The sequence below is a fragment of the Oryza sativa genome, chromosome 2 (assembly GCF_034140825.1).
Source record: "Oryza sativa Japonica Group chromosome 2, ASM3414082v1".
Lineage (NCBI taxonomy): Eukaryota > Viridiplantae > Streptophyta > Magnoliopsida > Poales > Poaceae > Oryza > Oryza sativa.
The window spans coordinates 25,450,852-25,521,962 of NC_089036.1; the positions used below are offsets into that span (position 1 = coordinate 25,450,852).

Here is a 71,111-nt window from a genome sequence, read left to right on the forward strand (position 1 = left end):
AAATATCTTCAATTTTTATATTTTAATAAGATAAGGTGAAGGTGGATGGTGTTTATAGTTTGATAACTTATCAAATTTTGGTTACTAAAATTTAGATTTAGAATGGTTTGAGAATGGCAAGTAAGTTAACAAGCCCAAAGATACGATTCAGGAATGAGAAATTAAGATCTCCTGCAGGGCGTAAAACTGAAAAACAAAAACAATGGATAAAGAAGGCCAGCCGGGGATGCTGTCATTTGCCGGCTTAAGCCCACTAGATGCCTGAGGTGATGAGGTCAAAGCCGGACTAGGCATCTCCTTCTTGGGTCGAAAACTAAGCTGGGCCAAGACGAGGGGCCGAATGCCCCAAGCAGGCCGACCAAGTATGGTGCTCCACCATGAGATTAAAGTAAGGTCAAACGTTATGAAGTTTTTGAATTTCTATCATAAGTGTTATGGAATATTATCTCCTGGAGAGATAAGATCCTTTCCTATGGACCAATCCAAATCGGAGTAGATATAAGATCTATCTTCTTGTAAGACCTTATATATATAGGGGCACGATGAGACATATGAGGTTGGCTTGCACTACAGACCAGATCTATAATGACGAGAGAGCTCCACCCTACATATGTGTCCATTGTCTACTTCTACAATGTTCTTAAAAGCAAAGGGAAGGACACGAGTATTCTACATCATCTCACGCCTCTACTGTTGTGGGAGGAACAAAGAACGGATTCAGTGATCCACTAATAGGCGCGTTGGTTTACAACACGAAGAAATAGCCTCGTTTGATTCCCAGGATAGAATAATCGGTATAGAAACTCTATACACATAAATATTTGACACATAAACTTTATGCATATAAAAATTTGAAACTTTATAAGTAGAAACATTTGCAAATTTTATATGTAACAGTATTTCATATATAAACTTTATACATAAAATATTCAAATTAAATAAAAAACACAAGCACTTGATTGGGCCGTATTCAGCCCAAAAGGTAACGGGCTGAGCCCATGAGAAAACCACCAAGCAGGCCTCCATGAGCAATGTTGCCAAAAAAACATGGTTAGCCAACAAAAAGTCACTCAAAAAAGCAAACGCCGACACGATCGTTGGCGACCACCCGCGCGATAGCATTTTCGAATAATAAGAGCCATTTGACACTAGCATAGGAAAAATCAAAGGAAAGTTTATAAAAAGGTCACACTCTTGATAATTTTCCTATGAAATATGAAGCATAGGAATACAGTCCATCTTTTCCTATAAATTAAAGGGATATGCAGGAAAAAAATCAATAGAAATTTTAATCCTATAAAACTCTTGTGCCAATCCTATAAATCAAAGGGAAGCTCGTTGGTTTCAGCGGACAGATATATTTGGCTCATTCAACCAAAATCTCGTTTCCTCTCCCAATCAAAAAGAAAAAAAAGAAAGAAGGGAGATTTTACTACATACACATAGATACACCAAAATACCTCTAAAACATGTAAGACTATTAAGAAGGTACTATGTCTGTTTTTTAATATATGATACTGTTAATTTTTTTTATAAAAGTTTAATCATTCATCTTATTTTTTAAATATAAAAAATAAGTCATGCTGAAACAATATTTAATAATAAATAAAAATAAAAATAAAATACTACTATATGATAATTGTATAAATTTAATAAATGTATCTTAAAAAAGTCAACGTCGTCATATATTAAAAAACGATGGGAGTAACAAAGGATATTTTGATTGTAGGGGTACTTTGGTAAATTTTATATATAGTAAACCGTGAAATGCCAAGTATATATGGGAGAAAATTTGACAAGTAGTGCCACGCAAAAGCAAGATGTTGAACTAATTACTCGCAACGTCTGCCACCATCGTTTGCATGGTAAAAAACGAATCGTAGATTCCCACAGCATCGGCTAATTGCTTACCCGGACCCTTTCAGCGATCCCACATTTTCTCCGATTGCGACATCACAATCGTACATGCAAATATACAATCACCGTTGAGCCGGCAGGTGAGAATTGGTCGGACAGCACGTACTATTTCCAGCCTTCCAGTTCCAGGCTGACAAAGTCGGCACATTTGTAACGTACTCCCTCTAATATCTCAGATATAGCGATGTGTAACGTTTTAATTCAACAAAAAACATAGTACTCCTGTACATACTCTTTCATCTCGGACATATCTATCCCTCGTGTTGCTGCGGAATGACTATGCCCCGATAAATGAATTTTCGAAAAATATGCAAGCTAAGGAATAAAGAATAAAATAAGGACTTAAACTAACTGGAGAGATCAATGGTCTTTTCGTAAAGAGTTAGAACTAAATGAATGTACTATAATTGTAATGATGAAATGCACATGGATATAATACAATTAAATGCCTTTTAACTCTTTAGTTTTATACGGCTAAGATCCTAGCCCTCTAATGGATGATAAAATTTTTCATTTTAAATAGAAACAACTTTTTTATGTCTGAACAAACGAAACATGGTTCGGGACCAACAGTTCTAAAGTTCATATGAGACAAAAGAAACAGTTGAGTGGAGTTGGATTTTGTGCTCAAATTGTTGAATTAGAAAAATGGGAGCAGTTGCTTAGAGTGAGTGATTATTTGATGGGTCCTTTGAGCACTAAGAGAGCGCTATTACTTAATCATGTACTATTGTGCAATCAACATAAGGAATAAAGGGGATTAATTTCAGTTTTTATTAAGACAACAGTTACAACAACATCAGAAATAAAGGGGATTAATTTCAGTTTTATTGAGACAACAATTAATGCAACGAGCTAGCGAAGTATTCTATTGAATCGATGGCTGATATTTAAGATACACAACGATCCAATGGTTGTGATATTTGTGATGATGTGGCTTCACATACTTCTAGCTAACGGTGACACCTGTATAGATATTACTACCGTCTCTTATCTAATTGCTCATTTAGTTTACGTTTATTTGTAATTTGTAATCTCCGTAAAAAGCTAAAAAATACTTATATTTTGTGATGACCGATGAGTATTCTCTGCACGCAGGCCACCTCCTGCATTTGTTTTTTTGTTTTTCCAGATCCCCGGAATCATTTCCCGGCAGAGAGCAATCAACAGAGGTCCCTAATTCTGTTGATCCGTCTGCTCTCATCACCATCAATTTCCCCCTTTTGCTAGGGCGTTGAGATCAGAGAGCGACGTGCAGACTACTCGATCGATTGCAATGGTACGACCGTGTCTGATCGATCAGGGGTATATATACCTTCTCTTCTTCTTTAGCCGAATTTGTTATCAGGTTGTATCACTGCATCTGCATGCATGTGTTTGGAGGCCCTCTTCAGACGCAAGCTAGACAACTTGTAAAGTGGTCACTTGATCTCCACACACCAACCAACCATTCTCTCTAGCTAGCTTGTACGTATTGCATTTTGTTCAGTCAATCATTGATCGGATTGTTAGTGATATGCCCTAAAGGCAATCATAAAGATAATTGTATCACATACTATGTTTACATATTTATCCGACATTGTTCCTTAAAATAGATAACTCCTTATTGGTTAATGAATATGTCATTCTTTCATGAGACTCTTTATGTTGTTTGTTACTATTTCTAAAGAATCCCTAATCAAATATCATATGTGGAACAAATATATTTATATGATCAGCACATGTATTAATTGATGATCATGTCTCATGGATCATGGTATAGAGATACCAAATTAATAATGTGGACACATGTTGGTGAACATGTTGTTGGATAGACCCAACATGAGACGCTGCAAGAGCCATATGTGTTGTGTCATCAGTGATCTCATTGAGTGTTGGTGTTGAATCCTTAGACCTGAGATTATCATGGTTCTCAACATGTGTAGTAGCTTACTTAGGGACTGCTAAACGCTACTCCGTAATTGGGTAGTTATAAAAGTAGTTTTCGGGTATGCTATGAAACATGTAGTGGGATATGAATAATCAAGATGGGATTTGCCCCTCCTATGGAGAGATATCTCTGGGCCCCTCGATGTTGTAGATTATGGAAGTACATGGCCATGCCAAAGGTGATTGAGGAGTCAATCACAAGTTATATAATCTATCAACAGGTTCGAGTGAATGATTGAGCTATTAGAGGATGGCACATATCTAGCTTTGAGCTTAATCGATATCGTGAGGCAAAGGGGTTCATACAAGTATACACTAGAGGTTCAGCTGATATGATCTTTATGTATGCCCGGTGGGTCAATACGTTCTGCTAGGGGCCGCTGTTGACACGTGGACCGAAAAGGAGTTTTCGGGTTACAGCCGAGTATATACGAACCTACAGGGTCGCACGCTTAATGGGCCGGAATAAGGGGATTGGATAGAGATCCAATATAAGCTTAATTCGGATAGGGATCCGAATAGAAGTCCTACGGGCCTTGGAGGCCCGAGTGATGGATCCTATATATTCGTGAGGGGTGTGACCGGCGGAGGCATTGCATCACATGAGAAACCCTAGCCGTCACTTTTCTCCCCGAGCAAAACCCTAGCCGCGCGCGGGTGTTAGCACATCTGCGCGTGGCGTTCCGTCCCTATACGTGTGGATACCAGTAGAGGCGCCGCTGGTTTGCGGTGCTGATCGGCGTGGGAGTACGGCGAGGAGAACGCACGAGGAGGAGAAGGTCGAGCCGGTGCGATCGACTACTTCCTCTACATCGACGCGCGCTACTTCGCGAGAGTTCCTTCGACTTCTCAGCGTCTTCTTCCGCTGCGCAGCGCGTCGAGTGGTAACGATCTATGATCTAATACTTGCATGGTTCCTAGTTTACGCGATAGAAAATTTTGATTTATGCTATCGTAGCCTACGCGTATCCCAACACGGATACTTTACCTGGCATGTTGAGAGAGAGAACTCAACAAAGTCCAGATGAGATCATGAGGACCAGTTGGTAGTTAGTTTAATTAGGTGTTAAAAGAGCTTTTCAAAGGGAGGTTAGATTAAGTGTTTCTGGTCAAATTGTCTCACTCACTCAAAACTCTGATTTAAAAAGCTAAATTGAGCTGGAATTGGTGCAAGGAAAGTATATGGTGCTCAATACTTCCTGTGGAATTTAATCTGTCAACCTTATCTTATTTTGAAGCTTTGGTGAGAAGAGGCATGGTTGGACTGAACAATGTGTTGGCTACTACTACTTACCTTAAGCTGATGGTGGTGGAGTAGTGGTTGGAACCAACTTTCAATTCTAGCTAAGCAATAACAATCTAAACCTTTAGGTCAACCAGAGCTCACTTTCTTTCACAAAAAAGAAAAAAAAACACAGAGCTCCCTGTCTCACTCTCACCTAACTCACCAGAGGTAGAGAGGTGCACTTCATCTAATCCTAACCGGTCCTTTCCCTGAAGTGGGCTCATGGCATAGACCAAGGTAAGATTAGTAGTTGTTGTTTGGTAGATGAAAGGAACACATTCCTTACTGGTTTTTGCTTAGCCATCTGAGGAAGCAAGCCAAGCAGTGTCAACAACCTTGTGATCCAAAGATGGGAGCTTTTCCTTTGCTTTCTTCAGATTTATTTCTCTGCCTTTTCTCATAAACATAACCGAATTCAAGAATGCACTTTTCTGTCCTCTCTGCTGCTGCGAAAACGTTCTTGGTTTGGGGATTTAAATCCAGCCTTGCTGAGAGATCAAGGAAAGGAATATGATGCATGTTGCTAACGAGATGGTCGGTTAGTTGCATATGACAACTACCTAGGGGCACATGGTGTACCTAACTAAGACATGTCCAGCATGATACCTATCAACTACTAGCTACAACCATGTTGTACACATCTCTTCTCTCGACGCCATTTTTCGTTAGAAAGACTCTGTACCACCCAATGGATGCTCATAAATTCTCATAACCAATATTTTCTTGCGCTATCTCAGTTGTCAAAATGCTGGTACTTCACTGTGAACCTTCCTTGGATCGATGTGTATATGTTCTTTATCAATGAACTAAGTCATATTTTCTGCCTTTGTTTTTTTGTTTTTTTTTTTAAAATGCTGGTACTGAACTAATTACGCTTGATAGGCTGATGCCCCTGTACTCACTAGTCACTACCGACCGAAGACTTCACATTACAAGCTAAGGGTTCGATTGGATCTTTCATCTTCTCTGAGGAAAAATCATTTCCGTGGACAAAAGGACATGAATGCAGTAGTAGTGGCATACCACTTATAAGTTATAACCACATATTATTGGTCACAAGATGCAATAGTCTATTGCTCATTTATTTGTCAGGTACATAAACAAACAGTTTGTGTACATGTTCTAGCGACTTAAACGGGACCGTACAACGAATCTTCAGTCATTTTTACATTCGTCATTTCTCTGTGATCAAAGAAAAACAAACAAACATTTTTCATAATAATTAGGCGTGTATGTTTGGTCATAGGAATCCTATGGATGGAAACCACATGGTTCTCCTCAGTTTTTCTCTTGTTTTTTTTTCAGTTGGAATGATAGAAACAGGGGGCCTCTAGACAAATGCTTCTTCTTACATCAAACCATGAGCTGTCGTTTTGAGTGTGTGTGTGTGTGGCTGCCTCTACTCTATGCACCTTCCATCCATTAGGAGCTCTCACTCATGAAGTGGCAGAGGATAAGAATAATCACCTAGCACCAAGTCGGCCACTGACCTAGACTTTGACAGGCTAATCACTTGCCTGCTTCACATACACAAGTTCAGACTATTTTTTGCAAGTTGAAGCCTTCAATTGTGTTTTGTCATATGATGGTTGTGATTAATCATGTTTACTAGAGCTTGGCTGGAACTGTCTGCCTCAAGACTTGGCCCAGGCTACAGCGAATAGGTCAAGCACTCAAGCAGTATTAGTCTGTTAATTGGCAGCTTCTTCCAGTCAGCTCACTGACTCGCTCTTCTGATTGTTTGCAAGCAATCGCGGTGGTTGGCAGGCACATAGTTTAGCATTTCTGCTGTTCTTGTGGGGGCATGTGTATCCTAAAATTGTTTTAAAATTTGGAAGAATGGTCTTATTAGCACAAGGTTGAATTTAACACAATCTTATCAATCATATCCAAAAACATGACTATTCCTATGCTTATCCAATTGATTTTAGGACAAAGTAAACAACCAAAATTCAAGCTGAAGGAATTGCAAGTGCAAGGTTGGTGACGTGGCGCACGCCTACAAGTACTCACTCTACCAATCTAATGGAAGTTTTCTTAACCATGATACAGTCGCCACTCGCCAGTCTAGCACGAGCAGTATGGCCATGAAAATTATTCAAGAAATTAAACCATAATATTTTTAAGTGCTGTTTTCCCCATGTCACCATTTTTTTTTGGTCAGTTGGCACATTTTCGTTTTGTTTTTGGTGTGGGGTAGCCACCGTGGTAGGTAAGCTGCAAAGCTTTCGAGCTCTTGTTAGGTAGCCATACCGATCAACCTGCTCCTAATTTTTCCCTGTAGTTTTCTGATTATTAAATCCGCCTGTTTGATCCAGAGCAGCAAATAACTAACAGATCGGAACAACAACAGAGCATCATTTGCAGTGACACTGAAGTACTAGAACAGATCAGCACAATCAGCAGAAATGTCGTACTGTAGCAAGTGGCAAGTAGCCTTCTCACTGCACCTAACGACTTCGATCCGACCTTGGCCTGTCGGTTTCTGCTCAAGGAAGCTACCTGCAAGCTCGATCCAGTTCATCAGCAGTTACAGATCGAACACTAGGTCATCACTTACACATCAATGGAATTAAAAATGCTGGTCAGGAACGAGTAGTTGATCAGTGTGACTGAGCTCTACTCCTTCCATCCTTAAAAAAAAAACTTTTTATACACAAATATAGATGTAAGTTATATTTAGATTCATAGGTAAAAGTTGTTTTTTTTAAGCAGTACTGAGAGATAGTAGTTGCAAGTAACATGTACCTGAAATGAACTTAGTTTTCAGGTCTAGAGAAAAAATGGCCACTTCTATTAATTTGCTCCTCCTGTTGGCATTAATTTATGGCACCTTCATTTCAGTGACCACACTAGCACACCAACACATAGCAATGATTTTTTTTTTTGAAAAGAGAACACATAGCAATGATGAACAGAAAAGGGGAGCAAATCATGCCTAGTCAAGTAGCTACCTTTGATTATAGCCCAAGAGCGAAACTTAAGAGCGATTTGGACATCGCTCATGAGGTCATGCGCCTTTGTCAAGTTTTTGTCCCAAACGGTAGGTGGATGGCAATCTCATGGCGATTGGTGACGCAAACCCCCATTGATTTGTGCTCGCCCACTGCTTAAAGCCTCTTTAGTTCGTGAAAAGAAATTTTTTAAATGTCATATCAGACGTTTGACCGGATATCGAAAGAGATTTTCGGATATGAATGAAAAAACTAATTTCATAACTCGCCTGTAAACCGCGAGACGAATCTTTTGAGCCTAATTAATCCGTCATTAATAAATATAGGTTACTGTAGCATTTATGGCTAATCATGGACTAATTAGGCTCAAAAGATTCGTCTCGCGATTACCCCCTAGCTGTGCAATTAATTTTTAATTTATCTATATTTAATACTCCATACATGTGTCTAAATATTCGATGTGATGTTTTTGGGAAAAAGTTTTAGGCAACTAAACAGGGCCTTACTAGCAATGATCAACAAACACTACGAGTCCATGACAACTCAATTTTGCAAGTCCCAAAGAAAGCGATGCATTGAGCTGAAGACGAATTCGAATCACAGTTAAGCTGAAGACATTGTATTATAGGATCAAAACATTTCTATTACCACAACTTTTTAAGGATGGAATCGAGTAGCAATACTTTCACCCCAAAATACAGTTTAGCGACAATATCTTAGAAAAGCCGCTTGCTTTGCCGCCATGGCTGGCAAGCTGAGCAGAGCAGCTAACACAAAGAACACGAGATCACTATAAACCAAACGGCAACGAACGAAGAAAATACAGGGTCTTTTTTGTCTGAAGATACACGAAGCGGTTCGTTTTCTTTTATTTTTAGTCTCCTCTCCTCCTCGATGATGGGTGTATGGCAATGGCAATGGCGATGGGATCTTGGCTTAGTTGATGGGAAGGGGCTCGCCGTTCCACTCCTTGAGGCAGTCGAGCATGGGGTCGATGAGCTTGCCCTGGCTGATGCCGAGGAACACCTTGTTGCACTCCTCGCCGGGGGACTTGAGCTTCTCGCCGGTGAGGAATACGCAGCCGAGCTCCTCGCGGACGAAGCGGTAGAGCGGGAACGACCGGCTCTCGACGATCCGGTTGGCGACGGGGGCGGTGCCGTTGGCGACGGCGACGCGGGCGGCCTCGATCTCCCGGGGCAGCGCAGAGCGGAGCTCCTCCTCGAACTTGGTGATCTTGGAGAACACGGAGGCCTCGGGCTCGGCGTCGCCGCTGGTGAGGGCGTGCTCGACGAGCACGGCGCGGAGCTTCTGCATGAGCGGGTAGTTGGCGCTGCACGGGTCGTCGGCATAGCTGAACACGGCCTCGCGGTCGATGGCGGTGAGGAGGTTCTTCTCGCTGAAGCGCGCGCTGGAGAGGTCGCCGGTGGGGTTCATGGTGAGCACCTTCTTGGCCACCTGGGTGACGCAGTTCTTGACGGAGCTCTTGATGTTCTCCTCGAGGTGGCGAAGGTCGACGGCCTGGCACAGGGCGACGATGTAGGTGGAGGTCATGAGCTTGAGGATGTCCACCGCCTCCAGGGTCTTCCTGGCCGAGACGAGACCCAGCGAGTTCACGTCCTGGTTGTGCTGCTCCGCGCTCTGGACATGGTTGGTGATGGGGTTGGCGAGGTACTGGAGCTCAGAGCAGTAGGAGGCCATGGCGATCTCGGTGCCCTTGAACCCGTAGTCCAAGCTCGGGTTGCGGCTGCCGGCCAGGTTGGAGGTCAGCCCGTTGTTGTAGAACTCGTTCACGAGCTCGGAGAACTGCGCGAACATGAGCTTGCCGATGTTGGCGATGGCGAGACGGGCGTTGTCCATGGACACACCGATGGGGGTGCCCTGGAAGTTGCCGCCGTGGAGCGCCTTGCCGCGGTGGACGTCGATCACCGGGTTGTCGTTCACGGAGTTGACCTCGCGCTCGATGGACTTGGTGGCGGCGCGGATGACCTCGATCTGCGGGCCGAGCCACTGCGGCGACGTGCGGAGCGCGTACCTGTCCTGCTTCGGCTTCAGCAGCGGGTCCATCTCGTTCACCTTCTTGGCGTGGCTCATGAACGAGCTCCCGGCGAGGATGTGCTCCATGATGGCGGCGGCCTCGATCGACCCAGGGTGGTGCTTCAGCTTGTGGGTCAGGTGGTCGGTGTACTCCGGCTTGCCGTTCATCACCTCGCAGAACACCGCCGAGAGCACCTCGGACAGGACGGCGAGGATGTTGGCGTCGAACATCACGGTGGCCGCGAGCGCCGACCCCACGGACGTGCCATTGACGATGGCGAGACCTTCCTTGGGGTTCAGCGTGAAGAAGCCACCCTCGATGCCGGCGAGCTTGAACGCCTCGGCGGCGTCCACCTTCCTGCCGTCGGGCGAGATGGCCTGCGCGTTGGGGCGGCCGGTGATGAGGCCGGCAATGTAGGACAGGGGAACCAGGTCACCGGACGCGGTGATGGTGCCACGGAGCGGCAGGCACGGCGTGACGCCGGTGTTGAGCAGCTTGGTGATGGCCTCGAGGATCTCGAACCGGATGCCGGAGTAGCCCTGGAGGAGGGTGTTGATGCGCACGAGCATGGCCGCCCGCACCGTCTCCGACGGCAGCGTGTGGCCATCGGAGCCAGTGCCGAAGATTCCGGCGTTGAGATGCCTGCAGCAGCAGAAGCACGCACATGGTCAGAGACGACAGATCGACAGCTAGATGCAGTGGATGCATGGATGGCTACTACTGTACAGAAAACCGTTAAATTAACTGCCAAGTTGCAGCCCAAACAAGTAAACCAGACGACAAATTGGAACAACTGGTTGTAAACTCTTGTCCTCTGTTACAACTCGCATCGGGATTTGGAAACAAGAACACCCTATGGCCCTGACAATTGTACGACTACTCAACATGTTTTTTCCTTGAGTCACTTGTGCTCCCGGCTAACTGGCACGCGTGGGGCGTGACACGACTAGATCTGCACAAGAACCAGTCCTACAAAAATATCCCAGTATACATTTTCCATCGAAATTCCATTTTCAGCAGAGAAAGAAAGAAAAAATCTATACGCGCATTTATCCATAAAACTATTAAATACAGATATAGTATATATCTTCTGACTTCTCCACCATGATACTCGTACGTGCCGACTTGTCAGTTTGTCACCCATCCTATGGCACATATACTACTCCTATATCCTACCACTGGATTTTTTTTCCGCCAACAAAATTTTATACTACTTTTATTCATTTTTCTAAAGAACATATGTATATTTCTTTTCAAAGCATATAGGAGTAAAGTATGTACCAACAAAATAAAGTGGTTTCCTGAGAGCGTGTCACCGGGCGGGCACAGGAGGAGCGTGACCTGTTTTTCCGCCGCGCACGCCGGTGGCGTGCGCATACTCTCGGTAGTACGACGAGACCACCGCGCGGTGCGGGGAAAACGACGCCCCACCAGACGCCTCGCTCGCGCGAACTCGCTGTGTCGCGCGCGCCGGTGAGATAGATCTGGCCGTTTTTTTCTTTTTTTTTTTCAACTGGAGCTGTGCTGGTGGTGTATATACTACACATGAGACAAGTTTTCCAGCTTGGTACTAGAATTAAACAGCTTGGATGCTGTACTTGACTTTATGCTATGAGCAAAAAATTCCATGCTGGTAAGGGAGTGCATTTATTTGCTTCTGTTTTTTTCTTTTGCTAATAAAGAGTAGGAACAGCCCATGAATCTCAGGGGATGGCCAAGAAAAAGGGCACATCGCTTTTTGCCTTTTTTAACTTGCATTTTATATCTTTGATGCTACTGCTACTCATCAGTCATGACTCATGAGGTGAGCTGGGATCATGAGCTGTGTGTCTATCTATGGGCGAAGTTGTACTTCTACAATAAGAAATTCATAAAAACTCCCGGTAAACGCGGGGGGACGAAGTGGTTGAAAGTGGATCTATGCTATCCATAGCAATTAAGGCAGTAATGAAGTAATTAATTGGATGATTGTTTTTTACCTGAGGAGCTCGACTTGGAGGGCGGGGCCGTCCTTGGTGCGGCGGTGGGAGGTGCCGCCGAAGCCGGTGGTGACGCCGTAGATGTCGCCGCCGTGGGCGATGCAGTTGAGGATCCACTCGCTGCTGGCCTTGACGCGGGGGCGGGCCTCCTCGTCGAGCTCGACGGCGACGCCGGCGGCGTCCTTGGCCTGGGCGACGGCGGCCACCTGGCCGACGCGGAGGGTGGCGCCCTGGATCTTGACCAGCGGCTCGCGGAACTGCGCCACCATGCGCTTCACCTCGTCGAGGTGGCTGCCGGCCATCTCGGCCGCCGCCGCGCCCCAGTTGAGCGGGTCCTCCTTGTTGATCGGCCCGTTGCCCGCCATTGCTACGGTGGTGGTGGTGGGCACGAGGAGAAGAGAGGATTCGATACTGAAGAAGAGCCGGAGGAGAAGGTAGTGAGCTCTTCTTGGAGGGAAATGGAGGCGGAGGGGGCGCTTAAATAGTGGCGCGGTGGACGGGGTGGGCGGGTGTAGGTAGGTAAGGCCTTTTCCTCTCTTCTCCCTCTGCCTAGTGGGTTGGTTGGTGGCTTGTATGGTGGATCTATAAAAAAAAAAGATATATAACTTCCATCCTACTTTACTTTTTTGTTCCATGGAGAATGGTTTTTTCATGTGCACTTGAACATCACTACATTATCATATTTGGCCAAAATTAATGAAGGGCCATATTTGAAACACATAATTTCTCTTAGTTTCTATATGGGTCGAACTATTTCTTGCGATAATATTGCCCGTGGTCCAAACACGGAACGATGATTATGACTTTCAAAATTGAAACCGCCGTCGTGTTCACGAGTAATCTAACCAACCTGATGAAAAATTTGGGACTTTTTGAATGAAAGTGCCTCTTTTTTAGAAAAAAGAATTTGTGGTGTGCATTTGCCGATGCTTTTGCTCACTTTTAAGAATGTTTGTTTTCCAATGGTTTTCCCTTTGTTCTAAAACTTTTCTGTTGTTGGTGATCACGCAGTAGCCAGTAGGAAAGTGAAGGAGGGACAAATCTCACCAACCCTGAAAAGGAAAACCAGGCTGCTCTCGAGTGGAAACCGGAGTTGTTGGCTGGACAATTATTGCGTGTGCATCTCTGCCGAACAAAAAAAAAGAAGAAGAGAAAATCATTTGCTCTTCGCACTCAGCAGCACGCTCTGCGATTATTCACGTCAGTGCAAGGTCACTACACCTTAGAGATAGATAGATATGTCTCTCTTAATAAAAAAAACAAAACAAGGATTGATAGATCGATATATATCTAGAAGATATACCTCAACACTTCAACAGACATTTTAGACTCATTTGCTTGGATATTGTTTTCCACATTTGCTGACTGTGTGAGCCAGCACACGGCTGGACTGTCAAAATGGCAACCAGAATCTCCCCCTTGTGCAAGGATCACAAAAGAACAGAGCTCCAAATCATGTTAAAAGAGATTATAACCAGCACTCTAGCAGGTATTGCATTTATGTGTACTAATTAAGGAAAACCTTATGTAAAAATCCAAATCATAGATTCTTATCGGTTTTAAGTTTGTCTATCTCGTTAATATTATTTTGATGAGATACGGACAAATAATAATTTTAAGGGGACAATGATATATAGATAGATGTTATAAAAAAATGGAGTTGACATATGTGCGTTTTAGGAATTGGTAGACTACTTGTTTAGGTTGGTTCGGGGTCGTGATACAAAGAAAACAAAAATTTATTTTTCTGTAGTTACAAAACAAACGAATGTGGAGATAAACCCAAATCATAGATTCTTGTCAGTTTTAAGTTTCTCTATACCGGTAATATTCTTTTGTTGATATACCAACAAATAAAAACCTTGAGGGGGTCAAGCGGTACATAATTGTTATAAAAGCGTAGTGACATATGTGTGGATGTGTTTTAGGTATTGGTAGACGACTTGTTTGGCTCGGTTTGGAGTTGCAACTCAAAGAAAACAAAATTTTATTTTTATAGTTACAAAACAAATGAACATGGAGATAAATCCAAATCATAGATTCTTGTCGGTTTCAAGTTTGTATATCCCGCAATATTCTTTTGATGAGATACCGACAAATAACAACTTTAGTGGGGGCGGGGGGGTAACGGTCGATAACTAATATAAAGATGTAGCGACATACGTGCACATGCGCTTTAGGTATTGGTAGACGTGCGTATGCGTTCTACGTATTGGTAGATGACTTGTTTGGCTTATTTCGGAATCACAATTCAAGGAAAACAACATTTTTAGGTTTTTTTAGGTACAAAACAAACGAATGTGGAGATAAATCCAAATCATAGATTCTTGCCGGTTTTAAGTTTGTCTATCCCGGTAATATTCCTTTGATGAGATACCGACAAATAACAACTTTAAGGGGGTAGCGATAGATAACTGTTATAAAGACATAGCGACATACATGCACATGCGCTCTAGGTATTGGTAGATGACTTGTTTGGCTCGGTTTGGAGTCACAACTCAAAGAAAACACAAATGTAGTTTAATTATAAAACAAAAGGATATGGATATAAATCTAAAGTGTAAATTCTTGTCAGTTTGAAGCTCATCATTCCTGGTAAATATTCTTTGATGAGATATCCACAAATAACAACTTTAAAAGGTAACGATAGACAACTATTATAGAAGGTAGTAACATATGTGCGAATGCGTTCTAGATTATTGGTACACGATTTGTTTGGCTCAGTCCAGAGTCGCGACTTAAAGAAAACAACATTTTACTTTTAGTTACAAAACAAGCGGATGTGGATATACATCCAAACCACATATTCTTGTCGGTTTTAAGTATTTTATCCCGGTAATATAAGATAACAAATGTGTTTGTGGAATCAGGGTTAATAACAAAAGGCAGGGGTCAAAAAATTATATACCTTGTTTCAGAGTAACCTTCTGAGCCAACTTCTTGGACATATATTTTTTCCTTTTCGCATATTAACATGGAAATATCTATGGAGTTTTGTTATAGATAGACTACAAAAGTAAGGATATCTGCGATATATAATGCATTGATGACAGCTAACCAAGATAGACATGGGCATGCCTTATACTCCCTCCGTACTCATAAAGGAAGTCGTTTAGGATAATGTTTAAGTCAAACATTGGGAATATAAATCATAAATAACTCTCAAGTTGTTGAGTTTGAAACTATAAAAATTATATGAATATATTTGTCTTGAAAAATACTTTCATAAAAGTATACATATATTACTTTTCAATAAATATTTTTATAGAAACAAGAAGTTAAAGTTGTGTTTTGAAAACCGTGTCGCTATCCAAAATGACTTTCTTTACGAGTACGTAGGGAGTACCCTCGTTAGCTTCAAATTTTAAAAGATATATAAGAGGCACCTAGGTCAAATACATTTATTTGGAGACAAAGTGATATGCAACCGCAGCCCTTCATATCTAGCACTACCAGTATCATTAATCAACAGTGGGAAAAAAAACAAAAATTGAATGCAGTGCTAATAGTAGTGCTAGGGGGGACAACATAGAATTGGTCATGGTTGCGATGGTGCAGTAGATAACAAGACGATCAAATTTGATTATAATTTTATCATGGTCTTTCCTGCTTCTTGTTTTCTTTAATATAAGTCAGTTATAAATTAAAATGACATATGGTGTTTTTTTTTCCAGAAAAGTAGTACTAGGTGGAACAAAAATCAAAAGATGAAATATCTTCCATGCCTATTCCTATTAATGAAGTTTAGTGAGATGCATGCCTCCAATTAATTGTTGGTGTGACAGGTTGAAAGTGATTCTCTTCTCCCACAGGATTCCCCTTTTAATTAAACCTGGTTCAGAGAAGTTCATCGTGATTATATTGATATGGAAAAAGTACGCCGAAGACCTCTCAACTTGTCATCGGGGTTTCCCAGACTGCCGGGGCCGGGGTTACCGCGCCCCGGCAGTAAGCACGGTTACCGCGCGGTAACCGCACCGCGGTAACCGTGAAAAACCGTACAAAACCGTGCAAAATTTATCAAAAATTCAAATTATTTTTTAAATTTATTTGAATTTAAGGAGGTTACCGCGGTATTTATATTACCGTACCCCCGCGGTAAGCCCGGTAACCGCGCGGTTACCAGCGGTAAGTCGAACCCTGCTTGTCATCGAGTTACAAAATTGTTCCCTAACCGCAAAACCAGATATATGACACCCCTCAACTCACAAAACCGTACACTTTAAGTCCTTCGGTTGTTTTGACCCCAGTTTTATCCGATGTGGCTGCTGAGTCAGCATGGGACCACATGGACCCCACATGTCAGTGTATCCACGTCAGCACCCTCTCTCTTGCCCCTCTTCTCTCTCTTCCTCCTCTCTCACATTCTTCTCGTTTGGATAGGCCAGTCGACAGGTGGAGAGGAGGTTGGCAGTGTGAGGCAGGAGAGAAGGAGGGCATCGGCGGCCGGCGACAGGCGACGTGGCGGTGGCAGCAACAACAAGGGAGAAGGGGAGGCGGTGGTTGCAGAGGCCGCAGGCGTGGAGGAGGGCGTTGGTGGTCGACGACGGGCGAAGCAGGAGAAGGGGAGGCAGCGGCGCACGAATTCACGCCGCGGTTGCATCTCCTCCGCCGCCGCACCACACTGCGGCAGGGTCGAGCGAGCCATGGAACATTGGCATCAAGGTGGAGCAGCTAGGTACGGCCGGCAGCCAGTGGGGGAGCAGCTGGGCGCGGGCGACGGGCGTAGGCGGCGGGGGGAGGAGCTGCGCATGGGCGGTGGCTGGCGGGGAAGCAGCTGGCCACCCCACTTCCATCTCTGGCACGAGCCGCTTGAATGCCTCCGTGTGGTGCTCGTCGTTGTCACCGGCGAGGCGACGCATATCCATGACACTGGCTGAGTCGTCGTACTCGGCCTCGATGAACATGACACCTAGGGAGATGGCCGCAACAGAGTAGTCGATGACGACATTGTCGTGGGAGGGGCGTTTGAGCTTCTTCCCCGACGCCTGCCTCCCGCACGCAGCTCCTCCCCCGCCGCCCACGCGTAGCTCCTCCCCCCGTCGCCCATGAATTCATGCTCATGGGCCCGCTTCTCCTCCGCCGCCGCCTCGTGGGCCTCGTCCCCTCCCTCCTCGCGGCGCACCCGTTCGTCTCGCACGACGTCAGCGTCGCTGCCATTACCGCCGCCACGTCACTGCCATTACCGCTGCCGCGTCGCCCGTCGCCGGGCACCGACGCCCTCCTCCTCTCCCGCCTCATCCCGCTAGCCAGCCTCGCAGAGAAGTGAGAGAGAGAGAGGAGGAAGGGAGAGAAGAGGGGAAAGAGAGGAGGTGTTGACGTGGACACGCTGACATGTGGGGCCCACGCTGACTCAACCACCACGTCGAACAACGATCAAAACCGCTGAAGGACCTAAAGTGAATGGTTTTGTAAGTTGGGGGATGTTATATATCTGGTTTTGCGGTTGAGGGACGATTTTGTAACTCGATGACAAATTGAGGGACCTTCGGTGTACTTTTTCCTATTGATATTCCGGACCAACAAAAAAGATCTGGCCCGATCCATTGCCTCATCCCAATCGGCCCAAGCTTCGTCGGCCTAGGGTTACCTACATCAGAAATAAGAAAATGGAAGCATTTTAGAGGGTGGATCATGCGACTAACAAGTAACAACCATGCCGAATTGCTGTACTGGCTGTCTGAAGCTAAGCCCGTATACGAACACCAACACAAGGCCAGCCAAACAATTGAATGCACTATTCAGCGGACAATAGGAGTATATTATTAGTGTATTGCTCAGTTGAAGACTTGTAGCCTCATCTTTTGCACTGCAAGAAGTACTCGTGTTACTCATGGCTAAAAACTCTTCACGTCAGTTTGTCTGCAGCACGTGCGTGTGTGCAGGTTTATCTCAGTTCCTCACAGGATTACGGCGATGACGACGAGAGGCCTTTCTCTTCTCTGACCGTCTTTCGATCGCATCCATCTGCATTCGTGCAGAGTAGTAGTCGGCTGCCGCTTCTGTTCCAGGCCGAGATAAAGTGACAAAAACCACGGCCTGCAAATTCAACATCTGAGACACTACCTACCAAAAAGCCGAAATGGTACTAGCTAGTTATGACTTGGTTGCATGGATTGCTGGTAGAGGTTTGGTTGAACACTACTACTACAACCTCTAGATGGATGTCTTTTTTCTTTTTTCTCACCTAGTATCTCAGCTGAACCTAATGATCGATGTGTTGTCCATATCCATTAATCCATATGCAGCTCTGAACTGTACTCCTCTGAAGCAGACAGGTAGTTGAACTGGCTGTACGTTTCTTTTGCGATCAGATACATGACAAGGAGCATGCTTCTCGGTTTAGCTTACGCATCTGCAGAAGCCAACGCCGAATGATGGTTTGTGAGCAGTGAACGACTACGAAGGCGAAAGTACTATTGTGTGATTGTGAAGCGGTATATTAGTCTTGTATCTCTGACTCTGTCATTATTCGAGTTTTACTCAACTGACATAAGTTTCGGTCCTTTTTTTAAAAGAAAAATAATGGATAGAAATCTGGCCTCTATATGCACAAGTGGATATACACAGCAAATGATTGAGTTACAGTCTCTGCCCCTCTTTAAAATGCTACGACCTATACTCTTTCTTTTTGCAAACATCTCTTTCTTGAACTCTGATCATGAAGAAAAACAGAGTTTTCTTGTTTTAAATAGAGCTAAAACTGAACATCTTTGGTTGGTAGGAGTATTTTTCTGCTGCTTTTTTTTCTCTTGTGTAGTTTAGTTCTATCCATAAAAGCATTTGGCTAGGCGGCAGGAGCAACGAGAAATCTAGTAGCAGCATGTTACGAACAGATAGCTGAAGCAAGCTCTGGATCTGGTCCTTCAATCTCGCATCTACTTGCAGTTAGGAATTCAATTGAAGCTTGCGGCTACATCACGCCATGTGCAGATGTGGCCTCTAATGATCAACTTAACTGTTCGTCTATTGGGTGCCCCTGCAGTAATCATGCGCTTGTATATAAAAGGTCCTGTACTGTGGAGAAAATTAGTGAATAGTGCGGACAAGTCTCCCAGGAATCTTGCATCTTTGCATTTGCAGCTGCAAGCAAGGGTGTCAACCTCGTTGCACTGACACAATTAGCTGTCATAAATGGGGGAGTTTCTATCGGTGAGAAGGATCGCTCATGCCCCCATGGCTGTACATCAAGGTTGGAGGAGCAAACGAACAAGGCACGTTGACGTCTGAACTAGAATCATTTTTGAAGTCTTGGGCCGTCTTTAGTCCCTGTCTAATTTTTTTTAAAGTATACGGACACACATTTAAAATATTAAACGTAGTCTAATAATAAAACAAATTATAGATTCCACTTGTAAACTGCGAGACAAATTTATTAAGCCTAATTAATCCGTCATTAGTAAATGTTTACCGTAGCACCACATTATTAAATCATGGTGTAATTAGGCTCAAAAGATTCGTCTCTTAATTTACATGCAAACTGTGCAATTGGTTTTTTTTCGTCCATATTTAATGCTTCATGCATATGTCCAAATATTTATTTTTTTAAAAAAAAATTAAAAACATAAGTCACGAATAAAATATTATTCATGTTTTTTTAAAAAAAATTCAAATAAGACGAACGGTCAAAATTGGACGCGGAAAACCATGGCTGCACTTATTTTGGGACGGAGGAAGTAGTATTTCTCGTTATGATCTCCACTGCTGGTGGACAGTAGAGCAAAACTGATCAACAAAGAAAAAAACATCTAGGTTGTGTTTAGTTCACACTAAAACTAAAATTAAAAGTTTGGTTGAAATTGGAACGATGTGATGGAAAAGTTGGAAGTTTGTGTATGTAGAAAAGTTTTGATGTGATGGAAAATTTGGAAGTTTGAAGAATTATTTTATAACTAAACAGGGCGCTACTCTTGTATGCATCACAAACTGAGTAGCTAGTACAAGGCTGTGTTCAGTTCCTTTTAAAGTTGAAAGTTTAGGTTGAAATTGGTACGATGTGACTGAAAAGTTATATGTGTATGACATGTTAATGTGATGGAAAAAGTTGAAAGTTTGAATCCAAAGTTTGGATCTAAACATAGCCCAAAGTACATCCAATTTCAACAGAGTTGGGAGTTTGGACCATGAATCCAGGCGTAGTACCACTGCTTATTGAGAAACACACGCTTCCATGATACCGACCACATTTTCTCGTGGTAGGTACGAATAACAAATTGTAACAGCCATCCTCGCGAGCTGACCACCATGATTATATAGCGATTGGCCACCTGCAAAAGTTAGTCTGACTTGAACATGGCCGCGTGTCTCCTGCATTTTCGTGATCTTGTACAGTTGTAAGTACCATCAGAAATAGATACTGCTACAAATCAGCATTTTCGAGAATAGTGTGTGTGGGCGCGCGCTTGACAAGACGAAATGGATGTGAAGAACTTCTTCAGAGAACGAGCAGCAGCTGTAAAACAAAATAATTTACTTTAGTCCCCCAACTTATACAAATTTACAGCACCAAAAGTTTCAGAAAGCTGCGTGCCAGGCCATGCGGAACTGCAGGTTATGGCAACCGCAGAAGCTGAAACAGCAACAGTAACATCAAGTTAACTACAAAGAACCGTAAAATAGTATCATCACCATGTTCATCTAGACATAGTAGAAAACATTCACACTCTCGAAATGCTCTCTATCTTTCAGTTTTGTGTTGCTATACGTCTTCTTGTTTTGCATTTTTTTTAGTATTCCATTTCTGTTCAGCAGAGTGGCAGTGGCGCGCCATTCCATTCCTTGAGGCATTCGAGCAGCGGGTCGATGTGCTTGCGCTCGTTGATGGCGACGAGCACCTTGTTCAGCTCCTCGCCGGGCGACCGCGTCTTCTCGCCGGTGAGGTACTCGGTGCCGACCTCCTCGCGCACGAACCGGTAGAGCGGGTACGAGCGGCACTCCTTGATCCGGTTGGGGACGAGCGGGGTGCCGTTCTCGACGGCGGCGCGGGCGGCCTCCACCTCCTTGGGCAGCGCGGCGCGGACGTGCTGCTCGAACTCGGCCACCTTGGCGAAGATGGAGGTCTCCAGGACGCGCTCGGCGTCGCCGTTGGCGAGCGCGTGCTCGATGAGCACCGCGCGGAGCTTCTGCATCAACGGGTAGTTGGCGCTGCAGGGGTCGTCGGCGTAGGCGAACACGGCCTCGCGGTCGATCGCGGTGAGCAGGTCCTTCTCGCAGAAGCGAGCGATGTGGAGGCCGCCCATGTGGTTCATGCTCAGGGATTTCTTGGCCACCTGCATCACGCAGTTCTTCACCGCGGTCTTCATGTTCTCCTCGAGGTGGCGCAGGTCGATGGCTTGGCACAGGGCGATCAAGAACGTGGAGGACATGAGCTTCAGGATGTCGATGGCCTCGGCGGTCTTCCTGGAGGAGATGAGACCAAGCGAGTTCACGTCCTGGTTGTGCTGCTCCGCGCTCTGGACATGGTTGGTCACCGGGTTGCCCAAGAACTGGAGCTCGGAGCAGTACGACGCCATGGCGATCTCCGCGCCCTTGAACCCATAGTCCAAGCTGGGGTTGCGTCCACCGGACAGGTTGGAAGGAAGCCCGTTGTTGTAGAAGTCGTTCACGAGCTCAGAGAACTGCGCGAACATGAGCTTGCCGATGGCAGCGAGGGCGAGGCGGGTGTTGTCCATGGACACGCCGATGGGCGTGCCCTGGAAGTTGCCACCGTGAAGCGCCTTGCCACGGGAGACATCGATCAGCGGGTTGTCGTTGACGGAGTTGATCTCGCGCTCGATCGACTTGGTGGCGAAGCGGATGACCTCGATCTGTGGGCCGAGCCACTGCGGCGACGTGCGGAGCGCGTACCTGTCCTGCTTCGGCTTCATCAACGGGTCGAGCTCGCCGAGCTTCTTCGCCAGCTTCATGTACGAGCTGCCTTCCAAGATGTGCTCCATGATGGCGGCAGCCTCGATCTGTCCAGGGTGGTGCTTCAGCTTGTGTGTCAGGTGGTCGGTGTACTCCGGCTTGCCGGTCATGACCTCACAGAACACGGCGGACAGGACCTCGGCGAGGATGGCAAGGACGTTGGCCTCAAAGAGCACGGTCGATGCAAGGCCAGAGCCGACGGCAGTGCCGTTCACCATGGCAAGACCTTCCTTAGGCTGCAACTCGAAGAAGCCGTGCTCAATGCCGGCAATCTTGAATGCCTCGGCGGCGGTCACCTTGCGGCCATCCGGGGCGACGGCCACGGAGTTCTGGCGGCCGGTGATGAGGCCGGCAATGTAGGACAGTGGGACCAAGTCACCGGAGGCGGTGATGGTGCCCCGGAGCGGCAGGCACGGCGTGACGTTGGCATTGAGCAGCTTGGTGATGGCCTCGAGGATCTCGAAGCGGATGCCGGAGTAACCCTGGAGGAGGGTGTTGATGCGGACGAGCATCGCCGCGCGCGTCGCCTCCGCCGGCAGAACGTGGCCGTCGGTGCCGGTGCCGAAGGCGCCGGCATTGAGGAATCTGTTAAAACAGAGCGATAGACATGTCAATTTCAGTTCAGAGCTCACTAAAAAAAAACATATAACACGTTCAGAAAAACTTGGTCAGATATATGATTGCGTATTCTCTTTCCGTATTTTCCTTCGGTGTACATACACACTGCCGCCGTGCCGACTGATGATTAATTTAGAGTTTCATAATTGCTTAATTAATTATGCTCCCCATGATAAGGAGAGCAAACAAGTCAGATGCGCGTAGTTGTGCAGCTGTGCAGAACTGTCGGTCACCGCCATGTGGTAAAAGTCAAATAAGTACCAATATTGTTCTACATCACGTTTAAATAACGAAAAACAAAGTGTTTTGGACCTTATCTCGGATACGAATACTACAACTACTCGTCCACAACTCCACATGTTCAGGGTATTTTGACTATTTCCCCTTCAATTTTATTTGCATACTGTCCGTTTAATAATTGGACGCTCCCAAACCAGTCGATGATAAAACAGGAAAGGAAAACCAGAGCCGTGAATTTGTCTGTCTCCCTGCGAGGACAGGGGATGTGTCACCAAACCTCAGCTCGCTTTCGCCGTAACGTGGCCGTGGGAAAATCCCCCGAAGGCAGGCCAGCCCACTGCCCACGTCGTCTCCATGTGAAGTTTTCTGCGCTGCCGAACGCTTTGTCCGGCGCCCCGCGTGCATGGCGTGAGTCGCGACGCGACGGCGCCATCGCGCCAACCCGTCGGCCGAACCGAGCAAACGCACGCAGTTGGTGTTATTACTACTCGCGTTGATATGATAGCCCAGCAGCTGCCTACCCTTGGCCCCGGATGGCCGGATACCCTCCTCGAGATCCCGAATTCTCGCTCGGCGACAGAATTATCTCATGGATAAACATATTATCAAATGTCCCGAAAAAGAAAAGAGAGAAAAAGGTTGCTTCCTTTCTCCTTCTCCTCTCCTCAGACGAAAGACGCAAAAAGGAGTTCTAGCGACGCGCCAACGGACACATAATCGTCGTCTTGTGTTTTCACTTTCTTTTTAGTTAACACGAGTCGTGTTCGTGTGGTGCAAATTAAAGGTGTAACAGTGCAGGACGGTTACTACTAGTAGCCGGTTCAGATGTGGCATGAACTGAGCAAGAGGTACAGTACATCTGCGTGTTTGGATGGTGGCGAGAAGTAATAAATATGGTGATGATTTTACCCAAATACTACAGCTGGATGGATCATAATAGTGTAATAATGGCGAAGGATATACTCCAGTACTAGTATTGGCTGGCTGACACCCCGAAAGAATCCTTTTTGGCTCCGAGAATGACGGTATCTCGTGGGCACACACACAACTATGCAGCGAGAGCACATGCAAGCGCATCTAGTTCGCCCCACAAGTTCTGAGAGATTAAATAAACTAATATGGTGATCCTCAATCTCGTCGTAATCATAGAATCGAACTGCTGATGTAAAGACTGATGAACAATGGAAGTGAAACAAAATAAAGGATCGAGCTTGCGATCGATTTGTCACCTGATGAGCTCCCTCTGGAGCGCGCCGCCCTCCTTGGTGCGGCGGTGGGAGGTGGCGCCGAAGCCGGTGGTGACGCCGTAGCTGTCGGTGCCGTTCATCATGCTGTTCATGACCCAGTCGCTGCTGGCCTTGACGCGGCCGCGGGCGGACTCGTCGAGCTCCACCCTGGCGTCGCCGGCGCCGGCGGCCACGGCGGCCACCTGCGCGATCGTCAGGCTGGCGCCCTCGATCTTCACCAGCGGCTGGCGGAAGTCCTCCACCATCCGCTTCACCTCGTCGAGGTGGCTCCCCGCCAGCTCGTCCGCCGCCTTCCCCCAGTTCAGTGGGTCGGCCCGCGGCGGCGCCGACACCGACGACATGCACAGCCCGTCGCCGTTCAGGGAACGAACAAGCCCGGTTTCGCACTCCATTACAGATGTGTACAGTCACACAGACTCACAGATGCAGTAGTAGCACACGAATAGAAGTACAAGAACACTAGAACAGTACTACTAGATATGCGTGTTTTTTTTCTTTTAAGTAGAAGAAGAGCTCGAGTTGGAAGCTGATGCTCTTCTTGGAGAAGAACGGTGGGGGAACGGGCGCTTAAATAGCGTGGCGACGGGTGATGGTGGTTGGGGCTAAGGGCGTCCAGGGCAGTGTGGGGTTTGGTTGTTGGCTAGCTGACCATACGCTCGCCGTCGGATGGGGCCTGCCTACCAATCTTACCATGCGGCGATGCGCGACGCGTGGCCCACCTGGCCAGCTCGCGTGGCTGCTCTGCCTGCAGGATTGTGATTGGGGCGAGGCGCCGAGCCGGGGGAACCGGTTGGTTCGGCGGCGGCGCTTGCGTTGCGTGTTGCCTCGGTGGTGCGTAGCTGTGTGGGGTGGGTGGCTGGAGACTTGCGCGGCCGGGGGATTTGGCGGGGGTTGGTGGGACGGAGAGAGCGAGCGAGAGCGCGTGTGTGGACGGGAGGCCTCTGCTGAGCCAACGCTGACGGTCTCTCGCGGTCAGTCGGTCCGTCGGTCCGTCGGTCGCTCGATCCGGTATCGTCCTGTTTTTACACATGCACCCACTCCGAGATCCGAGACGCTGCAGGAGTGCAGGACTGACCCAAGTGGTCATCAGGACAACACGATGAAATGACGTGATCGGTTCATTATTCGGAGCGCGAATTGCTGCAGAGCGAAGGGTGTGTATACGAGCTATTTATTAAGCCTAATTAATTTATCATTAGTAAATGTTTACTGTAACATCATATTGTTAAATTATGGCGTAATTAGACTCAATAGATTCGTCTCGCAATTTACATATAAACTGTATAATTGGTTTTTTTCCACATTTAATGTCTCATGCATATATTCAAATATTTGATGTGACTTTTTGGCTAATTTTTTTTTATCTAAACAAGACCGTTCAGAAACTACAGTCACCTTTTGGCTGTGCGAGATGTGGAGGAATTGCCTCAACAGGGCCATTTTGGCCAACAGCACTACAGCAGCAGCAGAAAATGGGCTTAAAGCTTGTAGTACGTCCACACGGAGGCATTTTGGCCAACAGCTTATGCAGCTATAAAATTTAAATTTAAAATTTTAATTGTAGAGTTGATTTAGGGCTTTTCTTCGTAGTTTTTTTAGCATTGATTTTTAATCGCTAAATATACATATAAAAAATTATCTATGAATTTTCTTTTATGATAAGTCATTTTCAGCGTTAAGCCAAGCGATGTGTTTGCAACTCTCTCTCTCTCTCTTTTGGTACAGACGCGTTGAGCTCAAGTTGCCGCATTTGATTCTGTACCAACAGAGAACTTCCAAGGAAAGCAAGTTGAAGCCTTCAGAGTTCAGACAAAATGAAGCAAATTGTTTAGTTTTTTTCCTCGTGTATTATGCAGTTAAGCAGGCGCTATGTTGCGCGTAAAGAACCTGGTATAAACAATGATTTACTCCCACATTGTCCCGAAGAGTAGCACGAGCACAGTTGAACCATGAAGATTCCACGTTTCTTACTTTAAGAACCAGGAAATATTAAAGAGCCGGTTCAATGGGAGGCAGGTACAGCAATGCATCGTCCATGTGATTATTTTTTGTCCATTTAAAAGGGCTGTCTTAATATTTTTATCCACACTTTTTGCGTGTGGTTGGTAACAACGAACTCATGGTGACCAACTCAGCTTGATGGCCAGGTCGATCTACTCCGTTGTGGTTGGCAACTAAGCTCGCACCAAACAGGGTGTTGGGTATCCGGGCCCTCCCGTAAGTTCATTCAGACAACGTCATTCGTATATCTCCTCCACCAACCTCCTACTACTTGCGTTCTTCATATAGGAGCTGCGAAAATGTTGCTGCTTCAACGTTCTTCAGATAAGCAACCTTTTTTTTTTTTAAGATAATGAGATAAGCAACCATGAGTGACTTCATTGACTTCAAGATGGATGGTTGGCTTGGTGTTTCAAAGGTCCGAGGTTTGTTGAAAATTTAGGGTGAGTTCGATAAAGGGAGTACGTACTAAATCCATTAAAAAACTTATTTTATTTGGAACTAATACCTTACATTGATCAATTTGGCATGGTCAAAATGATATAGTTTTCAATAACAAGAAATTGTCTAACCACATGCAGGTTATCTTCACGTCTTCCAGTTGACTCTATTATTAATCCTTGATGCTTTCATAGGAGAAGTGGGAGACTGTACGTAATGAAACTACACTCTTAGAATCGGTAGCCACGAGTCTTTTGTCCTACTTTGGTTGGTGTAATTTTTTTTAGAATATTGTTATAGGTTCTATGTGTTTTCTAACTGATATTTTGTTTTTAGAAAGAAGATGAGGTTTGTGTCCCATAACCTTAAGCTTTTTTATCTTTTTTTTTTTCTTGACTCATTAGCCGTGCGCATATTGGCAGAAACCGGAGATGTAAATCATTTTCATTATGTAAAAAAAATACTTAGTTGTACGTAAAATGAGATGAGTAATTAGTGTATACTACCTCCATACCAAAATAAGTTTATTTTTCACCCATCTAACACATACCAATAAAAAGTAAAAAAAAATTAGAATACCCATACTTTATCAAATCCCAATACAACTAATCCTCACTGTATCTAATCCCAATACAATTACTCCCTCCGGTTTCATTTTAATTGACGTTTTGGACAATGATACGGTCTACGAGATATATCTTTGACCTTATTTTTTTTATTATAATATATATAATAAATAAATGCATGTTTACTTTTATTATAGTGCTTTAAAAGAAAAATCTATATATGTTGTTCTAATTCCTTTAAACTAAATATTTATAAAGTTATTGATGGTCAAAGTTATAAAAGTTTGACCTCAACCTTGTTCAAAATGTCAATTAATATGGAACCGGAGGAAGTATTCCATACTTTCACAAACTCCAATGCAATGATTACTCTAAAAATAAACTTAGTTTGGGACAAATGGAAGGTGCTAAAAATGAACTTAATATGGGACGGAAGAAGTAACTAATTAGGTATTAAATACTACTAATTTGAAAATTGATTTTTTTTAAAAAAAATTCTCCATGGAAAGTTTTTATACCAAACACATCGGTTACCCGTTCGGAAAACATGTTCACATAAAACGAGATAGTAGCTCTGCTTAGAAGCCCTCTCGAACGCATCCTTAGACCAGGAGTATGCTTCTATAAGGCCATAGGAACGATCTACTATATTTGATCGAGGGGATTGTTTGTTTCTGGTTCCATCAGCAGATTACATAAATACACACACTCAATACACCAAAATAATAAAAACAAGAAAGAGTAAAATACACAACCAATTCTTAAACTTGAACCATAGTGTTATCCAGTACCGTGAGCTTGTAAAATGCACATCTAAGTCCATATACTCTTATTTTAATGTATCACCCAAGATCTAAAGTGCAAATTACCAGGACGCTAACATGGCCGTCCACGATAATGAGAATTTTGCATTTTAGAGGAATCAAGAAGTACCAGAGGTCAGAAAGAAATTATCCTAGTACCATTTTTTAGAAGTTGTGTTTTTAAATACACTACCGGAGCATTTGAAACAGGAAAAAATGTTTACTAGTCCAAACACAAAAAGAATCGTAAATTATACTTCAAAACTTACAAAACAATTACTTTAGCCGCTTGCCAGGTTATTCCCTACCAGGTTGTGGTATTGCAGGTGTACATTGAAGAATCCTTAACACAACAAATGTATAAAAAAAGTTTGATCAGCTACTTGTACTGGTATAATCCACACTACTCGAAACAAACCACCACCTCTGTACTCATCTCATCATCTCCTGTGAGGTTCTGATACAGGGGTTTAGCAGATGGGCAGGGGCGCGCCGTTCCACTCCTTGAGACACTCAAGCAGCGGATCAATGTGCTTGCCTTGGTTGATGGCGACGAGCACCTTGTTCAGCTCCTCGCCGGGCGACCGCGTCTTCTCGCCGGTGAGGTACGCGGTTCCGAGCTCCTCGCGCACAAACCGGTACAGTGGGTAGGAGCGGCACTCGGTGATTCTGTTGGGCGTTGCCGCCGTGCCGTTCTCCACAGCTGCCCGTGCGGCCAACACCGCCGCTGGCAGCGCCGCGCGGAGCTCCTCCTCGAACTGGGCGACCTTGGCGAACACCGAGGTCTCGGCGTTGAACTCGGCCGCGCCGTTGGCGAGGGCGCGCTCCACAAGCACGTTCCGGAGCTTCTTCATCAGCGGGTAGTTGGCGCTGCACGGGTCGTCGGCGTACGCGAACACGGCTTCGCGGTCGATCTCCTGGAGAAGATCCTTCTCGCAGAAGCGAGCGGCGTGGAGACCGCCGGTGGCGCTCGTGCTCAGAGTCTTCCTGGCCACTGTCATGACGCAGCTCTTGACGGCGCTCTTGACGTTCTCCTCGATTTGCCGCAGGTCGATGGCCTGGCACAGGGCGACCAAGAACGTGGAGGACATGAGCTTCAGGATTTCGACGGCCTCGGCTGTCTTCCTGGAGGAGATGAGGCCGAGGGAGTTGACGTCCTGGTTGTGCTGCTCCGCGCTCTGGACGTGGTTGGTCACTGGGTTGCCCAAGAACTGCAACTCGGAGCAGTACGAAGCCATGGCGATCTCGGCGCCCTTGAAGCCGTAATCCAAGCTCGGGTTGCGCCCGCCGGACAGGTTGGAGGGAAGGCCGTTGTTGTAGTAGTCGTTCACAAGCTCTGAGAACTGCGCGAACATGAGCTTGCCGATGGCAGCAATTGCGAGGCGAGTGTTGTCCATGGACACACCGATGGGAGTGCCCTGGAAGTTACCACCATGAAGCGCCTTGTCGCGGGAGACATCAATGAGTGGGTTGTCATTGACAGAGTTGATCTCGCGCTCAATGGACTTGGTGGCCGCACGAATAACTTCGATCTGAGGGCCAAGCCATTGCGGCGACGTGCGGAGCGCGTACCGGTCTTGCTTCGGCTTCATCAACGGGTCGAGCTCACCGAGCTTCTTCGCCAGCTTCATGTACGAGCTGCCTTCCAAGATGTGCTCCATGATGGCAGCAGCCTCGATCTGTCCAGGGTGGTGCTTCAGCTTGTGTGTCAGGTGGTCGGTGTACTCCGGCTTGCCGTTCATCACCTCGCAGAACACGGCGGACAGGACCTCGGCAAGGACAGCAAGAATGTTCGCCTCAAAGAGCACCGTGGAGGCAAGTCCAGAGCCGACGGCAGTGCCATTCACCATGGCGAGACCTTCCTTGGGCTGCAACTCGAAGAAGCCACCTTGGATGCCAGCAATCTTAAACGCCTCAGCGGCGTTCACCTTGCTGCCATCAGGAGCGACCGCGACAGAGTTCTCGCGGCCGGTGACCAAGCCGGCAATGTAGGAGAGCGGGACCAGGTCGCCGGACGCGGTAACCGTGCCCCTGAGTGGCAGGCATGGCGTGACGTTGGCATTGAGCAGCTTGGTAATCGCCTCGAGGATCTCGAAGCGGATGCCTGAGTAGCCCTGGAGGAGAGTGTTGATGCGGACGAGCATCGCCGCGCGCGTGGCCTCGGCGGACAGGACGTGGCCGTCCGTGCCCGTGCCGAAGGCGCCGGCATTGAGGAACCTGATGAGCTCTCTTTGCAGGGCACCACCTTCCTTGGTCCTCCTGTGGGACGTGGCGCCGAAGCCGGTGGTGACACCGTAGCTGTCCGTGCCGTTCATCATGCTGTTCATCACCCAGTCGCTGCTGGCCTTGACGCGCTCGCGGGCCGACTCGTCGAGCTCGACCCTGGCCTCGCCGGCCGCGGCCACCGCGGCGACCTGCGCGATCCTCAGGCTGGCGCCCTCGATCTTTACCAGCGGCTGGCGGTACTCGGCCACCATGCGCTTCACCTCGTCGAGGTGGCTCCCCGACATCTCCTCCGCCGCCTTCCCCCAGTTCAGCGGGTCGGCGCGGGGCGCCGCCATGCAGAGGCCGTTGATGCCATCGGCAGCAACCTGACCGTTCTCGCACGCCATTGCAGTTAGCTAGACGGCCGGAGAGAACTGATGATTGTGCTAAATGAGCAGGAGGATACTAGAGAGATTGATCAGAGGAGTATGCAGGCAGCGGTGTGTTCAGAGCTGTGGAGAAGAGCTAACTGGGATGTGTGGCTCTTCCTGGAGAGAAATGGAGGGAGTGGAAGGGTTTATATTAGGCTTGGAGATATGATACGAGTGGCTTGGTCAGATTGGTTCCTGGTCCAAGGCGACGAAACGGCTGGGTCTCCTCATCAGTCCGACGAAGCTGAGTGTGGTGTTAGTTGGGGGTAAGAACGAACAAACAACATGTGTGAATCGTTCGATGGAATGAGTATATTTTTGAGGAGGGTCAGGTGTGGACGTCGAAATTTCGTGGTCGTCTTTGGGGACGCGGGCTCGGTCGCAGACTCGCACGGGGTCCGTGGTTGCCTGGTTGGTGCGCGCCATGCGGTTGGTGAAAGCCTGAAAGGCAGAAGGCGCAATGCGCGCGCATGCTTTGCCTCGGCTCGGCTGACCGTGCTTGCACAGTTGCTCGCTTTTCACTTCGTTGTTCCCAGTTCCCACGTGAGGCCATTCACAGTACAAGCACCTCATTTGCGTTACCTCAGTATGCCACGTAGGATAGATACACAACGAATTCATACCTCTCACAGTGCAGGGTACAACAGGGGATCCCCAAACCAACCACCCCAACCTATTCTCTCTCCCACTTTCCCCTTTCTCTCCTTTTCCCTTTCCCTCTCCTACTTTCACTCCCACCGACCCGACAGAGCCGGAGCGCGCGGCGGTACTGGTCGCCGTTGCCCACCGTGTAACATCCCGGCCTAGGGCTTAATAGGATTAATAGAATACTCATATCAACAAGTTGCAACTTCTTTTCCGGAAGCCAATCTCCAAATAACTCCAGAGTTAAGCGTGCTTGGCCTGGAGCAATTTGGGATGGGTGACCGATCGGGAAATTCTTTCCGGGTGCACACGAGTGAGGACAAAGTGTGCAGAAAAGATATGTGTTGGTCTGTGAGGGCAGTCTATGACCTATGAAAGCTATCAGATGTAAGCGGGCCCGGCCTGGGGGAAGGCGGGACGTTACAAATTGGTATCAGAGCCGACTCTCGCGGTTTCACGGGCGCGTGTGTCGCAGTTGCGCAGGCATGGTGCGCATGGCTGGTGTAGACCGGGAGTGGTTACACAGCATGGCACATGTGCTGGCACTGGACACATGGACGTGGCCAAGAGAGGACGTTCCTGGCCTAGGGTTGATCGACGGGGGCGTCGATCTCTCTTAAGGGGGTGAGGGTGTAACATCCTGGCCTAGGGCTTAATAGGATTAATAGAATACTCATATCAACAAGTTGCAACTTCTTTTTCGGAAGCCAATCTCCAAAGAACTCCAGAGTTAAGCGTGCCTAGGGCTTAATAGGATTAATAGAATACTCATATCAACAAGTTGCAACTTCTTTTTCGGAAGCCAATCTCCAAAGAACTCCAGAGTTAAGCGTGCTTGGCCTGGAGCAATTTGGGATGGGTGACCGATCGGGAAATTCTTCCCGGGTGCACACGAGTGAGGACAAAGTATGCAGAAAAGATATGTGTTGGTCTATGAGGGCAGTCTATGACCTATGAAAGCTATCAGATGTAAGCGGACCCGGCCTGGGGGAAGGCGGGACGTTACACACCGTCCCCGCGAATCTCTCGGCGGCGACGAGAAGGCGGAGCGAGGAGGACGGCGGCGGCGCGAATCTGGAGCGGCGGCAGCGCGAGAGGACAACGGCGGCGGGCGGATTCTGGAGTGGAGCGGCTCGTGCTCGTCGTCGCCGTCCTCGGAGCGGTCATGGCGGGCGGCGGCGGCGGCACATCCTTGCCCCGCTCTCCTCACCGACGGTGCTCTCCTCACCGCCTGCCCCAACGCCGCGGTGGCGGCATCCTCGGGACCTAGCGGTGCGGATCTGGAGCGTCCTCGCCGTCCTCCTCAACGACGGCGGCGGCGGCGCGTCCTCGCCCGCCCTCACCGGCGACGGTGGCGCGGATTGGAGCTGGAGCCGGAGTCGTCGGAGTGGAAGGAGTTTCTGCTCGGGAATCAAGGTCGGCCTCCTGCACAGCGCGTTCTCGTCCTCGCATCTCTCATCGGTGGGCCCCGCGCTCGACTTTTTGAGCGAGGCTCTCGTTCCTTCGCTAGGAACCGAAGAAGCTAGTGAAGCTATGGGCCCCACCAACTTTTTTCACCACGTAGGACGAAGTAAGGCTCCAGCTAGACGAAGGAACGCCCACTGTGAAGGGCCTGATGCTGAGATGGAATGAGCCTGTGAAGGGCCTGATGCTGAGATGGAATGAGCCGCTGAAAGGGTAGTGCTTCACTCACTGCTTGTGTTATCTTTCAGCACATTAATTAAAGAGCACTGCGAACACAGTTTAATTCTAGTTGATTTGTACCGGTCTTTGTTTGGAATGAATTTTCCCACTATCTTCATCAGGCAGTTTTGTTTCTGTTATGGTATCCTACGTTTCTTCTGGCCGTTTTCAGTGTGGCTGGATTTTTTATATAAAAAATAAATTTAGATAACCTTATATTTTGGAGTTTTTTTTAGGGTCCAATAGTACCGAGCGGTACCAGGGCGGTACCAAATGCTAGTCATTGGATCTGTCACGATCCAATGGCTGGTGTTGCGTGGTACCGTGAGGTACCAAAAATGTCCCTCAGGCGGTACCGCATGGAGAAGATGATTGGTAGGGTAAAAGAGTAACTTTGTATGCCAGATGGTTCAGGACGGATGGATCGGGAAGTATTCCTCTGCCGCCACCGGCGTTTTCGTCTGCCGACGCGGCCGTGTTATTCCTCCGGCGCCGCGACTTCGTTTTGGGCCCTCTCGCCGAAGCAATATCGATTGCGGCGCGCATGGTTCTCCCCTCTCTTCTCCAGCGCTGCGAAGACGCCGCGCCGCCTGTCTGCAACGATGGACAACGCGAAGGACACGGGGTTAGGGTTTCGCGGTGAAGGCGGAGGAGTCGTCGCAGTCTGGCTCACGCGTAGATTGGAGGCGCACGCACGGCTGCGGAAGAATACCGAGCTCGCGATTTTTTCTCTCCCGATCCTACCCATGCGAAATTCAACGGTGATATGCGTACTGGCGGTACCAGTACCGTGCGGTACATGTTGCTGGACCACAAAGACGCTCTATATTTTGAGATCAAATTGGGTTCAAACCATTGATATTATGGTTTGCGCTACACAACAATATTTTGTATGCTCTAGAAGTTTCACAAAACCCGCCTTATTCAAATATTAACTTGGTTTTCCATCTTTGGCATAGTATTGTTTAAAATATCAAAACAATTAACTTATCATCTTCACCAAGCAATCAACATATCAACAATATATAAAATTTGTATGGAATAAAAATAAAGCAAACGTATCTGCACATTTTACCCTATATTATTTAGATTTTAAATTAATATGATGTTTTGATCAATATTAAGACCATAACCTAGCATTTTGTCATAGGCTATAAGGTTGGGTGATTTTTTAAATAACAAAAATGATAAAACTACAATTATTTTGAAGAAACTACAGTTAGTATTCCCTCCGTTTCACAATGTAAGACTTTCTAGCATTGCCTACATTCATATAGGTGCTAATGAATTTAAACATTATCTATTATATAATTAAAGGAATAGAAAAAGGAGCCTCCACGTTCGCTCTCATGGCCTATAAATTCTCACATTAATAAGGAAAAAAAGAAAAAACAGAGTCCATATAGAAATACAATTAGGAATAACTGAAATTCGGAATTAAAAATAAGCAATATTAGAATAGAGTAAAGAGTCCATATAGAAATACAATTAGGAAATAACTGAAATTCGGAATTAAAAATAAGGAATATTAGAAATAGAGTATAGAGTCCATATAGAAATATAATAAGGAAATAACTGAAATTCGGAATTAAAAAATAAAGAATAATAGAAGAGGATACTAGAGTCCATACAGAAATACAATTAGGAAATAACTGAAATTCGGAATTAAAAATAAGCAATATTAAAAGTAGAGTAAAGAGTCCATATAGAAATACAATTAGGAAATAACTGAAATTCAGAATTAAAAATAAGGAATATTAGAAATAGAGTACAGAGTCCATATAGAAATGCAATTAGGAAATAACTGAAATTCGGAATTAAAAATAAGGAATATAAGAAGTAGAGTATAGAGTTGTAACGCTCCGCTTTTCGTGAGACGTTAAAAACTAATTCGGCAAAATCCTAATTGCGAAAATTTCGTTCTTTGAGTGTTGAGTCTAAGCTGTGCCAAAGATCTCAATCTAAATCCCTCCCTTGTCTCGATACCCTGTTATCAAAGATCGTCTCCTCAAAATTTCCATCCCAATATAGTCCCGAAGCTCGATTTCTTCTATTCGGAATCCCCTCCTGGAACCCCATCCGTGAACTTTGTCGAATGCCCGAAACCTAACTCCGTCCAAGGATTCACCTTCGCGTCATAAGCTCTCTCCTTGGTTCCTTCAAACCGATTCTCAAATTCGATTTCAACCTCTCAGGTTTTGATTCATCTATCTTCTCCATGTATTGGTTCATCAATCTACCCTTGTCTTCTTTCTCGAACTTCTGACCCAAGTCTGAATATGCAAATCGAGATCACTTCCACCCTTGAACTCAAAATCCCAAGATTCAATCCCTTTCGCCCTGAGTTCTCCCCAAAATGATTTTCGTTCCGAAATAGTCTCGAAGTCCGAACCCTTCTATTTGGGCTTCTCTCCAAAATCCATACCCACATATCTCGTTGAGTAGTCAAACTCAAACTCCCAAGTTACACTCTCTTTCTCTAAATTATCCATCCCCTGTTGACTCGTCTCCGAATATTGTTCCCTTCCTCGACTCCTTCCTATTCTCCCGAGACCGAGTATCAACCTCGAAATTCGAATCCAGACTCTAACCCTAAAACCTCCCAATTAAATCTCTCTGTGAAAGTCTATTGAACCTCCCTCATAGGTTGGATTCCTTCATCCTTTTTCCGGTCCACCTCTTCCTTCTCTTCCATCCCATCTCTCTCTGAGTCTCGATCTATCTATCTATCGATCGATCCATCTATCTATCTACTATACCTATCTATCTGTTTATCTATCCATCTGTCAATCCATCTGTCTACCCGTCCCTCTACCTATCAACCTACCTTTCTGTCTATCTATCTAACCATGGCATTCTACCGCTATCTCCCTTGTTCCATTTTTGAATAATGATCTTTCCTTTTTGAAATCCTCTGAAATAATCCTTCGTGCCGCCAAATATAAATCCATCCCAAAAATACCAAAATTCCTGCTTTTGAAGCCCTTCCTTGACCCCCTCCCTTGGATCCACCTTGAACCCTCGCGTACAAATATACAAATTGAATTCAAATTCAATCTCCACATCAAACTTCTCTCCAAATCAAACCTTCCGGTAAAAGTCTATTTTACCTCCCTCGTGATGATTTGGGCCGAAACCTGCCGCTGGCCCATCTCTTCTCAGCTCCCTCCATCTCCACGTGCGCCGCACGTGACCACCGAGAGAGAGAGAGAGAGAGAGAGAGAGAGCTCTCTCTCTCTCCCTTCCCTCTCTCGGACGTTCTCTCGCTCCCTCGTCCTCTTCCTCTCTCTCGCTGCCTCTCTCTCTCGTTCGATCTCTCTCTCCCACGCAAGCGCTGCCGCCATCGCCGATTTCCCGCTGCCGCCTTTCGATTTTCGGCTGTGCCGCTCGTCCCCGCGCGCGCGCGCACACTCGTGACCGACCACCCGGTCGCCGCCGACGCCATGCGCTGCCGCCTTGCCCCCGCTCCATGCCAAACCGACCGCCGCCGTCATAGTCGACGTCATCCATGGCCCCCGCCACGCCGCACCCGTCCAAGAGTGGGAGAAGCAGCTGCTCTCCCTCTCCTCCTCCTCCTCACTCTCCCTCTCCTCTTTATGGCAAGGGACCAAGCCCCTTTCCCCCCTTCTTTTTCCTTTTCCCCGACCACCGCCGGTGTCACCACCTCTGAGCCGCTTGACCGCTCGCGCCACCTGCCTCATCTCCTTGACCGCCCCAAGGTCGGTTCTCTCAAACCGACATCGCCACCTACAAGACCCACACCCCCTCCCATACCTCCCGCTTCCTCTCCTCCATCACACCACTGCCGCCTCGCCGTTCGTCGTCGTTCTCGCCCTCCTCTGCCGTCGTGTGTGTCGGAGAGCTAGCGAGCACGAGGAGTCGACAAGGAGCTCCGCGCCGCCCCATCCTCGCACCTCTCCATCTCTTCTTCCCCGACCGCGCCTTCTCGGTGCCGCGCCGCCCCGCCGACGCGTCCGCCTCGCTGCGACTCCATCCGCGCCGCCGACACCGTTTCTCTCGTCGGTGAGCTCCCCACTGAACCCCTTTTCCCTTGTCGCACGCCGCGCCGCGCCCGCCGCCGTTCGTCACATCTCGCCGCGCGCCCTTGCTCTATCCTGGGCGTCGCTCGCCGTCGATCGCCGTCGCCGGCCTCTCTCGGCGTCGCCCGTGCCCTCTCGGCCGGTGGAATGAGCTCGCGACCTCGCGTAGATGCTCCAGCTCCAACGAATCGAACCCCCGTTGCCCCGGTGAAGTTTTCCCCCTTTGCTCGCCGCCGACGATCGCCGTCGAAATCCGCCGCCGTCGGCTCCCCTCTTGTCAATCCCTCTCGCCACCACGCTCTCGGGGATCCCCTTGATCTCCCCCTTGCTGTCCCAAGGCCGTCGGCCTTCTCCTTTCTCTCCGCGCCATGTCGCCGCTTCCGCCGCCGCCTAACGCCGCCGTGCGTGCGCCGCCGGTGACCATCGGGTCCCGCGTCACCACGTGCGCGTCGCAACACCATACCGGTTCGGCTAAGCCCGAGCCCGCGCACCCTTCGCTCTTCTCGCGCGCGGCCACGTCGGCGTGCCGTCGTACCTCCCCTCTCAAATCCGTGCCGTTAAACGGATCCCCCCTGACCTCCTCTAGCCGCCGGTGCTGGCCGCTCGCTCCGGTTCGCCACCGCTCGCCGGAACGCCTCGCGTGTCGTTGGCCGTCCGATCCCGGGCGCCTCCTCCTCCTCCTCCTCCCCTTTCGCCCCTGCCCGCGTGGCCGGCCACGTGGCAGCCACCTCAGCCCCGGGCCCGCTTGACTGGGTCAAGTCGCGCCCAGTCAGCCTCCTCCCTCCGTCCTCCCTCCCGTGCGCGCGGTCCACGGCAAACCGTGCGGCTGCACGTGGGCCCACCGCCATCCGTCCACCCGGCGCGCAGCGCCCGAACCGCGCGCATCCAAAACCCTAGCGCCCGCCCCCGCGTGCGCCCCCCCACCGTGAACCCAACCACCGCCATGTGGGTCCCGCGCGGTGGACCGCGTCCACCCGCGTCGGCCTCTCTCTCCCCGCGCCCCTAATGGGCCGACCACCCGCGCCCGCGCCGGCCCAATGGCCTGACCGCGCTGCGCATGACCCTTGGGCCGAGCCTAAGCCGCCCGAGTAAGTCTAAATCACATCCCTCCTTCAATTTCTTTCCAAAAAGGGTTTAATAAATTATTAAATCCTTTTTCCTTTGATTAGTAAATCCAATAAACTTCGAAAATCCATATATTCCAAACCGCTCATCCGATTGACTCCGTTCCACTTCCAGTAATTCTGTAAAATTGAGATCTATTTAATGGCACTACTAATTAGTTTAAATAGGATCTTTCTTTTGGTCCTTTGTTTAGGTTTTCGATTGTTTGCGTATAGTTGCGGTTATCGGATTTTCGTCGATCGCGGGTTTCCTCGAAGATTCGTGAAGCTTCGTGAAGACCTTGAGCAAGGCAAGTCACCCTTTGATCAATTGCCCCTATAATTGAAAAGTCATTATTATTTTGTTTGCAACTTGCATTAGTAGAATCACACACTTAACTTGCTTGGCCTCGGTTTGCGTGCCAAACCGACGGACCTACCCAGTAGTCGCTCTAATTTCCGTAGGTCGTAATACCCTGTTTCCTTGTCGCTCCACCCTTGTGGTACCTCGGTATTCGTGCTCTTTGAGCGCGTATACCAAATATCCCACATACACCGTTGTTTGTCGAAAACTTGGGAAATGGGTTTGTGAAGCCTTCAAAACCCGACATGTGGTGTCGGTGTGTTTGAAAATAAAATGATTTGTGAAAACTCGCGATGCGGGGGTTGTGCCTATGTGGCACTGTCCCGTATTCGCATATAAGGACCGATTCCTGTGGGAAACTCATCGAACATAATCAAAGTGCAACCACAAGGTGGAATGGGACACCCTGGCTAAGTAACTAGTCGGTTCAGGGAAACCTCGCATGCCAATAGTTGGGAACGCCGGGGCGGGGTCGGACAAACCGGGTTCCTGGTAAGGCAAGGACGAGAAGCTTGCTCACTTACCGATCAAGGTGGTTGGAGTTTGATTTGTGAACGCCTAAAATGGCCTATGTTTATGTGAGGATTTGATCCTTCTATGTGGCATGAGGTAACCCTGGGTCGGCTTGGGAAAGGCTTTGTTGCGAACCTCCGATACCGACGGGTGATCGGAATAAGTTCGTATCTTGTGGGTAAAGTGTACCCCTCTGCAGAGGTTAACTAACTGTTCGAACAGCCGTGCCCACGGTCATGGGCGGATGTGAGGTGGTTCCCATTGCGTAGATTTGTTTGCCTGTGCTTTGTGAAAAGTTGTTTAGGTGTGGGAATCGTAACCAGAATCAGCCTATGTGGCAGATGGATGACCTGAGTGGTCAAGAAACGAATCTGTGTGATTCGGGATGTCTGCGGACATCATAGACTAGGCTTCCCGAGTGGAAGCGGATTGTTGTGCTGCTAGGCAGCTGGACTCTGGGAGTCCGAGAAAATGAAAAAAACTCTGGGAGCCGATTAATCAAGTGGAATGACTCTGGGAGCCGAGAAGTAATGATCTGACCCGGGAGGTCGGTACATTACTAAATGAGCTGTTGAAAAAAACATCTCTTAAAGTCGAATCGAGATGCAAGTCTCTTTTCGGCCCAAACTTAGAAAGAAATAAATCACTTAGTGATTTTAAAATGTCTTCAAATAAAAGATTTGCAAAACAACCTTGCCTCTCTTCCAAGCTTGCATTAAACACCTAAGTTCCCGTGACTTGCTGAGTACGAAAGTACTCACCCTTGCTCTATATAAATATATACATATAGTTCCTCCGCCCTGAAGAGATGATGAAGTGAAGTGAAGATTAGGGTTTCGTCCTGGTTCCTAGCCGTCGCCTGTGGTGTTGGGTGTTAGACCGTTGGTTCCGCTGCTGCTGCTGCTGCTGCTGCTGGTGTTTCCTCGTCCGCGTCGTCGGTTGTATTCTCGGGCTGTCTGAGCTGCAACCTAAGTTGAGGTAAATAAGTCCTCTATTTATTTTAAGGGTTGCTATGATTCATATTTGTCACCGTGGGTACCAGCACTATGTCCTGGGACTGGTACCGAGATCGCGGTTTCGTAGGAAGCGGTTCGCGCCGTTTTCCCTACGACACGCTCCTGTCAGGTGCCGTTGTACGGCGGTATCAGATTGGGGTGTGACAAGAGTCCATATAGGAATTTAAAACTTACTAAAATTTAGATAAACATAATAAAATTAAAAGTAGAGTTTAGAGTCTGTATAAAAATACAATTTACAAATAACTAAAATTTGAAATTAAGAAAAACATGGGAAGAAGAGTTTAAGGTCAATATAGAATATAAATATAGTAATACAATTTAGAAGTAAATGAAATTCGAAATTAAAAATTAAAGAATATTGAAAGATGAGTTTAGAGTCCACATAGAAATAAAATTAGAAATAATAAAAATTCAGAAATAAAAATAAATAATATTGGAAGAAGAGCATAGAGTCTATATAGAAATAGAATTTACAGAAAATTCGGAATTAAAAAATAGAAATATTAAAAGACGAGTCTAGAGTCCATATAGGAATATATATAATTTACAAATAACTAAAATTTGATATTAAAAATAATTAATAACTAGCACGCATATAAAATATAATATGAATATTACACATTGTAGTTTTGTAAAGTTATTGTAAAATTTAAAATTATGTTGTCATTTTAATATATTTGAATAATATAATGAGAAAACATAAATGCTATTATATGAGATAAAATATAAAGATGCTAGCCGCGCAATCTGCGTGGGCCACCATGCTAATTATATATTTATATAGATTTATTAGCATCTATATGAATGTGGGCAATGCTAGAAAGTCTTACATCGTGAAACGTAGGAAGTACATTTTAGTACGCCACATTGACTGCAATATAGACTCATCAGCATAAAGTCATATTGGCATGTCAGACAGATCACAACCGTCAAAGCGTGTTTTTATCCCTAGATGGGATATCCTATCATTTTTTGCATGTCACCTAAATAGTCATAAAAAAATAAAAAAAAATTGATACAAAATATATCACTCCACATACATATAAATTGAAAATCAACTTCTACAAATTATAACAAAAATAAGTGTGAATATACGTTAACATGTCAGTTTAATTTTTTTTAACTTGTAAAAGTTGAATTTAACCGTGCATATTTATGGAGTAATATTTCATATTAAACTATATTGTTATTTTCTTTCAAATTTCTTGATGACCATTTAAGTGACATAAAAAAAATGAGTGGATGTTCCCTTGTGGGATGAAAATCCCCACTAAAGGTATATAAAAGAAACAAGTCGAATGGGGATGGATTCTAAACTATCGAGGGGACATCTCATTGTTATTTGTATGTCATCCAAATGGTTGTGAAAACAAATTAATAAGTTCAATATGAAAGATTAATATGTGATAGATCACTGTGCAAACATAAAAGTTAAAATTCAACGTCTACAAGTTAAAAAAAACTATGACTAATTAACATATATCCATAGTTAAATTTGTTTTTTTTTCGTTGTAACATGTAGAAGTTAAATTTGACATTGCATGCCTGTGCAGTGATTTATCACGTATTAATATATCATGTTAATTTTTCTCATAACTATTTAAATGACATGTAAAGGGGTGTCGTTTGAGAGTTTAGAATAGTTTTACAAGTCAAATCTCTGAACTGTTATTATTTAGTCACTACAATTATTTTCTTTTCAATAAAAGAAAATTTCTTTTTGAAGCCATATTTATGCACATTTTACCCAATCAGTATGGATTACATTGTGCGCAGATAGGTCAAACTCGGAGTAAACAAACAACTAAAAGGAAAATAAGAACTCTGCCATGAAAATTAATGATTTGCAACACTCTGATATCCAAAACTTATATGTTACAACACTAGTTGCTTTTGAAACCTGCCACTCGTACCAAGTTTTGCTGTTGCATGCTTGCCGCTATGCAACGAAGAATTCTTTTGAGTAACACAAAGATAAGTGTAAAAATAAAATATTCACCAGATAAAAACAACACCGCACGCCTCCACACTCCACTGTTATTCAGCTAATCGGTTCACTAGTTCAGCAGATTGGCAGGGGCTCGCCGTTCCACTCCTTGAGGCACTCGAGCAACGGGTCGATGTGCTTGCCTTCGTTGATAGCCACAAGAACCTTGTTCAGCTCCTCGCCAGGCGATCGTGTCTTCTCGCCGGTCAGGTACTTTGTTCCGAGCTCCTCGCGCACGAACCGGTAGAGCGGATACGACCTGCACTCGGTGATTCTGCTGGGAATCGCCGCCGTGCCGTTCTCCACAGCCGCACGTGCGGCCTCGATCGCACCTGGCAGAGTCGCGCGCAGCTCCTCCTCGAACTGCGCGACCTTGGCGAACACCGAGGTGTCGGCGTTGAACTCGGCCGCGCCGTTGGCGAGGGCGCGCTCCACGAGCACGTTGCGCAGCTTCTTCATCAGCGGGTAGTTGTGGCTGCACGGGTCGTCCGCGTACGCGAACACCGCCTCGCGGTCGATCTCCTTGAGCAGGTCCTTCTCGCAGAAGCGTGCGACGTGGAGATCGCCGGTGGAGTTGGTGCTGAGTGTCTTCTTGGCCACCGTCATGACGCAGCTCTTGACGGCGCTCTTGACGTTCTCCTCGATGTGCCGCAGGTCGACGGCCTGGCAGAGGGCGATCAAGAACGTGGAGGACATGAGCTTCAGGATGTCGATTGCCTCGTCGGTCTTCCTGGAGGAGATGAGTCCAAGAGAGTTGACGTCCTGGTTGTGCTGCTCGGCGCTCTGGACGTGGTTGGTCACTGGGTTGCCCAAGAACTGCAGCTCGGAGCAGTAGGAGGCCATGGCGATCTCGGCGCCCTTGAACCCGTAGTCCAAGCTCGGGTTGCGACCGCCAGACAGGTTGGATGGCAGGCCGTTGTTGTAGAAGTCGTTCACGAGCTCCGAGAACTGCGCGAACATGAGCTTGCCGATGGCAGCGATGGCGAGGCGGGTGTTGTCCATGGACACGCCGATGGGCGTGCCCTGGAAGTTGCCACCGTGCAGCGCCTTGCCGCGGGAGACGTCGATGAGCGGGTTGTCGTTCACGGAGTTGATCTCACGCTCGATGGACTTGGTGGCGGCGCGGATAACCTCAATTTGAGGGCCGAGCCACTGTGGGGATGTCCGGAGCGCGTACCGGTCTTGCTTCGGCTTCATCAGTGGGTCGAGCTCACCAAGCTTCTTGGCATGCTTCATGTAGGAGCTTCCCTCCAAGATGTGCTCCATGATGGCGGCGGCCTCGATCTGTCCTGGATGGTGCTTGAGCTTGTGAGTCAGGTGGTCGGTGTACTCCGGCTTGCCGTTCATCACCTCGCAGAACACGGCCGAGAGGACCTCGGCGAGGATGGCAAGAATGTTAGCCTCAAAGAGCACGGTCGATGCAAGGCCAGAGCCCACGGCAGTGCCATTGACCATGGCAAGGCCTTCCTTGGGCTGCAGCTCGAAGAAGCCGCCCTGGATGCCAGCAATCTTGAACGCCTCAGCGGCGTTCACCTTGCTGCCATCTGGTGCAACCGCCACGGCGTTCTCGCGCCCAGTGACAAGGCCGGCAATGTAGGACAGCGGGACGAGGTCACCGGAGGCGGTGATCGTGCCCCGGAGCGGCAGGCACGGTGTGACGTTCGCGTTGAGCAGCTTGGCGATCGCCTCGAGGATCTCGAACCGGATGCCGGAGTATCCCTGGAGGAGTGTGTTGATGCGGACGAGCATTGCCGCGCGGGTTGCCTCCGCCGGCAAAACATGACCGTCGGTGCCAGTGCCGAACGCGCCGGCATTGAGGAATCTGCCGAGAAAACAAGCAAATTTATAATTAAGAAGGCGTCCAAAGAATTTGCACAGTAAACTGAACTAATCGCAGTGACCAGGTAAACGTTACTGCTTATTTGGAATCCTAATCCTCACCTGATGAGCTCTCTTTGCAGAGCACCACCCTCCTTGGTCCTCCTGTGGGACGTGGCGCCGAAACCGGTGGTGACACCGTAGCTGTCCGTGCCGTTCATCATGCTGTTCATCACCCAGTCGCTGCTGGCCTTGACGCGCTCGCGGGCCGACTCGTCGAGCTCCACCCTGGCCTCGCCGGCCGCGGCCACCGCGGCGACCTGCGCGATCCTCAGGCTAGCGCCCTCGATCTTGACCAGAGGCTGGCGGTACTCCGCCACCATCCTCTTCACCTCGTCGAGGTGGCTCCCCGTCATCTCCTCCGTGGCCTTCCCCCAGTTCAGCGGGTCGGCGCGGGGCGCCGCGACGCAGAGACCACTCATGCCATTGGCAGAAACGCGGCCGTTCTCGCACTCCATTTCAGTACCAGAAGATGGATCGGTTAACCTAGCACAGAAAGCGTCGAGAGAAGAGTATATAATGGTTCTAGCTACTCGATTAGCTGTTGTGAAGAAGAGCTAGTGTACTACTGCACTGGATGGTGCGGCTCTTCTTGGAGGGGAATGGAGGGGGAGGCGCGGCTTAAATAGGCGGGTGGGTGGCCTGCAGGACGGATGACGGAGGGGGGTTGGTGATGGTCTGGTGATCCAAGGCGAGAGCACACGGTCACCGCGTCGCGGAGTAGGAGAGAAAACGGGAGGTTTTTGGGCTCTGCGGTGTGGAAGTTTCGTGTGCGGCGCTGTGGCTGTGTGGTGGTTGGTGCGCGCCTGCGCGGCACGGGGTGTTGGTGGGGTGGGGGGGGGGGGGGGGGCGCGACGGACTTGCTGCGTCTGCGGCTGCCCGGTCTCCCGTTCCTGGCTCGTGCTCGTCACTTCGTCAGTCGTCACAGTGCTGCTGCTTTTGGTACTCCTCGTCCTGGAGAGAATTGCTATGACTGACTACCACTCCTTTTTTTTATGGATGGAAGTGATCCGGTTTTTTTGGTCAATGTGTATCATTTCTTTTATCAAACGAACGAGACATGGCTTCTGCCTTTAGTGCCCCAAAAAATAATGTTTGATGAGTCTAACTTCTCAGGAAATAACCGGTCAAATTTTTTTTTTGATAGAACAACCGGTCAAATTTTGTAAAGCTAGCTGAAACAATTTGCAATTCAGTATTCGTTGCTCGGTGCATGCCCTATTCAGAATGCATTTCGTTCACCGGGGCCGGGCCGGCGAAGATATTCAAAAGGTATTTACTAGTTTGAACATATCAGCGAGACCTGAATATGATTGTGCACACACATAAGACCACGTTCCAGTCAATGTCGCCGAACAAGTCTCTGCTTCATTTCCATACATAGGTCAGTAGGCGCGACGGCCACCATCTGAGCGTGGGGGGGGGGGGGGAACATATCAGCGAGACCTGAATATGATTGTGCGCACACATAAGACCACGTTCCAGTCAATGTCGCCGAACAAGTCTCCGCTTCATTTCCATACGTAGGTCAGTAGGCGCGACGGCCACCATCTGAGCGTAGGGGGGGGGGGGGGCTAATGGGCGATCGATCGCCCGGCGATCGCCCCAAGCGATCAGCCCCCCCTCCCCTATACTCCATACACTCTTCCCTCCTCTCCCCTCTTCCTCCTCCCCTTCTTCTCTTCCTACTACAGTACACCACACAAAATTTTTTTAAAAAACAAAAAGTTAGAAAAATTTATTTATAAAATATTATATATAGAAAATTTGAATTCAAATTCAAATTTGAATTTAAATTCAAATTTGAATCGGGTATGTAAACTTTTGACCTATAAACTTTAGGTGTATAGACTTTAGATGTATAGAATTACTATATATAGAAAATATTTGAATTCAAATTCAAATTTGAATCGGCTATGTAAACTTTTGACTTACAAACTTTAGGTCTATAAACTTTAGATGCATAAAAATACTATAGAAAATATTTGAATTCAAATTTAAATTTGAATCAGATATAATTCAAATTTAAATTTGAATCGGGTATGTAAACTTTTGACTTAGAAACTTTGGGTCTATAAACTTTAGATGTATAGAAATACTATATATAAAAATATTGAATTTAAATTCAAATTTGAATCGGATATAAAAACTTTTGATTTATAAACTTTTGGTCTCTAAACTTTAATGTGTAAACCTAAGGTGTATAAACTTTAGATGTGTAAACTTAAGGTATATAAACTTTAGGTGCATAAATTTACTAAAATAGGAAAATAATGTGGTGTCAAAAAAGGAAACCAGGTGGAGGGAGATAGGGGGAGGGGGATCCGCGTCCCAGGTGATCAATCGCCAATTAGGATTTCCGGCCACGCACCAACTAGCTACTGCTGCGTCTTACTAATGGGGCACCACTGCAGAACACCCCAGCTGAGCGTGTCATGTTCTTATCTCATCCCTTTCGTTCACGTGATTCACATCATGTACTAAACTAAACATGCCGGCTCTCGGTCAAGTCCATGCTAGCGTCCGATCGAGTCCTCGTCGGTCAGGCGTTCTCTTGTCAGTCTCCCGCGTCTACACACTCATCTGAAGAGCAGTTGCCACAAATGTCCCATGTGGCCATGTTTAATCCCATGCAACAGACAAAACTGAATAATTCTGCGTCTTTTTCTATCTTAATCTTTGGCACCCTTGTTCCTCGTTTGTTCAGTTATCGCACACAGGCTGTGCTCTGCTCCACGTAAACGAGAGAATGGAGAATCTCTGAAACCTCGAGGGTGGATTTTAAACTCTCGAAGGACATCCCTTATTTTCATGGCACTTAAATAATTATAAAAAAATTAAAAATATGTATTTATATGTGATATATCACTTTACAAAACACGCAAGTTAAAATTTAACTTTTAATAGTTGCAAAATAAAATAAATTTAATTTAATTTTCTCATTGCAACATGTAAAAGTTAAATTTTATCTTACATGTTTGTGAATTGATCTATCATATATTTATCTTGCTGAACTTTTTAAAATTTTTGTGACCTCTCGAGAGTTTGGAATAGTTTCCATGAAATCTCATGACTTTTAGTGAACATCACGGACCATAATTTAAGAGGAGGGGGAAAAGAGAAGGGGTTGTTTGCCTGTTTGGTTCAGTTGTTGCCCCTAACTGTTCCGGCCGAACACATAAAAAATTAAGAAGATAGGTAAAACAATGAGAGTCATTTGTGTATTATAATTTGATTATTAAATATTTAAAACTTAAAAACTTAATCAAAATAATTTTGAAAGTAACTTTTCTATAGAAACATTTTTAAAAACACTCCCTTTATTAATTTAGAAAGTGTGTAGGTGAAAAAGGAGGATTTTTTCTTCAAATTGTGTTTGTCTCAAATATAGCCTAAAGAAAGGAACATCCCTAAATGGAACGTTAGTTGGTCCATCTCATATTCTCATGTGTCAGTGAGTGAGAGAAACCACGAGAAGACCGGGTCGATGCGTTTGGCTAGATGAGGCCGTAGCAACACCAAGCTCGTACAATAGTGCATCGCTGATGCATCCATGGAATAGATGTGTGATGACGTGTCACATATGACCCTTGAACTGAGTTGAAATGAACTGGGATTTCAGTTGGCAGAAGAAATCAGAGAATGGGTTTGGTGGTGTGCATTTTATGTTCGTGTAGCTGAGGGGGGGGGGGGGGGAGTGTTTAGATCTAAGGTGTAAAGTTTTAGCGTGTCATATCGGTTATTATGGGACTTTTTAGTTTCCGAAATTTTTTTTGTGTTACATCGGATGTCGGAAGGGGTTTTTGCACATAAATAAAAAAACTAATTTCATAACTCGCCTGTAAACCGTGAGACGAATCTTTTGAGCCTAATTAATCCGTCCTTAGCACGTGTGTGTTTCTATAGCACTTATAGCTAATCATGGACAAATTAGGCTCAAAAGATTCATCTCGCGATTTCCCCCTAACTGTGCAGTTAGTTTTTCTTTTAGTCTATAGTTAATGCTTCATGTATGTGTAAAAAAATTCGTTGTGATGTTTTTGGGAAAAAAATTTCGGGAACTAAACTAGGCCTATATATATAGTGTTGCATGGAGTGTTCGAGCACTAATAAAAAATTAATTACAGAATCCGTCAGAAAATCATGAGACGAATTTATTAAGCCTAATTAATCTGTCATTAGTAAATGTTCACTGTAGCACCACATTGTCAAATCATGGAGGAATTAGATTTAAAAGATTTATCTCACAAATTAGTCGCAATCTATGTAATTAGTTATTTTTTATTTTATATTTAATATTTTATGCAGGTGTTCAAACGTTTAATATGACAGAGTGAAAAATTTTGAAGTGGGATTTAAACAGGGCATGAGATGCATTGCCCTTTAAATATGGCGCAAGTGGCAGGCCGGCTGGCCGGGCGAGGCTGTGATAAACAGGGCCCAGATAGTATGCGAGAACGTTGTGTCCGTGTCAGGATGGCAGCACTAGTTCTTCGCCACAGGTTATGTGAAGTGTGAAGTGGTGGGCGTCTGTACAACCTTTATCCTAAAATGAAGAATATGTCACATCTCATTCTAAATTGCTTTGTTTAGGGTGGAGGAGGTATCTAGAGCATGTGTAATGTTTGTTCCTATACAAAGTCCTATAAATAGGCTCCACAGTAAAGATAGCACCTTGTGAAAAACTCTGCAGTGTATAAAAACTCTTAGGACCCTTTTTATTTAGAGAAAAAACATAGAAATCTTGGAGCATTTTAATCCTATAGAAAAATTTTATATGAAACCTTTTGAAACAAGTGATTGAATCCTATCATATCCATTGAAATTACTATGGAATGAACAATCCAATAGAGATTATGGAGAAAATTTAGCAAGAGCTCTAACCTCTTGGAAATTTTTCTTTAAGTCTATCTTTCTCTACGATTCTTGTATTTTTCCTGTGGTTCAATTAAACGGCCATTACAATATTCTTCCTGTGTTTTGCAATTATCTGTTTTGCACTTGCATTACTATTAGAATCTTACGTTTTTTTTCTGTTTCTCTATTTTTTTTTCATTTCTACTGTTCAAAGAGGCCCTTAGAGGTGATATGGGTGAAACCACTACGGTTAGATAAAGAATATTGGACTCTCTCTCTTTCAGGACCAGACATTATATTGGTACTGATCTCTACGTAGACAGTTGAAAAAACATGTATTCCCTTCGTCTCACAGAGACTATATTTTTTATTTCTGTATCCAACGTTTGACCATCCGTCTTATTTAAAAATTTTTAAATTAAACTAAAAAATAGACACATATAAAGTACTATTCATATTTTAACATCTAATAACAATAAAAATACTAAACACAAAAAATCAAACGTTGTATAAAAACTGAAAAAATAAGTTTTTTTAGATGGAGAGAATACGTTATTTAGGATGGGTTCTACCCATATCTCTTTCTCTATCCTTTAGGACCTCTTTCAAACCAACATTGCATCGAGACCTGGTGGTTGTTGTATCGAGATCCCGTGACTTTTTAGAACTTGAGCCATGGCCCTTTTTGGATTTAACAATTCAAATTAGCCACTACTACCATACCGAGGCTAGAATAACTTCTTTTTGGCTGAAGTGATCGTTTTTTTGCTAACAGTGCGCTGAAGAATAATAGATATCCATTTTACATCCTGCAATGCTAGTCACACTGGCAACTGCACATGCTATGAATCCGGTGGTTGGTGGCTTGGTGTGCAATTACTTCAATGAACAAAAAGAAGTGTTGTGTGCGTCTTAAGGCCGTGTTTAGTTCCAAAATAATTTTTCAAACTTTCAACTTTTTCATCACATCAAAACTTTCCTACACTTATAAACTTTCAACTTTTCTGTCACATCGTTTCAATTTCAACCAAACTTCTAATTTTTAGTGTGAAATAAACACAGCCTAAAATGTTCTCCAGCCTGTAGCCTTTGCGGAAAAATGTTAACCTAATTAACCGGCTATATAGGATTGAAGCCATATTATGGCATTTAACTCATGATGGCTGGATTGCGAGTACTCCTTTCTTTACGTAAAAAATCAACTTCTAAAAGTATATTGAGCAATTTTACAGTTCTTTAAGAGATATCACGAGATAAAAAAATTGGATCTAAAAAGGATATGAAACCTTTATCCGGATTGTTTCCTCTCTTTGTGCTCTCATACGTGTTAATTATCCATAGGGTTTGTAACTTTAGAACTTGCTTTAATCTGGCTTGTATTAATAAGTGTTAACTGCCAAACCTAACTGAAAAAACAACATGAAAGTGAAGCAGAGCCGCAGCAGCACCATTTTAGTATGCACGTGCGCCTAATTAGTCAATAGTCATTGCATACGTAACCAAAAGAGAGGGGGGGGGGGGGGAAGAACAAGTGTTAGGCACTAGCACTACTGTGTGACTAAGTACAACAACGAATTCTTAAACTCCTCACCAACCCATTACGAATTGGACCACTTTTTTCCCCAATGCTTGAGTTCAACAAATTTAACTCACCAACAAACCCATTTTAACATTAGTCAATAGTCTCTTCCAACCTTTGTTAGCGACTTTCAACATTGCAGGGTGCAGCTTGGTAGCTGGATGCATGGCGCATGATCAGATTGTCTTCAGTCTTCACCAAGACGCCAACCATGAATTATGAATATACCTTGAATGAAGAGGATGATGCCTGCGTGTGGTTAAGAGATAATATTGTGCATGATTAATTTGTTTCGAAATATATATACCCCCTCTGTCCCATGTCTAAAATCTATCTATCTATCTATCTATTATATACTAAAAGTCCATTAAACTTCCTATAAACGCTCCTAGGCTGTCACGTGTTCTCCTACAAACACTCCTAAGATGCCAAGTAGCATTCTAAAAATCTAACCGTTGATTTTCTTTTAAATTGGCGGGTCCAACATTTTCAACCATTAGATCGAATAAAAAAATAAAATCCTCCTCTCTAAACCGGTCCCCACCTCCTCTACGTTCCCCTCCTGGCCTCCTCCAGTAGGTATGTACGTACTCCCTCTCTCCCCTCATCTCCTCTTCCCTTTCCTAATCTTCAAATTCACTAATTACATGTCTTATTTAATTCTAGATACATGTTATTCTATGCGTCATATTCTTTACATCGCAACCAAATATAACAACGAAACATTTTTTTTATTTAAAAAAAGTTGACATCATATATTATATGTCACCTTAAATAATTCTACAAATATGTTTCGCTAAATTATATCGATGGTATCCAAGATATAGTAAAAGTCCGTGAAAATTTCTATAAATGCTTCTAAGCTGTCACATGATGCTTATATAAATGCTCCTATAACGCCACGTGGCACTCCAATAAATTAGAAAAAATCTAAGAAAAAAATAACTAGCCTTTGATTTCACTAAAATTAATAGACCCATCACTCCAAACCGTTGGATTAGATTGATTTTTCTCTTTCTTACGAAGAGATGTCCCCTCTTCCCGTGCATATGCATGTATATACCTCCTCTCCGTTTCTCTTTTAAGGAAGTTCTTTTTTTGCAATCGGATGAAATTATATGGTCTATTTGTGTCATTATGTTATTATGATTAAAATCACAAATTAGAGTTTAATACACCTGTTGACTATAATTTAGCTTGTAAAAATTATGAAAAGAAAGTGACATTATATATTGTTTCATGCTATATAATAACTTCACTAGAATGTAACTAAAATAGATCTACAATGATAGAAAAATGAAGTTTACACCAGTATAATTTTACTTGTAGAAATATATTCCCTAAAGAAACTTGTAGAGATATATTAGGCGCATTTCGACAACTTGCATGCCATATCTATCCATTATATGCTAAAAATCCACTAAAATTCCTACAAAATACTCTCAAGCCACCACGCGGGACTCCTACGAACACTCCTAAGCCACCATATGACACTACAATAAATCTTAGAAATTCTAAAGAAATACATAATACACCTAACCATCGATTATTTTAACTTAAACATGGTGTACATATTATTTTCTACTACTATTAACAATATAAAATGGAAAAGACCCACTTCCCATCCCTTCACACGTCATGTATGTGTTCAAGTGACGTCTCCATACGTAACTTATCTCTTCTTCTCTCCCCTCACATCCTCTCTTTTTTTAATGGACAACATTATGTAAAAAACAATAATTAGAAAGATTAATGATTATAATTCTAAAAGTTGCATATTATTTTTAGTTTGTTTCAGTTGTTGTTTTATTTATAACTAAATAAATAGTTCAAGTTCCATATTATCCATATTTTTATATAAATTTAAAATACATCATTTGAACATTGACACCTATGCTTTGCATGGAAACCAAATAAGAATGAGACATTTCGAAGAGGTTGACTATATGCATTAATTATTATGTCCTATTAAATCAGTATACTTGATAAAAATTGATTAAACGCCCCATATTGCACTCGTAAGTAACCATGTATCATGTCTCAAAAACTAGAAATCGATCCAACTTAACTCGATTTCATTATTTTCACCAATTAGATCTATTTTTGGAAGAACCATAAGTCAACACATGTCATCTATTTTTAGAAAAAACATAAGGCAACACGTGTCATGTCTTACAAGTTACAAAAAACAATAAAAGAAATGTTGAGAAAAAAGAAACATCTCTCATTGGTTTTCACTAAAATCCCTCCACCTCCTTCATCTCACATGTAGAAAACACTGCCCTCCCCTTCCTCATTTTTGTAGCTACTAAACTGGAAGAGAAACAATCAATGTTGAAACAACTACAATTTTTTTATAAGCTACATGTCTGTCACGCCCCGAACTAGTACCGACCGGAACTAGCCCGTGACGCTCCAATTTAACCTGTTAATCGATACCAGTACCAGGAAACAGTGCTGGTATCACAGGAAGACAGATTATCACAACAACAGAGGTCTCTTTATTATAGAGTAGAGGTACAGTCATGTTGGGCTGCGGACAGATCCCGAGCTCACAACTGCATTACAAAAGGGAAGCGGAAGCCAGGACTTGGACCAAACAACACAGGCGCGACTTGGGAACTAGGCCGAAACCCTAAAACTCATCGTAGCCGGCTTGCTCCTGGAAGAACTCCTCATCAGCAGGATCCGCTTCATCTTCTTCAGCAACTGGGGGGGGATTATTTATATAGAGCAAGGGTGAGTATGGGAGTACTCAGCAAGCCATGGGAAATAAGTGTTTAATGCAGGCTTCAAGGAAAGGCTGTTGTTTTTGCAATTGATTTTATTTGAACTCTTTTCTAAAAACAACTAAGTGAGTGCTTCTCAAACGACACGGATGGGACAGTGCGTCTCGTCTGGTCGGAGTATGTGCAATGTATCAGTCTTTTGAATTGATTCAAGGTAGGCACCCGGCCAACAGCTTTCAAACGGCCACCCGGGCCTAGCTGATCCCATCAGCTGCAGGTTTTCCAAACATCGATCCCCTTTCCACAACAGCAATTTCACAAGCAGTAGTCAAACAAAACTACGCTAGGAATCACCTCACATCCGCCCATGACCGTGGGCACGGCTGTTCGAACAGTTTGTTAACCTCTGCAGAGGGGGTACACTTTACCCACACGACATTACTAACCCGGATCACCTAGCCCGTGGGGATCAGCCACGTTGGGAGACCTCCAAGCTTTCATGACAAGGCATTTCCAAAGCCGACACAGGTTTACCATATGCCGACGAGAGGGGTCCCAGACCAACAACAGGTTAGGTCCCAGACCATACTGTGCCAGGAAGCCCAGGGGTCCTCCCCGACACTACCCCGGCGAATCCACATGTCTCTCGGCATCAAGGCTCCCCTGATAAGCTAGTTACTCAGCCAGGGGTGTCCCATTCCACCCATGTGGTCGTACTTGTCTTATGTTCGGATGAAATTTCAAGGAAACGGTCCTTAGGTGCAAGAGCGGGAAACCGTACACCCGGTACGTTCCCCGGTCCGCGGTTTTGGAAATTCATTTAGTTCGCAAGCACCGACCCAGGTGTCGGGTTTTCCAAGTCTTTTGTAAAACCCAAGTTTTACCCAAGATGTTTTTCAGATTTTAAGTTTGAAGGCGACCGTCGATACTCGCACAGGGTGCACGAATATCGAGGCGCAACTAGATGGTTACAAGGGGACATGATATAACAATTAACAAAGGAAGGATCAAATGTAACAAATTAGGTAGGTCCGCCAATTTGCCTTGCAGACGGGACAAACAGATTAAGTGCGATCCTATCAATGCATAATATTTTTCAAGTAACATAATTAAATTCAAATATAGGCTCAAGATGTTCAAAGGTGGCTTGCCTTGCTCGAGATCTGGAGCTTGATCCTCGAAATCTTCGCACTGCGGGTCTTCGGGCTCCGAAACTACGCGCAAAACGGGACAACTCAACAAACGGCGAAAATAAAGCCCTATTAATGACCTCTAAGCGTGCCATTAGATAGATCTTGAGATTTGAGGAATTTTGGAAGTTGAACGGAGTCAAACGGATTTACGGTTGGGAAGATATTGAATTTCTAAGATTATTGGATTTTTGGTCTAAAGGAAAAGGATTTAATTAAATCCTTTTGGAAAAGAAAAGAAAAGAAAAGAAAAGAGGGAGGGAAATTAGACTTCTCTCGGGCGGCTAGGGCGCGGCCCGAGAGAAAAGGGGCGGCTCGGCCGAGCTAAATGGGCCGGCCGGCCCAACAAGGCGGCCTAAGGCACGCGCGCGCGGGAGGGGAGGAGAGAGAGAGCCGGTGGACCGGGCTCACCTCGCGTGGTCCCGAGTGGGACCCGCTTGTCAGCGGCTCGGCTCACCGTGCGGAGGGAGCACGCGGCGCGGCGCTAGGATGGGGGAGGGACGCGGTGCATGCGCGCAGTTCGCGGTGGACGCGAATGCGGCGGGCCCACGCGTAGCCTCACGGCTCGCGGTGGAACGCGCACACGGGGAGGGGCTGACCGGGGTCGGCTCGACCCGGTCTTGGCCGAGCTAGCGCCGACGTGGCGCCTACGTGGCTGCCACGCGGGCCGGCGGGAGGTAGACGACGACGCCGGCCGGAACGGACGGCGGACGACAGCGGCGAGCGGCGGAGAGAACCACGGCGATACAGGTGAAAGCGAGCACACCGGGTGGTTGCACAGGACGAGGGGAGACGAGCCAACGGCTCGGATTCGCCGGAGGGAGCACGGGAGGCGGCGGCAATGGCGTGGAGGCCAACGGCTCCTCCGACACGCGCAACGACGAACGGCGACGGCGAACAGAGCACGGGAGGCGGCGGCAATGGCGTGGAGGCGAATGGGAGAGGAAAGGAAAGGGGGAAGCTTGGGTTTATAGGGGCGACAATGTCGGTTTGGGAAGCGACCTAAGGTGGTCAAAGGAGAGGGCTAGCGCTCGGCGGTCGCGGCCAAAGCGGCGACAGGGAGGAGGGAGGAGGATGACGCTGGCGGGAGGAAAAAGGGGAAAAGAGGGAGAGAAAAGGGGGCTTGTCCCTTGCCTCTTTGGGAAAAGGAGGAGGGAGCAGGGGCGACGCGGCAGAGGGAGGAGGAGCTCTGCCTCTGTCCCTTGGCAGCTTGCGCGCGGAGTGGCGGGGGCCGGGCGATGACGACGGCGATGACGGCGGGGCGGTTTGGAGCAGGGCGACGACATGGGCGGCAGGCGCGGGCAGGCGCGGCAGAGGCGGCGACCACGCGGCTCTCGCGCACGCGTGGGCAGAGCGAGGGAGGGGCGCTCGGCGCGGCTCTCGCGCACGCGCGCGCGGCGCGCGGGCAGAGCGGAGGAGGGAGGGAGAGAGAGAGAGAGAGCGCCGGGGAGGGAGGGGGAGATGGGCCGAGAGAGATTCGGCCCATCGAACCTGGGGGAGGCAAAATAGACTTTTGCGGAGGAATTGATTTGGGAAGGATTTGGATTCGGGATTGAACTCGACGATAGATCGGGGATTTGAGATCTGAGATGGCACGGACACTAGACAACAAGCAAAGAAACAGATTTCGCAAATAGAGTTTTTAAGAGATAGTTTTCCCGCTAGGCGCCACGACGGAACGGGCGCTACAATGTCTGATTTCTATCTAATTATTCTCTATTTATAATTAAACTAACAATGTAATATTTATATATGCATATATTTTGCCGTATAAGAATTATAGCATTTGGGCACAGTCAACCCATGCACTATGCACCACATCTAAATACATTAAAATTTTGACAATAAATTTTATGTCATTATGAAAAATTCTACAAGCATGCATAGCTAAATTAAATCAATAGTATCGGAACAAAATTTTCGTCTTTAATTTGCCAAAAGAAAAAGAAATAACTCAACAACACAGAGTCACACCATGAAACATATATAGCTAAATTAAGCGTACACTTCGTAAACAAGAATAACTAACTGAAACATGAATCGTAAAAGCCGCTGCATAAAACATCGAGTTCCTTTAGTTAGAGAAAATAGTCCAATTACTTAATTTTTTTTTCTAAATGTGCTCAAATAATCCAAATAAACAAAATGATCTTTTATAAGTTCCAATTAATATTTCACCATTATAAGTTCTCAAACACAGTCTACAATGCATGTCCACGTGGATGCATGTCACGTCCCAAAACGACCCTAAAAAATATCCTTTAAATTATGCCTAGAATAATTAAAATCTGAGTGAAAGCCTCCAAAAATTAAAATGTGCAAAGTTAAAAGTCAATTAAGGCTAGGAGGATTTTTGTATATTTCCTAAAAGCCTAAAATGTGTAAATAAATTTTAGTGGAATTTTCAGAGCACAAATAATAATTACCAAGAAATAAACAAAGTTAAAAATGTTTTATAAAAAGAAAAACCCTAAAAATCCTCCTTCCCTCACTCTGGGCCGAATCCGGCCCATCTCCCTCCCCCACTCTCTCCTCTCCCCCCGCGCGCGCCGCTGACGGGCGGGCCCACCCGCCACCCTCGCTGACGGGTGGGGCCCACCCATCATCCCCTTCCTCCCGCCGCTCCCGCCGCTCCGCCCGCGCCTAGCGCCGCCGCCGCCGCGAATCCCGCCGCCCCCGACCGTTCCCGCGTGCAATTAAGTGGGGGGGAAATATTCACCGTGATTCCCTCTCCCTTCCCCCCCATTTTCCTCTCTCTCTCTCTCTATTTCGGATGGAAACCCCCCCTAATCCCGCCGGCGCCATTAATGGCGGCCGGGCCTCCCACGCCGGTTTCCTTCCCCGCGGGCCGCCCTCTCTCACTCCCAACCCTATATAAACCCTCCCCGAGCTCCCCACCACCGTTTCCGCCACTCGCCGCCCTTTCTCCACGCCGGAATCGAGCTCGCGCCGTCGTCCTCTCTCTCCGCCGTCGCCGTCGACCTCCGGCCGGGCCTATCCGCTTGCCGGGACCGTTCCCCGCCTCGGCGTCATCTCCTCCGGCTTCGCCGCACCGCCGCCGACCCCGTCCACCGTCTCGCCGAGCTCGCCGACCGCCGGAACGCCGCCGTCCCCGTCAACCCGAGCCGCGCCACCGCCTCCCTCCACTCTAGCCTCCTCCTCCGTCACCCCCGTCGACCCGGGGTGAGCCGTGGACCGCCGCCTCTTTCCCCCTTCCCTTCCCCTCTCTTGGCCGCTGCTCCGCCGTGCCTATGGCCGCCGCCGGCGACCATAGGGGTGCAGGCGCCGCCTCCCGCCGGCCGCGCCGATGTGGCCGCCTCCGGGCGCGCCGTGTGGCCGCCGCGTGGGGCCCGGCCGTCAGCCGCCCGTGCCTCCGGGTGCGGCTGACGCGTGGGGCCCACGGTGCCGGTTGGTGAGCCCGTGGGTGCACCCGGTCCACCGTGGACCGAGAGGCTGCCGCGTGGGGCCCACCACTCCCGTGGACCCGGCCCGCGCGCCCCCTCCCCTCAGCTGACGCAATAAACCCTATTTTTAATTAAAATTTAAATGAAGAAATTCGCAAATATTCACTTAAAGAGCATATAAACTTCAAATGGCCATAACTTGGTCGTTTGAACTCGGAATTGGACCGTTCAAGTCTCTAATTTTTCCTTAAGAAGTCAAGAACCCATTTTTGTGCTTTGTTCCTGCTTGTTATATGGAGTTTATTAGAGTAAAAGCCTTTTTCTTCCCGTTGGTCGTGTAGACGCTGCAGCTTCGGAAGATCCGCTCTACGTGGAGGTTGAAGCCGACGTTTGGGAAAGTGAGCAAGGCAAGTCACATCATCCTTGAACATATTGAATCCCAGTTTATAAAATTATTTTGATTTAAATTAATGCATTATCGCTTTATTTAAATTCCCGCGTTATCACTGTTTTATTTAGCCATGCCTATTTACCTTTGTTATGACCTTATTATTATTGCTATTGTTATTATTACCTTGTTCACCCTAGGAAAATAAAACCCAAACTAGTGGGTACTCTATTCATGGTTCCACTTGTATGAATTTAGGTAGATGCTTCGCTGATTAATTAGACAAACATTAGGTGGTTTCATAACCTTAGACTTTGGGAATGCTCATATCATTTGGACATTATGGAATGATTGGACTATGTGGAAATGGACACACACCTCCCCCTCTATTCAAAACCCTTAAAATGGTTTTAGGCTGGGCTCGGGGTGCATGGTTTTGATAGTAGCACCTCGGCCACCATAAGGACCGGTCTTCGGGCCTCTGTTGCAAAGCACTACCGTACTTCCACATGTCTAGTGGGTAAGGCTTAGTTTGTGGCTCAATCTGGTTATAAACAAAGGTACACGGATGGAGATGGACGAAGTCGGGGCTCGATGGACATCTCTAGGACAAATGAAGGCTACACGAGCTGCGGCTCGGTAGTCGAGATGTCATGGCACAGGGCCGGTGTTCTGCTGCTAGGGGCTCAATCCTGCCTACCTGTCTCGAGGGTTCCGGCCGTAGGCGGGGTTGGGTCAGTACTCTTGTTTATGGCTAGGATGGGTTGGGAACTATGTCACGTCTTTCGTCCGTATGCCGTGGTGGTATGTGGCACATGGTTACACGTGAGGAAGATGTGTCTTGTGGGTAAACATGTACACCTCTGATCAGAGTAAATGTAGCGCCCGTTCCGTCGTGGCGCCTAGCAGGAAAACTATCTCTTAAAAACCCTATTTGCGAAATCTATTTCTTTGCTTGTTGTCTAGTGTCCGTGCCTTCTCAGATCTCAAATCCCCGATCTATCGTCGAGTTCAATCCCGAATCCAAATCCTTCCCGAAAGTCCCTCCGCAAAAGTCTATTTCGCCTCCCCCGGGTTGGATGGGCCGAATCTCTCTCGGCCCATCTTCCCCTCCCTCCCCGGCTCTCTCTCTCTCTCTTTCCCTCTCTCTCTCCGCTCTGCCCGCGCGTGCGCGTGAGCCGCGCCGCGCCGAGCGCCTCCCCCTCGCTCTCCCTCTCCCCGCCTCCATCCCTGGCGAGCTCCCCGCCCGCGAAATAGGCCCCGCGCGCCGTTGTTCGTGTGCGCGCGCCCGTGTGGTCGCCGCCCGTGTCGCGCCTGCGCCGTATGCGCCGCCCGGCCCCGCTGCCCTGCCGCGCCTGCAGCCGCGTAGCCGCTCGGCCCCGCAAGCCAGCGCGCGTGCCCGAGCCGCGCCGCTCAAATCGCCGCGCCGCCCGTTGCTTCCCGCGCGCGCGTGCCGTGGTGGCCGACCGCCAGGTCGCTGCCGCCGTCAGCCTCTGCCGCGTCTGCCCGCGCCTGTCGCCCGTGTCGCCGCTCCGCTCCACACCGCCCCCGCCGTCATCGTCGTCGTCATCGCCCGGCCCCCGCCACTCCACGCGCTAGCCTCCAAGGGACGGAGGCAGAGCTCCTCCTCCCTCTGCCGCGTCGCCCCCGCTCCCCTCCTCCTTTTCCCAAAGAGGCAAGGGACAAGCCCCCTCCAAATCTCCCTCGTTTTCGTCTCTCGCCACCACTATCGCCCTGTTCGCCGTCGCCGTTCGTCGTTGTGCGTGTCGGAAGAGCCGGCACGAGCAAGGACGCGGAAGGGGACTTCGGCCACGCCCTCTTCCTCCTCTTCCTCGGCCCGAGGCCGAGACGATCACGTTTCGCGCTGTCGGCTCTCGTCACTGCGCCCGCCCGCACGGTAGTGCCTCCCTCCGTTCTTCCTCCTCGTTCCATCTCCTCCCCTTAGACTCGGGTAGTAGCACGAGTAGCCTCCCCGTAGCTAGCCGGCGCCGCCCCGACCGTTGCCACCGCTCGCCATGTGCTCGCCGCCGTCGCCGCCCGAGCTCGGAAGCGCCTCTCGTCGCCGGCCTCCTTCGATGCGTTTCCTCCTAATCCAACGCTAGCATCGGATTCCCGTAGCCGCGTAGATGCTCTCGCCGCCGGGAATCGGCCCCTCGTGACCTCGTCGTCGTTTCCCCCTTCTTCCTCCGCCGGTTGCCGCCGCTGCAATTCGCCGCCGTCAAGCTCCCTCCGGCGAATTCGAGCCGTTGGCTCGTCTCCCCTCGTCTCGTGAAACCACCCGGTGTGCTCGCTTTCGCCTGTATCGCCGTGGTTCGCTCCGCCGCTCGCCGCTGTCGTCCGCCGTCCGTTCCGGCCGGCGTCGTCGCCTACCTCCCGCCGGCCCGCGTGGCAGCCACGTAGGCGCCAGCTCGGCCAAGACCGGGTCGAGCCGACCCCGGTCAGCCGCTCCCTCCGGCCCCGCTCGCGGGCGCGGTCCACCGCGAGCCGTGAGGCTGCGCGTGGGCACGCCGCATCCGCGTCCTCCGCGAACCGCGCGCATGCACCGCGTCCCTTCCCCAAACCCTAGCGCACGCCGCATACTCCCTCCGCACGGTGAGCCGAGCCGCTGATAAGCGGGTCCTACCCGGGACCACGCGAGGTGAGCCCGGTCCACCGGCTCCCTCTCTCCTCCCCTCCCGCGCGCGCTCTGGGCCGCCTTTTGGGCCGGCCGGGCCATTAAGCTCGGCCGAGCCGCCCCTTTTCTCTCGGGCCGCGCCCTAGCCGCCCGAGGAAAGTCTATTTTCCCTCCCTCTTTTCTTTTCTTTTCTTTTCTTTTTCAAAAAGGATTTAATTAAATCCTTTTCCTTTAGACCAAAAATCCAATAATCTTAGAAATTCAATATCTTCCCAACCGTAAGTCCGTTTGACTCCGTTCAACTTCCAAAATTCCTCAAATCTCGAGATCTATCTAATGGCATGCTTAGAGGTCATTAATAGGGCTTTATTTTCGCCGTTTGTTGAGTTGTCCCGTTTTGCGTATAGTTTCGGAGCCCGAAGACCCGCAGTGCGAGGATTTTGAGGATCAAGCTCCAGATCTCGAGCAAGGCAAGCCACCTTTGAACATCTTGAGCCTATATTGGAATTTAATTATGTTGCTTGAAAAATATTATGCATTGATAGGATCGCACTTAATCTGTTTGTCCCGTCTGCAAGGCAGATTGGTGGACCTACCTAATTTGTTGCATGTGATCCTTCCTTTGTTAATTGTTATATCATGTCCCCTTGTAACCATCTAGTTGCGCCTCGATATTCGTGCACCCTGTGCGAGTATCGACGGTCGCCTTCAAACTTAAAATCTGAAAAACTTCTTGGGTAAAACTTGGGTTTTACAAAAGGCTTGGAAAACCCGACACCTGGGTCGATGCTTGCGAACTAAATGAATTTCCAAAACCGCGGACCGGGGAACGTACCGGGTGTACGGTTTCCCGCTCTTGCACTTAAGGACCGTTTCCTTGGAATTTCATCAGAACATAAGACAAGTACGACCACATGGGTGGAATGGGACACCCCTGGCTGAGTAACTAGCTTATCAGGGGAGCCTTGATGCCGAGAGACATGTGGATTCGCCGGGGTGGTGTCGGGGAGGACCCCTGGGCTTCCTGGCACAGTATGGTCTGGGACCTAACCTGTTGTTGGTCTGGGACCCCTCTCGTCGGCATATGGTAAACCTGTGTCGGCTTTGGAAATGCCTTGTCATGAAAGCTTGGAGGTCTCCCGACGTGGCTGATCCCCACGGGCTGGGTGATCCGGGTTAGTAATGTCGTGTGGGTAAAGTGTACCCCCTCTGCAGAGGTCAACAAACTGTTTGAACAGCCGTGCCCACGGTCATGGGCGGATGTGAGGTGATTCCTAGCGTAGTTTTGTTTGACTACTGCCTTGTGAAATTGCTGTTGTGAAAAGGGGATCGTTGTTTGGAAAATCTGCAGCTGATGGGATCAGCTAGGCCCGGGTGGCCGTTTGAAAGTTGTTGGCCCGGGTGGCCGTTTGAAAGTTGTTGGCCGGGTGCCAATCTTGATCAATTTTAAAGACTGATACATTGCACATACTCCGACCGGACGAGACGCACTGTCTCATCCGTGTCGTTTGAGAAGCACTCACTTAGTTGTTTTTAGAAAAGAGTTCAAATAAAATCAATTTCAAAAACAACAGCCCTTTCTTTGAAGCCTGCATTAAACACTTATTTCCCATGGCTTGCTGAATACTCCCGTACTCACCCTTGCTCTATATAAATAATCCCCCCCAGTTGCTGAAGAAGATGAAGCGGATCCTGCTGACGAGGAGTTCTTCCAGGAGCAAACCGGCTACGATGAGTTTTAGGGTTTCGGCCTAGTTCCCAAGTCGCGCCTGTGTTGTTTGGTCTAAGTCTTGGCTTCCGCTTCCCTTTTGTAATGCAGTTGTGAGCTCGGGATCTGTCCGCAGCCCGACTTGATTGTACTCCTACTCTATAATAAAGAGACCTCTGTTGCTGTGATAATCTGTCTTCCTGTGATACCAGCACTGTTTCCTGGGACTGGTATCGATTAATAGGTTAATTTGGAGCGTCACGGGCTAGTTCCGGTCAGGACTAGTTCGGGGCGTGACAGTAAATCTATTCGAATAGCCGCGCCCTCGGTTATGGGCAAGCCTAGCAATGTATCCAAGTTAGTGTTTTAAATTCTTAAAACCTACTTAACAATTAAAATGTGGAAGGTTGGCCTGGGTTGGCTTTGGACGAGCTGTGACCTGGGTCTAGTTGCCACTTCGGTCTGAATCATTGTAGGCCTTGGGTTAAGGCAGGTTTGTGCGGGTTCACGGCCTTGATTAATAATATTGTGTAGCTCTAGGATCATGTTTACAAAATGGCCCTGAGCAACTAAAAGTCTTTTAAATGCTGTTTACTGCGAACCCTAATCCCCTTTATTATAACTCCCTTGTACTCCTTTGCATTTATTCTGCATCCGTGGGTGTGTCTTGCTGAGTACTGTGGTTGTACTCAACCTTGCTCAATTTTTCCTCAACCCAGAAGAGGAGTTCCTGGAAGATGAAGGCTTTGGTGTCTAGCTCGTGCCTGCCGTCAAGTGCCTGTGGTCGTCGCCCTAGTCTTCCGCTGTTTTCCGTTTATCTTCGTGTGTGCTTGGCCTTCGCCGCCCATATAATAAATTATCTATTTACGCTTCCGCTTGTTAATCTCTGAATTGTAACAACTTTTGGTGTACTTTGCCTCCTGGGATAAGGAATAATACACGCATGAATGGAATGCCTGTTGGGTTAATTCCGGTCGTGACAATGCATGGGTTATCTTGCTAGTTTTAGAAAATTTCATAAAAAAACTGTAAAATGTGGTATAGCTACTCCGTTTACAAATGCAGCTTTAAGGAAGTGCACCGGACGCGGTTCCTTGTGGTTGGTGAGGCAGGTATAAAATCCGAATTGAAACATGTGTAATCCAGTATTGGCAATGCCACTATTTTATTTTCTGGCCATTGATGCTAGCAGTGGAGAAGATTAAACAATTAAGTACTACCTCAGTTCCAAAAAAAATGCATTTCTAGCTTTAAGGCTTTGTCCCACAAAAATTATATTTCTAGCCATGTGGAACCCAACAAATTGATTCATCTAGATAAGTTTCCTTAAGTTCTCTCAGCTTGTAATTTAAGTATGCTAATTATATGGGTTAATTCTGTTAAACTTCCTTTTAATCATTTGTATATATGGAATATGTGCATGCAATGGGTACATTAAATAAGGTCATTGTGGTCATTTTCTAATCCTACTGTTTGGTCCTAAATTAATTAGAAATGTAATTTTTATGGGACGGAGGGAGTACTACCTACTCCCGGTGGCTTTCCTTTCCTGGCAGCCTCCGATAAAGTGTCATAAATTGGAGGTCGGCAAACAATGTTTAAATTATAAAAAGCTGGACACATCGCAAGAGTTAATCTAAAATCTTATATCTGTTCTCGCGAACCCACATATTCATTATTCAAAGCGAATTAACTCTTTCAAGGACATTGTTCACATGATCACGTTCCAAAAGGGCGTAGTAGTAAACACATTGCTCACGCTTGCGTCATTGCCTGTCAAGTGGCTTGGCTACGTACATACTCCGTGGTGGTAGGTGAGAGTGTGATTGTAAGTGCGAAGTTCACCGACCCAAAAAACTATAGACCATACCTTTGTAGTAGGTGGCACTGTTTTTTTTTTCTCGTTTTTTTCCCCAACCCCAAAATGAATTTGATTCACTTTTATGAAGCGAGCCAATGCAAGTATCCACGATCGAGACGTTCCCGTTGCAAAATTTTCTATCTGTCCTCACCAAACCGCAGATATCAACGATGGGAAATTCAGAATTCGTGCAACTGATTTATCGTTGCGAACTCGATCGTCAATGTTACGTAAGTTCTACGGAGTACTAGTGCGATCCGATACATGACAAGTATTCAATCGATACCGATCGAACACAGGGTCTGGGTCTATGGCAACCATTACAGACTATATGCAAAAGTAAAAAAAAAAAGAAGTAAAACTCAGAGAACAAATTTTCAGAGCAAAGATGCACTGAACAACCGTGCTCTCTGTTCGTCCAAACGTACTAACGGTGAGATATGCCGACATTCGAGAATGCGTGGAGACAAATAATCATCCCAAGTGGCCAAGTACTACTCCACACCTCATTCTTTTCTGATTAAAATACGGATTTTATCTCATTTTCTACTAGCACTATTCTAAAGATATATTTCGTACCAAAAAAATTTACATAAAATATTGTTTTAAATATCAGATAAATCCAATCTATTATATAATTAAACGAATAGAAAAAGGAGCCTCCACGTTCGCTCTCATAGTCTAGAAACTCTCACATTAATCGGAGAAAAAGAAAAATCAGAGTCCATATAGAAATATAATTTAGAAATACCTGAAATTCAGAATTAAAAAATAAGAAATATTAGAAGAGGAAACTAGAGTCCATATAGAAATACAATTTAGAAATAGTTGAAATTCGGAATTAAAAAAGAAGAAATATTAGAAGAGGAGTCTAGAGTCCATATAGAAATACAATTAGGAAATAACTGAAATTTGGAATTAAAAATAAGGAATATTAGAAGTAGAGTATAGAGTCTATATAGAAATACAATTAGGAAATAACTAAAATTCAGAATTAAAAATAAGGAACATAAGAATTAGAGTATAGAGTCCATATAGAAATACAATTAGGAAATAATACAAATTTGGAATTAAAAATAAAGAATATTAGAAGTAGAGTATAGAGTCCATATAGAAATACAATTAAGAAAAAAATAGAAATTCAGAATTAAAAAATAAGGAATATTAGAAATAGAGTATAGAGTCCATATAGGAATTTAAAACTAACTAAAATTTGGAATAAACATAATAAAATTAAAAGTACATATATTATTAAAGGAATAGAAAAAGGAGCCTCCACGTTCGCTCTCATGGCCTAGAAATTCTCATATTAATCGGAGAAAAAGAAAAAACAGAGTCCATATAGAAATACAATTTAGAAATAGCTGAAATTCGGAATTAAAAAAAAAGAAATATTAGAAGAGGAGACTAGAGTCCATATAGAAATACAATTTAGAAATAGCTGCAATACAGAATTAAAAAATAAGGAATATTAGAAGAGGAGACTAGAGTCCATGTAGAAACACAATTAGGAAATAACTTAAATTCAGAATTAAAAATAAGGAATATTAGAAGTAGAGTATAGAGTCCATATAGAAATACAATTAGGAAATAATAGAAATTCGGAATTAAAAATAAGGAATATTAGAAGTAGAGTATAGAGTCCATATAGAAATACAATTAGGAAATAATATAAATTCGAAATTAAAAAATAAGGAATATTAGAAGTAGAGTATAGAGTTCATATAGGAATTTAAAACTAACTAAAATTTGGAACAAACATAATAAAATTAAAAGTATATATATTATTAAAGGAATAGAAAAAGGAGCCTCCACGTTCGCTCTCATGGCCTAGAAATTCTCACATTAATAGGAGAAAAGAAAAAACAGAGTCTATATAGAAATACAATTTAGAAATAGCTGAAATTCGGAATTAAAAAATAAGAAATATTAGAAGAGGAGAGTAGAGTCCATATAGAAATACAATTTAAAAATAGCTGAAATTCGGAATTAAAAAATAAGGAATATTAGAATAGGAGACTAGAGTCCATATAGAAACACAATTAGGAAATAACTGAAATTCGGAATTAAAAATAAGGAATATTAGAAGTAGAGTATAGAGTCCATATAGAAATACAATTAGGAAATAATAGAAATTCAGAATTAAAAATAAGGAATATTAGAAGTAGAGTATAGAGTCCATATAGAAATACAATTAGGAAATAATATAAATTCAGAATTAAAAAATAAGGAATATTAGAAGTAGAGTATAGAGTTCATATAGGAATTTAAAACTAACTAAAATTTGGAACAAACATAATAAAATTAAAAGTAGAGTTTAGAGTCCGTATAAAAATACAATTTGCAAATAACTAAAATTTGAAATTAAGAAAAACATGGGAAGAAGAGTTTAAAGTTAATATATGTCGACGGGTGATACCCGTAGACCGGATATAGAGGGTATTGGGGTACGTTGGTACAAAGGTCCACGTAATACGACATCAAGCAAACAAAAGACGAAGATTATACTGGTTCAGGCCCCTTGATAGGTAATAGCCCTAATCCAGTTAATGTGGGACTATATGATGGAAAACACAGGTTACAAAGGGAACAATAGAACTCGATGAATCCGACGAGATCGTAGTCGAGTTGGTTCGACTAGATCTCCGGCGATTTGGCTCCTGCAGGCTCCGACTTCGTAGGCTGTGGGGGTTGTGTTGGCTCTGAGATTCGATGCCTTAGGTCCTTCCCGGGGGGTCCCTTTTATATCGCAGGTCAGACGGTTTCCAAGTAGAACTCGGAGACATCAGACCCTACACGATACATTGACGACCCAGTCTTGTCCGAGTAGGACTCTTTCCATCCGTAAACTCCGTGAAGGATTTCCTTAGTGCATGCAGAGAGTATCCGTATGCTCGTGGGTATGCCATACCGATATATGATGTATATCGGAGGGTAAAGGGTATGCCTAACCCGTAACCCTAACAGTAGCCCCCGACTTCTGTTTAAATGAACTCGTGTAACCATTCGTGACTTCTTGTGTTGAGGCTATTGTCGTTCCCGGTGTGAGAACCGTAGAGACAGGACGTAGTCGAGAACACCATGTGAAGCCCAACGGTTACGAGTGAATTTAAACTGAAGTCCAAAAAACTGCCGCGCGTAACGGACCCAGAAATTTCCGGCGGCTATCTCTCTCCTTTCCTTGGAATTCGCACCGTCGGTAGTGCGTCTATTTAAAGGAATTTTGGGGATCCATTTTGAAGTCTGCCTATTGTGAAGAAAACCTCCCGCCTGCAAGCGTTCTTCGTCTTCTTCGCTCCCACAAGAAACCCTAGCTAGTCGACCTCAACCCTTTCTCCGGCGATCTCCGATCGGCGATGGATCTCGGCAAATCATCCTCCACTAGCGCATCACTGAAGAAGCTTCAGGAGGACGGCGCCCTTCCCGGTCGTGGAACCATGGAAAGGGAAGCAGGAGGTACTGAACCCCAGCCTGTCTTAGGTCGCATGGTTGCGATCGAGGACTACATTCTCTGCGGTTTTCTCCCTCCACCTTCCAAATTTCTTCTCTTAGTTTTGAGCTTCTATGGTCTTTCTTTGCTCCATCTGAACCCCAATTCTATAGCCTTCCTTAGTATTTTTTCACATCTTTGTGAGGCCTACATTGGGGTAGAGCCCTTTCTCGATCTCTTTCGCTTCTACTACGAGTTGCATTGGATGGAATCCAACAGGGTATCTGGATGCGTTGGATTCCGACTTCGGGATGGCCTAAAGTCGCGTTATATCCCCTTCCAGTGTGCCTCCTCTCGCAGCAAATGGCGGACGAGGTGGTTCTACCTTCAGATAGAAGATTCGGATCCTGTCTTCGTTGTTCCTGAGGAACAACCAGACAAGATTTCGTATTGGACCGCAAAACCCCCTTTGACCCCTTCTCTTCAGTCATTCATCGATGTTGTTGACGATCTCCAAGTACGAGGTTTGTCGAGGTATGAAGTCGCTGCTGACTTCATTGGTAGACGGATCCAGCCGCTCCAGGCTCGAGCCCACCCAGCCTTTGACTATTCTGGACCGGAGGACGCGACCCGGGTTTCTCCTCGGGGCATCTTTCTCGCATTTATCCTGATATGCTTGTGTGCGCGTTCCTCCTGGCTCATCGAAATTTGGTTCTCGATTCACAGGTCTGAGCAGCGAAGCCATGGGACGTCGTGTCGGCCAGGTCATGATCAGTGGCCCGACGACGGCGGGTAATGTCCCCGTTCCCCTTTGCGAGAAGGGGGTGGCCGAACGCGATGCAGCCATCAATGTAAGTGTACTCAGTAGTCATTCTGCGTTTTTCTTCTGAGATCGCTTTGTGACTTTATAAAGCGTAGGCTCTTCCTCTGACTGACATCATCGGGCCGCTCGCGGACCATCAGGTGGCGGCGTCACTGAAAGAGAAGGTCGCCAAGGAGGCATCCGATGCTGCTACTGCCGCTGCCACCATAAGTGGTGGCAATGTTCCAACAAAGGGGAGGAAGTTCTCCTCTGTAAGTGGACATCGTCGCAAGGCATCTACCCCCTCGGTAAGCTATCCTGTTGTTTGATCACACAGCCAGAACACTTTTGCCTTACTTCGCATCAACTGTTCTCCAGGCCTCGGACGCGTCTCCCCCACCTCCACGACGACAGCGATTTGTGACACTTGGCGAGAAGTAAGTGGATGAATTTAAGTTTTCGCGATTTTGTTCGAGCGTTGTCTGAACCATAGCCATCTCATAGGGTGGCGCGGGCGAAGGCGGTGCAGGACGAGTCTGGAGGGACTTCCGGCGCGTCTCCCGCTGTAGCCTCAACGGATGTCGTGCTTGCGCCCAGGAGCCGCGAGGTGACGCCAAGCGGCCCAGCCAGCGATCCCGCGGCTGGTCGTGGTCCACCGGCTGCCGTCCTCACCTAGGAGGAGCTCCAGGTCGAAATGGGGCGTCTCCTCGAGGCTGGTGCTCGCGGCATTGGTCGCGAGATTGCGGAGGCGAGGTCGGCGGCGGTGTCGACAAACGAGCGCGCCGACCGGCTGGCACACGAGTTGGCGGAAGCTCGTGAAGACCTCAAGAAGATGGGGGAGTTGGTGGCCGGCAACGAGCGACAACGGCAAGGGCTCGAGCACCGTATGTCGGAGCTCGGGAACAATTTGTCGGAAATCCGTGGCTCGTTGCGGGTCACCTATACTGGTCTGCACCAGCTCGCCGGGGAGTGCGGCATCAAGTCTACCATCCCGGCGAATCCCGATGAGTTCTCGCTGAGATCTTCTCTTGCGGAGCTAGCGGCGGCGATGGAGGAGATTCCCTCCAAGCATGTGGCCCGGATCGAAGAGGAGACGTCCAACGGGATCTACACCGGGGCGTGCCACGTCCTTGCGTGTGTGAGGCTGGCGCATCCTGAACTCGATCTGCGCGAGATCTTGGATCAGGGGGCGGCTAGCGGCACGCGTAAGGAGGTGATGGAAGAAGTCGGCGACCTGGGGGGAATCTGTTCTCCCCCTTTTTGAAGAGTAGGATCTCTTGTACTCCTTAGATATGCTGTGTAAAACATCAATGGGTTTGAACCGCCTTTGTGCGTGTAGTCATTACCCTAGCTTTATTTTGATCTTGAGTACTTTTTGTCCCTTGTAGAGATGTTGATGACGAGGATGTCCAGCAGCGTGGGTAGCCTGAGTCACTGGCGATCATTCCAGCTCTTGCGTTTGAACCACATGCGTCGCCGGACAATGTAGGCCAGATCCTAGCCACGGGGACGGAGATGGCGACGACTTCCTTAGGTTAGTGGTCCCTTCATCCCTTTTTGCTCCTCCGACTAGGTCAGCCGTGTTCTCGAAAGAGAAGTGAAGCTTGACTTAGTTATTCCCACATTGAACAGATCTCGAGAGTGCTCTTGCTGGGCAAGATCGTCGTATCCAATATTGGAAGACGAAATTTGAAGTAGCAGAACTCGAGAGAACCATGCTGGCAGTAAAGAAGGAGCAAGCTGTGGAAATGCTCCGAGGTCGTGAGGTGTGGTTCAACTCGTACTTCAAGAGTTGCTGCACGTCCATGGCCAAGGTCTGTAGAGAGCTCCGAGTACCCCGTGGGGATCCCGAGGAGTCGGCGGCCGGATATATCTCGTGGCTGAACGGGGCCTGTGCTCAGCTCGAAGGCGTCGGCAAGGGCATCGACGAAGCCTTGAAGCAGGAGTGTCATCGATCGAGCCGATAAGCCGGAGGGCACGTGTTGGCCTGCCTACGAGATCATCGCCCGCGACTGGACCTTGATTTTCTCCGTGAAGGTTTTGCTCGTTCTCGGAGGACTCCGGCGGAGATAGACCACCTAGCGAAGTCGATGGCGCCGTTGGCGGAGAAGGTCTTCCAATCTATGGACTGGCATTGGCCTTCTTGGTAGTCTTTGTACCCTGTGATAGATATCTTAGGGAAAAGTGTAATATAGCCTTAGACTTGTGTAAGAATTGTAAGGAGTATTTTGTGAAATAGAAAAGAAATCTATCTTAACAAATCTTTCTTACTCCGGATATCGTGTGTAAGAGTGTGTTCTCAGTTCACGACTTTAGTCGGTCGTTTGAGTCGTACACTCTCCCTAGCCCCCGGCCTTGTCGTCGGAGGAGTTTTCTCGGAGGATAAGGCTCTTGAACCTTTGACATGCCTTGGTTGAATAAACACTGATCCTAGCCCCTAGCCGTGAAGTTGGAAAATTGATTTCCGATTACACGGCTTGGTTAATACGTACGGCGAGAACTCTTACACGACCAGGTTTTACATGGTCTTTCGTCTCTACAGGATCTAACAAGGCCTTGTCGGCTCTGGGCGTCCCCAGCCAAAGATCCCTTAGGTTCCTCGGAGGCCTTGTCAAGACGGCGTAAACGGACATGAGGATAGGTTTCAACGCTAGGTGTTATCTGGGTAAGGGATCCTCGGGCAGGAACACTTTGATTGTAATATGCGCCTAAGAATAGGCTTTCTTGATGCTGTAAGATGTCTTATAGGTATGGATGATA

At 46.6% G+C, this 71,111-nt stretch overlaps 4 protein-coding genes across 4 annotated transcripts; all 4 read right to left on the bottom strand.

Annotated features, from left to right (window-relative positions):
- Positions 1-8,688: 8,688 nt before the first annotated feature.
- On the bottom strand, positions 8,689-12,582 carry LOC4330034 (phenylalanine ammonia-lyase-like). Its single transcript, NM_001401906.1, has 2 exons — positions 12,100-12,582; positions 8,689-10,762 (listed from the first exon to the last, which is right to left on the bottom strand). The coding sequence occupies exons 1-2, from the start codon at positions 12,462-12,464 to the stop codon at positions 9,022-9,024; spliced, it is 2,106 nt and encodes a 701-aa protein (NP_001388835.1). The 5' UTR covers positions 12,465-12,582; the 3' UTR covers positions 8,689-9,021.
- Positions 12,583-20,552: 7,970 nt separating this feature from the next.
- On the bottom strand, positions 20,553-24,650 carry LOC4330036 (phenylalanine ammonia-lyase). Its single transcript, XM_015769639.3, has 2 exons — positions 24,093-24,650; positions 20,553-22,590 (listed from the first exon to the last, which is right to left on the bottom strand). The coding sequence occupies exons 1-2, from the start codon at positions 24,500-24,502 to the stop codon at positions 20,844-20,846; spliced, it is 2,157 nt and encodes a 718-aa protein (XP_015625125.1). The 5' UTR covers positions 24,503-24,650; the 3' UTR covers positions 20,553-20,843.
- A 3,501-nt stretch (positions 24,651-28,151) lies between these two features.
- LOC4330037 (phenylalanine ammonia-lyase) lies at positions 28,152-30,695 on the bottom strand. The gene has a single exon (XM_015769640.3). It carries the CDS (start codon positions 30,531-30,533, stop codon positions 28,392-28,394), a length of 2,142 nt encoding a protein of 713 aa, XP_015625126.1. The 5' UTR covers positions 30,534-30,695; the 3' UTR covers positions 28,152-28,391.
- Positions 30,696-41,728: 11,033 nt separating this feature from the next.
- LOC4330040 (phenylalanine ammonia-lyase-like) lies at positions 41,729-44,383 on the bottom strand. Its single transcript, NM_001416749.1, has 2 exons — positions 43,853-44,383; positions 41,729-43,733 (listed from the first exon to the last, which is right to left on the bottom strand). Exons 1-2 carry the CDS (start codon positions 44,245-44,247, stop codon positions 41,987-41,989), a joined length of 2,142 nt encoding a protein of 713 aa, NP_001403678.1. The 5' UTR covers positions 44,248-44,383; the 3' UTR covers positions 41,729-41,986.
- Positions 44,384-71,111: the final 26,728 nt, after the last annotated feature.

Bases quoted from the DNA above. Each gene is read 5' to 3' on its own strand.
- LOC4330034 (NM_001401906.1), bottom strand. From the start codon at position 12,464: ATGGCGGGCAACGGGCCGATCAACAAGGAGGACCCGCTCAACTGGGGC. The intron at 10,763-12,099 runs GTAAAAAACAAT...CTGCTGCTGCAG, and splicing joins CTCCAAGTCGAGCTCCTCAG to GCATCTCAACGCCGGAATCT.
- LOC4330037 (XM_015769640.3), bottom strand. From the start codon at position 30,533: ATGGCGTGCGAGAACGGTCAGGTTGCTGCCGATGGCATCAACGGCCTC.
- LOC4330040 (NM_001416749.1), bottom strand. From the start codon at position 44,247: ATGGAGTGCGAGAACGGCCGCGTTTCTGCCAATGGCATGAGTGGTCTC. The intron at 43,734-43,852 runs GTGAGGATTAGG...TTTTCTCGGCAG, and splicing joins CTGCAAAGAGAGCTCATCAG to ATTCCTCAATGCCGGCGCGT.
- LOC4330036 (XM_015769639.3), bottom strand. From the start codon at position 24,502: ATGGAGTGCGAAACCGGGCTTGTTCGTTCCCTGAACGGCGACGGGCTG. The intron at 22,591-24,092 runs GTGACAAATCGA...CTGTTTTAACAG, and splicing joins CTCCAGAGGGAGCTCATCAG to ATTCCTCAATGCCGGCGCCT.